The sequence below is a fragment of the Hyalella azteca genome, unplaced genomic scaffold (genome assembly GCF_000764305.2).
Source record: "Hyalella azteca isolate HAZT.00-mixed unplaced genomic scaffold, Hazt_2.0.2 contig9809, whole genome shotgun sequence".
NCBI classification, from domain to species: domain Eukaryota; kingdom Metazoa; phylum Arthropoda; class Malacostraca; order Amphipoda; family Hyalellidae; genus Hyalella; species Hyalella azteca.
Window position 1 is genome coordinate 36,475 of NW_025939869.1, and position 72,089 is coordinate 108,563.

At 34.8% G+C, this 72,089-nt stretch overlaps 3 protein-coding genes across 3 annotated transcripts; all 3 read right to left on the reverse strand.

Moving 5' to 3' along the window:
* Nucleotides 1-4,610: 4,610 nt before the first annotated feature.
* On the reverse strand, nucleotides 4,611-35,148 carry LOC108677199. Its single transcript, XM_047882162.1, has 9 exons — nucleotides 34,789-35,148; nucleotides 16,286-16,389; nucleotides 14,649-14,889; nucleotides 13,401-13,455; nucleotides 11,185-11,261; nucleotides 9,712-9,848; nucleotides 9,156-9,333; nucleotides 7,386-7,522; nucleotides 4,611-5,925 (listed from the first exon to the last, which is right to left on the reverse strand). Exons 2-9 carry the CDS (start codon nucleotides 16,368-16,370, stop codon nucleotides 5,735-5,737), a joined length of 1,101 nt encoding a protein of 366 aa, XP_047738118.1. The 5' UTR covers nucleotides 16,371-16,389; nucleotides 34,789-35,148; the 3' UTR covers nucleotides 4,611-5,734.
* A 16,459-nt stretch (nucleotides 35,149-51,607) lies between these two features.
* On the reverse strand, nucleotides 51,608-54,758 carry LOC108677235. The gene is made up of 6 exons (XM_018165435.2): nucleotides 54,682-54,758; nucleotides 54,189-54,259; nucleotides 53,780-53,916; nucleotides 52,812-52,978; nucleotides 52,062-52,190; nucleotides 51,608-51,745 (listed from the first exon to the last, which is right to left on the reverse strand). The coding sequence occupies exons 2-6, from the start codon at nucleotides 54,248-54,250 to the stop codon at nucleotides 51,695-51,697; spliced, it is 546 nt and encodes a 181-aa protein (XP_018020924.1). The 5' UTR covers nucleotides 54,251-54,259; nucleotides 54,682-54,758; the 3' UTR covers nucleotides 51,608-51,694.
* A 4,951-nt stretch (nucleotides 54,759-59,709) lies between these two features.
* Nucleotides 59,710-65,120, reverse strand: LOC108677226. Its single transcript, XM_018165423.2, has 6 exons — nucleotides 65,064-65,120; nucleotides 64,357-64,431; nucleotides 62,885-63,003; nucleotides 61,970-62,154; nucleotides 61,503-61,640; nucleotides 59,710-59,840 (listed from the first exon to the last, which is right to left on the reverse strand). The coding sequence occupies exons 2-6, from the start codon at nucleotides 64,416-64,418 to the stop codon at nucleotides 59,781-59,783; spliced, it is 564 nt and encodes a 187-aa protein (XP_018020912.1). The 5' UTR covers nucleotides 64,419-64,431; nucleotides 65,064-65,120; the 3' UTR covers nucleotides 59,710-59,780.
* Between the last annotated feature and the right edge of the window lie 6,969 nt (nucleotides 65,121-72,089).

A 72,089-nucleotide genomic window follows, 5' to 3' on the forward strand; every position in this document is an offset into this window, starting at 1 on the left:
ATGTCGTTTATATTTGTATATTAGTTAATGGCTCGGACCAATTTGTAAGCTCCGAGTCTTTGAACAATACATTAAATTGAAGGCCTGTAACGCATTCGATATAAGCATTCAGTATTACTGATCAGGAGAAGCCATTTAATCAGTAACATCCATAATTTAGGTGTTAAAAATTATTCTCCTCAATTATAAGGGCAGCATTTGCTGGCAAAAAATCCATATCCGTTACAATTTTCCAATATTTTTTGCCACGAATCTAATATTCATTTTAATGAAATACGATCTAAAACCATGACAATTAACACAAAAGTTCCCAGTGAAATAAATTTTAATCTCTCGGTTCATTGCTATTCCCAATCTTTACAGAGGTGGGAATCGATTACCACTTAACGCGCCCTTAAACGGTCCGATCAAATGGCGGAATTCGGCAGGAAGGCTTGGCAAGATCCTTGACAATTGGCGATCCGGCGAACTTTGCCCGATTGCTTGTTCATTGGATCGACATAATTGATTATAATTGAAGCTAATTGGAACAATGGCCGGGGTAAGCAATGGAATAGCCGGGGATTGACCTTTTCTTTCTTAGAAGTTCAAAGAGCAGCTCCCGAAAGTTAACTCAGGGAAGAAACTGTAATAGATAAAATATTTTCGCGCAAGTAATAGATTTTTAATGAGTTTATGTCTCCATTTCTGAAATTATCCATGTAATAGTTGTTACGATCCCTATTATCTACTTCAATCTGCCGAGGTTGCTCACTTGGTTGTAGGTGTTGTGGAAGTAAAACATGGAAGTGTATTTATTTATGAATAAATCTTGTGCGGTTAAAACTTATGCCACAAGCTCTGAGAAAGAACTTGCACACACACCTGTTCTTCAAGAATTCCTGCACGAGTAATTTTAAATCGAGGAAGCCATGATAGAAGATAGTGATGCTTGAAATTCATGTCGACTTTTTGTATTATATTACTGCATTGTGTTTACATTTTTCTATGGCAAATAATCTCAAGATGTTTCATATTCAAATTATTAAAAAAAAAGATTTAATGCCGTATGATCGAAAGACGATAGCATTCGCCAACCGAGCGTAAAATGAGACGGACTATTCATTAGGCTTCATGCTGCTCTTGAAATCTTGCTCACGGTATTAGGCAGCGCTGATTAAACGATATTTTGAGAGATGCAGTATGCTTTCCTGACATTATGCTAACATCACATGAAAATAGTTATATTAAAGGACATGTATACTATAATTCATTAGAATATTTGAGTAGTTGGTCAGGATGAAGCCTCGAAATGCAAGGTTTCGGTACAGTATTCTGGGGCACAGCTACTATTGTTTATCCGCATTTCAGGGAAAGGTTATATTGGAGCTTATTTTGATAATTTAATATGGTTTTGGTTATAAGTATGTTTTGAAAGATTAGGTCCAAGCGGATTTTCCTAATTTAACGCAATTGAAATGAAAAAAAACTTTGCTTAGTGACATTTCTAGTCAGCAGAGATTTTTTTTCAAATCTCAGCTTTTTAAAGACAGACTAAATTTGTAGAAAATATTATTGAGTACGATCAAATTTCAGCCTCCATGCATTGTATTTTCGATGATAAATATATCGAATGTAGTATCTCTACAATCCATAACATTTCAAACAAAAAAGTAATGATGAGATTAAGAATAGATATACTCGATTTTTTGCTCAATAAATTGTGTTAACTAGTCTAAGTAAAAGGATTCACGTTAAATCAACGAATCGAAATGAGCCGATTGGTGGTAAGATGGTTAAAAATGTTAGATAGTTATGATTGTTAAATGTCAGGGTAAAACACCGTAGAGTTACGACTAATTTTTGATGCCCAAGTAACACAATATGCATTATTATAAATATGAGCTCAGCTAAAATTCATATTTACAAGGGATATAAATACATAAGAATTTCAGAATATACATAGAAATATTATATTGTTTATTTTCATTAATAAAACCAAAACTGACCAATTGGGGGCACCATATATATTGTCAATTAGGCCATCTATCTTATGATATAGTAAAAAGTTATTTCTATTGCTCGTAATCATAATAATTTCATTTATGTAAGCTTTAAATTTATCGTCGTTTGTTCTCAAAAGTAAAGAGGTTTTAAAACAATCCTCTGCATCTTTTTCAATTTCTAAAATCTAAAATTTGGTGACATTAGCTAATAGAATTTCCTGGCTCTGAACTTTTACTTGATAAGAATTTGAAAAAAATCAGCGGATGTCGGTAATTCGGCTGATAAAGCATTTTAAATTCGAACTAATTTTATTCAGCAGTCATACAAAGTAATTATTTGAGAATGTTTGTCTTTGATTGGGGCATAAAAATAATACATGGATGAAGAACGCAATTACGTACGGGATTTGTACAAAATTGCCGGAAATGTAGTGGAAAACGTTAAATTATTTGAAAATGTCTTTTAATACCCAACAATACCGAAGCAACAGTCTTCAAGCACTTCCGCTCCGGGATTGTAAATCTTAGTTCCATTCCGAAGTTGTATCTATTCTCACTCAATAATTCACGTAGCATTTGCTTTAGTCTTTACTGAGACTCAAATTTATTTCCTAACTTCTACGTCGCTAACTGATCTCACTCATAAATAAGTCTGAACCAAAATGTGATTCTGTCGACAAGCTGGTATTGCTGACGAAAATATATCTTCCTTTTACCCCCAAAAAATCTACCTGGAAAATATTTCTTCCTTTTACCCCAAAAAAATCTACCTGGAACTACTTTATGAAAAGTTCGAACTTGAATACCAAAACGCCAGGTAGCGAGAGCGATGTTTCCATGCGTTTCATTCTGCATGAATACGTCCTAGCACGAGAGTGCTGTGACAAAGGGCTATTTGATACGGCAAACTAAAAAAGTAAAAAGTCTCAAACGTTGGCAACATGAACAAATTTTTACGACATTTTATACCGCTTCCAAAAGTGCAAACGTTTGACCTATTTTTCTGCCGAACAAATTACAAGGAATATATTTTGTATATTCTGGCAACTTTCGACATCATTTAGGGCTGGAAATAGGCAACAAACGTTACTATATCCTATAATTAATAAAATTATGTGTAAATAGCATTAGTATAAAAGGTACTCTTTTTTCATTTTCAGGGAAATATTATATTAATCTTTATAATTTAATGAATATTACTGAATATTATTTTTTCGTGACTTTCTTGCGAAAGCATTTTAATATCGAAAATTCGTGCAAGTAGCAAATGGGTTTGAGGTATGCAGAAACAGAGACTTTTCCACGATGAATTAAAAACACCAATAAAAGTTCCTTTATTGATCAAAACAAGTTTATTTAAACATTTATTTATTTATTCATTAACAATTAATTTTCATATGCTCTAATTGGAAACAAGGAACGCTGTTTGATTTAAAAATGGCCCATCAAGCAAGAATCTCTCGTTCAAAACCTGCATATTTGTCAACATTTACTAATTGCTGAAAAAAATAATAGTCTAAATCTCAATTAAATCAAATTAGACTGAATTCTTGCCATTTTTTGTTGTGTTTTTTTCTTGCTTTAATAATTCAAATTCATAACCTTGTTCTCGCATGCAGGAAAAATGTAAAACCAGATGTGCCATTCAATGTTAAAACTAGCTTAACTCCTGATTACGGGAAAATAATGATGATATTTTATACAAATCTCTCCAGAAATATTATACAACAACAAGGATCACGATGACTAATCAAATTTATAATGTTTCAACTTCTCCATGAAACCTTCAGGACAATGTTCACAGGTGCGCATAACCTAAACAATGTTATTTTTCGGTAAATTCAGATAGGCTTGCAGAGATCCTTGGCGGTCTGCATAATGCGCTGGGATTTCCCGTCAGGAATTTTACTGCCAATAAGTCATTGGAGTCGCTGGATTATGGAGATCAGAATTATTCATGTCGAATGCTGAACTCGAACAGCTCCTTTTAATCCACTGGAAATAGCGGCGCGTAGTCTGGTTTGAGTATCAATTGTTAAAATACATTGATTAAAATCCTTAAAAATAAAGAACATCTTCTCATAAATAATATTTCAATTGGGAATCTAATAATTGAATGTAATTATCATTATGAGTTTAGATAGCTATTTTAATGATGCCACAAAAATTATTCAAATATTTAATTACCTCTTCTAATAAGGCAATATAATTGCACGACTGAAACAAAATTTCGTCGATCATTGGTAATTATTCACTGTAGCGCCGAGCTAAACAAATTGATCATCCTATTTGCACGCATTTATTGTCAGAAATTTGCTAGTTGTATTCAACCTAATTAGATATATTCGTAATTTCTATTTCATCCAAAAATTTCACTATATAACAGTAGCAGATTTAATGCAATGGAGAAATAATTAATTTAGAAGAATAGAACAGTGAAACAAAATTTTGCGAATTCATTTTCATGACTTGTTTATTGGATTGGTAGTATATCTTGGATTGAAGGTGCTGGTGAACATTTAATATATACAAGTTTACTTTTGGATGTTGAAGAGAACAAAATGACGCCTCACCGTCGAAGGCCCGACGTGCTCATAGTAAACAGATATAAATAATAACACGAAGTAGAGGAATCTTATATATAAGTCTACGGTTTTCACAATCATGATTTTATTTACATAAACTTGCAACACCGTCTCAAATTTCGCAGTGAATTGCGCTCCAAAAATGTTTCCAACAATGCCCAGAAAATATTCTGCTCGTTTAAGTTTCGGCAATAAATATCGAATTCGATAGCTTAGCTCCGGTGTTCATGGAAACTTTTCGCATCAGGTTATAAATGGAATTAGGTGAAGTAGTAGCATAGGATCTGGATCGTTATTACTTTCACGGCTTATTTTCTTTCGAACAGCGTGGAAAAAGTAACTCAAAAAGCTTTATCAATAATTTGGAAACCTCGTCTAAAATAATGGATCCAGGTAATTTGATTGGTGAGATCTGACGTGGTTTAAAAGGGATTCAAAATATTCATGTTTGATTATATAACGGAGGCATTTGCGTTGAAAATGACGCCTGAATCTAATTTAACTCCATCATCGTAAAGATATTTCATATCTTCTGGCCAAAAAAATAGGACTTTTATAGATAAAACATGTTTTATTTTTAGAAAAAACGTCAAGAAATATTTTCTTTGTAATTCACGTTGACAGACAAAGAAAATTTCGAGCCATATAATCAAATTATTAATTCGAATGGCACCAACTTAATCTATTTCTTGACAATTTATTATTTATCGTTAAAGAAGTCTTCCTCACGCTTCTAATCAATTCCTTGAATCTAAAATTCATTCGTGGTTACTTCTAAACAATGACTGACGGATAATTCTTTTCAGACATATAAACCGCAAACGGCTTCAAGTACTTGTTAAATTAGCGTCATTTGAGCACTGTTTCATCTTTGTATTCAAGTATATCTAAATTCATATCAAATTTTTAAAATATGTAATAAATTTGCTTCAAATGCATTAACGTTCATTTTAGTCATGTATTAAAAGCAATTTTTATCACGAGTTTTACGTACCAAAACAGGAAGGTTTGGTTACGATTCATCCACTACAATCAAATATAGGTACATATAATTGAGTATATCCTTAATCTTAGAAAGACATTTTGAAAGGGAAAGTATCCAAACAAACTGTACATTATGGAATCACAATGAATTTTAACTTTGATTTTTTCCAGCCCTTAAAATCATCTCGCGATGGCGGATGAGTTCACGAGGGCATTTAGATGTGCCCCTGGCTGGGCCTTCTGAGCAGTAGAGTGCGAGGCATCGCTGGAGATAAGGGACGCTACTGATAAGATAAGCGACATCAGGAGCAGATACCACGTGTCGAGGAAGCGAGTCTTTGAGTTGCGCTGCATCGCTGCCGGGTGCTCGCCTAGAATTTATTTACACCAAAAAAATTAGTTTTTTATTTGCCAGATCTTTTTCATCAAAAAGTTCATAGGCCATGTAAGTAAAATTTAACTGTATGTTTTACTCATAGTTGGCTAAAATGTATTATTATTATTTATGTTTGCCTAAATTTGTTAGTGATTTTGGAGTGATTTCTTGACGTTGAAAAACTTTTCCAAGAAAACTACACTTGATTAACATAGTTGTAAACTGACATTGTTTCATTTTCAATTCAAATCTTTTTTGTAACAGTCAAGTTAAATAATCTCCAGGCATTCTATATTAAAATTTCCGGCAAAAACATAAATAAAAATTTTTATAACATGATATAAAATCAATAATATGACAATGTATAAACTGACTGACCACTGAGATAAAAATAATGATTGATATACTAAAATAAAATATCAGTAACAATTAGAATGATAATATTTTCATAAAATTGGCACGCGGCATGAAGAAGCTGAATAACAAATGAGATATCTATAATTTTTATAATGATTAAAAATATTACTATTACAATACATTCAATGAAATTAGTACGCAACAATAAGAACCTGACAGACCATTGAGGTATCAATAATAATTAAAATGATAAAATATCAATAACAATTATTTCGATAATAATTCCAATGAAATTAGTTCGCAACAGTAAAAAGCTGACTGACCATCAAGGTATCATTAATAATTGATATGGTAAAATATCAATAATAACTACTATGATAATATTTTCTATGAAATTATAACGCAACATTTAGGAGCTGACTCACCATTGAGGTATCAATAAAAATTAATATGATAAAATACCTATAATAATTACTATCATAGTATATACTATGAAAGTAGTACGTACCAATAAGAAGCTGACTGACCATTGAGATATCAATAAAAATTAATATGATAAAATATCAGTAACAATTACTTCGAAAATATTTTCAATTAAATTAGTACGCAACATTAAGAAGCTGACTGACCATTGAGAATGTGCACCAGGACGCCCCCAGTAGCCACGTCGCCGAGGGAGCACGTGTAGTTGCCCGAGTCTCTAGGAGTAGCGTTCGCGATGTACAGCGTCGACACTATCACCGAGCTACTCATGTCGGTCTTTACGCTGAAAAGAACAAATTAAACGATGTATTTGAGACCAGGAACAAGCTTAACGTGACACTGAAGTCTAAAATTCAAAGTTGAAAAATATTTTATTGCACTTGTAGCTGCTTATTTTTTTCGAGGCTAAATTACTGTTTTATAATTATCTTTGGTGGCACTTGGAAAATTTTAATAAGCAAAGCCGTTTTCTCGCTTCGATCTCAAAGAAAAACATTTCTCAGACCTGTTTATGAAAGTTTAATTAGCATCGGGTAATAATAGTTGGTTACTAACTTTACCGTAAGTTGTATGATCCCTAATATTAGTTAATATTTTCATAAGAAGCTGACTGACCATTGAGAATGTGCACCAGGACGCCCCCAGTAGCCACGTCGCCGAGGGAGCACGTGTAGTTGCCCGAGTCTCTAGGAGTAGCGTTCGCGATGTACAGCGTCGACACGATCACCGAGCTGCTCATGTCGGTCTTCACGCTGAAAATAACAAATTAAACGATGTATTTGAGACCAGGAACAAGCTTAACGTGACACTGAAGTCTAAAATTCAAAGTTGAAAAATATTTTATTGCACTTGTAGCTGCTTATTTTTTTCGAGGCTAAATTACTGTTTTATAATTATCTTTGGTGGCACTTGGAAAATTTTAATAAGCAAAGCCGTTTTCTCGCTTCGATCTCAAAGAAAAACATTTCTCAGACCTGTTTATGAAAGTTTAATTAGCATCGGGTAATAATAGTTGGTTACTAACTTTACCGTAAGTTGTATGATCCCTAATATTAGTTAATATTTTCCTAATACCTATGCGATTCTCTGAACAAACCGTTTATTTAAAGATTCAGGCATGATCCAAATTTCCAAGAAACTTGTGTCGAAGTCAGCTTTTAACGTGGTTAAGTTAGAACGATTCCAATTCGATTGACATCGAGCATGTTGACTCGATTAATACGTTCGTTAATTACGGGTTAAATAATTATTAACTTAAACTTTTACGAAAGCGAGAGCAAAAATCATTTTGGCTAAAAATTGATAAGTAAGACATGAAATTCCTTGACCTTGATAATGAAAAATAATGAATTATTCAGTTGAATTAAAACATCCTCAAAATTGATAACAATCGGTCTCTGTTACATACATTTTAAAAAAATACTGTGGGGCTAAATCCAGTTGAACTCATCGTGAAGCCTTAAACAAAATATCGGACGTCTGTTCTAATTCAAAACCTGATAAAGAAATTTCGCTCTTCAGTTAGAGACATACTCGTAAATCTGGAGGAGTGGACGCGTTTCAGTTGGCTGAATGCCGGAGTAGGACGCTGTCAGAATTCCTAATCAGATTTTAAAAATATGCTGGCGAGCAGCCCAAAAGTCGTTTTCCGTTATGACTGTCACGTTCAAGATCCCGAAACTTGTGAAGTGATTTGTAACGAGATAGTTTCTTCCAAGTAGGATGAGACGAGATTCGAGTTGAAAGTGGTCTCATTTATACACGAAAGTTCATTCTGGATTGAAAGTTTGTACATTTCTTTGTTTGCATGCGTAATATTGACTGTTTCATTTCGACCGGTGTATGCAAAGGAACTAAAAGTAGGAATTACTTGAATAATTTTAGTTATTTCTCACACACACATACACAAAGCTCTCAGGTGAATCTATTCAATCTTTAATTGTTTCCAATTTGATAAACAGATTCCACCTCTGGACTTGCAAGATTAAAATTATGCATGTGGCCCATATATATCATCATAAAAGATCATTTCCTACCGTTCCAACATGAAATCTACGAGACATCAAGCAGTTGGATATTACGTGAATAATTCTATGTTAATTAACATCATCTTTACATGATAAATGTTGGGCAATCATTGTTTTCACCATGAAGTGTTTCACGTGTCGTAGTTGAGCATCACAACACTAACACGACGTGTCGTAGTTAAGCATCTCAACACTAACTCTTGACGTGCTGTATGCTCACCTGATGCCACCACGAGACGTGTCGTAGTTAAGCATCTCAACACTAACTCTTGACGTGTTATATGCTCCCCTGATGCCACCACGAGACGTGTCGTAGTTAAGCATCTCAACACTAACTCTTGACGTGCTGTATGCTCACCTGATGCCACCACGAGACGTGTCGTAGTTAAGCATGTGGTCGCCATGACGCCACAAGATGAAGGTTTGTGCTTGTGGCATTTGGCTGATGGTGCAGCGCAGCTCGATGGTGCTTCCGGTCTTGTAGAATTTCTCCCCCACGTTTGCCCCTCGTTCATCTATGATCTCCACCACGGGGGCTAGTGAAAATAAAAATAAAAAAGTTTTTTACTTCCGAGTATCTTATGTTACGGTCGCAAAAAAATATATATGGTTACATTTTGCGGCATCAAATAGACTTTGATTCAAAATGGAAGGTAACATTTATTCATTTTACTGCGTTCAAAATTGAAAATTGAAAACATTATGATGGTGAAGCTGCTAGATTTTTCGTAATTTACGTTTTTTAGGAACATAGAGTAAGCGTATCAAGAATAATTTCAAAAACCATCTCACAATTTTCACTGAAAATATAATGATGGTGAAGATGTTAGATTTTTCGTGATTTACATTTTTTTATGAACATAGAGTATAATCAAGAATAATTTCAATAAACATCTCCCAATTTTCACACGCACCCACAATCCTGAGGTTGGCCACGAGTACTCGGGGCGGGTGAGTGGACACCTGGCACTCGTACGTGCCTTCATCTCGACGCTGCGTGTACTTTATTTGCAGCTTCCAGTTATCCGGGTTCTCAAAATTTAATGAGTATCTGAAAAAAAATAGTATTTCGGGTTTTTAAAATTTAGAAAGTAAGTAAAAAATGTGAAAATAGGTTTCCAGGTTCTCGAAATTTAGTGAGTATCTATAAAAATATTTGATATATCCATTGATGAATGCTGAGAATATTAGCCATGGTTCCTGCTGGTTCAAATTACACTATGAAAACAAATGACAACAAACGCGAACTAAGATTTGTTTCGTTCGATTGTTTTACATTAAATTAACCTGCTGAGTCCATGTGTTGGGTAGAGTATTTTGAAATGTTTTTTTTATGATCGTCAATAAGAGAACAACAAGTTTGATGAACAGAATTGCGCTTCCTTGTTATACATTTTCATTCGAATTTTTTTTGGATTTCTTCTCGTGCTTCCACAATAACAATGTATTGCTACAAAAAGTATTTAAAATCATTCTATCGGGAAAGCTGGTACATTCAGACGAATCTCCTTGCCATGGAGTTTTGAATAACTAAAAAATATTTGGAAGTTTGTTCATCTGTAGTTCTATTACATGTCTTCCGGGCTGCCGGAAGCAAAATTCTGAACCGTTGCTGTATAGAAAATACGAACGCTGTCAGTTGTACACGAGATAAATAACTTACATATGCTTGACACGTAATAAACTCACAACGAGACGCTCTAACTCCCCTTACGAATTTAAAGCCTATATTTACCAAAAAGCCCGGCAATTAAATGTGTGGCAGTGAATGAAAAAATTCATCACCTACTATTTTAACTGCAAAACAAATCAGAAACAAAAGGCAACTCAAACTAATTTCTGAATGAATTAATAGTCTGTGGCCATTCAAAGCATTATGACAGAATTTACAAATAAATTAGTCGACCAGCTGACGTTCATTAACTTGAACGGTTAGAGACTTCAAGATAATAGATCAAGTCCAAATAAATGGACAATCGAATAAAAGCATTAAATTTCATTACAGAAACGGATAAACTTCTTCAATAATTTGTAAGATGATTTGTCCAAGAAGTTTTAAATGCATTCTGAAAGTTATCTGAACATTCACAGATAAACTATGCCTGACACACAGAGCCCTAATTTAAAATTTAAGCAGGATTCAATGAACCCAGCTTAGCTAGACAAAAGCAATGCCTGTTTATTCTTATTCTGCCGCCATGAAACGCCTCACACTCACGGCTTCGAATAAATAATTTACAAGTATTGCGTGACATTAAAAATTCCCGCAGAATATCCAGACAGAATTCGCACAGAAGAATACCCACAAAAAGATATCCAGAAATAATATACATAGAAGGATATGCATACAGACAAAGACATGCCCAAAAATAGAACATAAATCAAACCTCTCATCGTTGCCGAAAGTCTGGAGACCCCAAGTGAGAAGGCGAATTTCATCGCCTTTGCGCTTAACCCAAGAGACCTGCAGGAAAATAGATAGTTCATTAGGTATCAATAGGTAGTTCGTTAATAATCATTATATAACAATCGATAGTTCGTTATATGATAATGAATAGTTAATTACATAACAATAACTAGTTCCTTATCAGGTCGTGTTTGATGAGCAAATAGAGGGAGAGAGCCAGTTCTAAGACGTCATAAGAAGTTCCATTGCGAAAGAGAGATAATTTAATAAAATGAATAGCCTTATTCAAAAAAAATTATCAGAATCTAAAATAATTGTTACTTGTTTTGAATCTCTTTCAATAAATATAATTTCTATCAGAAATGTCGAAAGTTACCAATGATTTTTTTTTTGTGAAAAAGTGCGAGACTTTTCTATGCTAAATGGAAGGTCATTCATTTTGACCTCACATTCAAGCTTGACGTGTCTCTCTCTGGGCAGATACTTTCAAAACATTGCTAAGTGCTCGTAGCGGCTTAAGTGCAGCGTAAGTCCGCTAAGTGCATTAGGTATCAATTGATAGTTCGTTAATAATCATTATATAACAATCGATAGCTCGTTATATGATAATAAATAGTAATTATAAACATTACATTACACATTACGTTACATTACATACAGTACATACATTACATACATTACATACATATTCCGTATCAAGTCGTGTTTGATAAGCAAATAGAAGGGAGAGAGCATGTTCTACGAAATCATTCCTTTTCGAAAGAGAGATAGTTTAATCAAATGAGTAGCGTCAAATCGAAAAAAATCTTATAAGAATGTAAAATAATTATTCCTTGTTGAGAATCTCTTTTACGTAATATAATTCCCATCAGAAATGTTGAAAGTTACCAATGATATTTTTTTGTGAACAAGTGCGAAACTTTTCTATGCTAAATAGAAGGTCATTCATTGTGACCTCACATTCAAACTCAACGTGTCTCTGAAGGTTTCAGGCTCTCATTGGAGCATTAAATTTTCATTCGTTTCATGAGTACGTAATTTCTGTGGAATGAAAGAGTTGAACAACTGCGATGTTGTACGTACAAACTCGAGAAAAATACAACGCCTAACTCATATTGAGGTCATAACGTCTCACTAAATGGGTCCCTAAGTATGACCTTAGCTTTTATTACGACACCTCAGAGCGTCGAGAGAGGCTTTGAACCACACACGACCTTTTACAAATGTTTAGAGACTTTGGCGAACTGAAATGGATGGCCGCAAGCCAGCTCTGGCTGCCAGCCCTCTTGCTTGGTCATGAATATCACGATTTTTATGAAGACTAGATGCTAAATGATGAGGATAAAAGATTCATGAGGGTTTTAGTTGCACGAAAATGTAGGAAGATAAAAGGCTTTTACTCTCTGTAAGTCTGTAGAAGAGTGGGGTAATTTACTACCACAGCCGTTTTTTATCGATAAATCTCGATCATTTCTAAAATTTTCTCTTGTTCTTGTAAAGTGAGAATCGTTAAGATTTAGATTAGAACTGATTATATTATTCGTCATAACAAATTTTCGTTACATTTCAAATTATTCTCTGTAATCTAAATTAAATTTTTTTGAAAAAAACGCACATATAATAAATATTATAGAAAACATCTATTTATGATTTGCAAAAATATCATATCTATACTGCATAACACATTTTATCATCTCTACCGATTTTGAGAAAAATTAATACAGTAAAACATGTGCCTTCATCACGTGGACACCAAGCTGACACGTCCAGAATATGACCGGCGTCCAAAAATGACGTCGATGTATCAAGATTACGTCGGTTTAATAATAAGCACCTCCTTGAGACTTATGGTGACACCCGTTCCCTACATGCACTTTGTCGAATTTGTTACAGACGTGGTATAGCTCCCTATTTAGACTAGCAATCTAATGATGTAAAAGCTTCCACAGTATGTATGATGCCGGAGTAATTTTGTCGCTTGTTGGGTGTGAAATAAAGATGGTAAAACGACGGCCTCTTTGTTTGGTCGTTCCTTGTAGAGTATCTTAGCATTTGCTTCTTTGCACGAATAAAATTTCGCAAGTGCACAGGTATCAAATCACGGAAAAGAACAATATTCAAATTTTCTAAGTTAAACTATTTTGTTGTGAAAAATCCAATGTATCATGCTTTTTCACTATTATTAAAATTCCGAACATAACATTCCCCAGCTAATTTAGAGGCGCTGCCAAAACTTTGCACGTTATTCCAACTGCAACACAAAAATTAAATAGAACATTTTCGTCGATACAGGTAAGCCTTTTGGCATCTGCATTCAAGGAATTCTTGCCCCGATATATTAGCTGTGGAATGCAGCTCTACTTCTTTATTGAAGCCGCACCAATAATGTCCTAAAATATCTTGTAAGGGACGAGCGATTACGCCGCTACTGCGTCTGCCGGGATTTTTTTACCACAGAGAAAATATTTACTCGAGATCCTGATATAATATAAAATTTTAGAATTTTGTTGAATTACTTTTAATTCTACGAATTCCATCTTTCTAAAGCTTAACAATATTAACGCTAGTTTTGTTTTGCATTTCATGGCAAAAGTTCATAAAGTCTAGTAAGTTCATATTAGACTCGAAATTTAGCATAATATGTTACTACTAATACATTACTGTGACTATAATTAACAAAACAAAAGAATCAATTTCTGTTGTTTGGCATTATTGAATGGTTTCTCGTATTACCGTTTTAAGTAAGTTTATATTAGACTCGGAATTTTGCATAATATATTACTACTAAATTATTATGACTATAATTAACAAAACAAAAGAATTACTACTAAATTATTATGATTATATTTTGCAAAACAAAGGAATCAATTTCTGTTGTTATGGCATTATTTAGTGGTTTCTCGTGTTACCGTTTTAGTGTACGGTGTGAAACATCGTTTGTTACAGAACAAGATATTGTGTACGGTGTGAAACATCGTTTGTTACACAACAAGATATTGTGTACGGTGTGAAACATCGTTTGTTGCAGAACAAGATATAGTGTACGGTGTGAAACATCGTTTGTTACAGAATAAGATATAGTGTACGGTGTGAAACATCGTTTGTTACAAAACAAGATATTGTGTACGGTGTGAAGGATATATGCGTTTGTTACAGAACAAGATGATTGTTTTCTTTCGTAACTGCATATTTATATATTGTTAGATAATATCGCATGATATTAAATCGAACTGATATCCACTATATAAGCTTCAGCTATTCAAGCTTTGGTTTCAAGTGATGATTACTGTATATAAGAATCCATTTGAATTTGACTCAGAAGGAATCAATATTGTATGTTTTTCATAATTGTAGCTCTTTAAGTATGTATAGGGAAAGTCTCATGGGATTACAGTACACTGGGATTTGCCTTTCAAGCTGAATGTTCGCTAGCAAAGCTCCCACCTTTGATCCGGGCTCCCGTTTCGAGACCACATTGACTGGAACCCGGAACCTCGCGAAGGAGATGAATCGGATGAGCCTTTGGCACTCAAGGAAGGGTCAGAGGAACCCTTGGGTTCCATGGAAGGGTCGAAGTCTGGAGGGTCTTGAGAAGTGCTAGGGTCTGCCATGAAGGGCGGGTACTCTGGGATGACGAACCCTGCCGTCTCCTCAGGCATGGCATCGTCCGCTACCACAACGAAGTCTGTAGGAAGAATTATAACAGTTTTATTATTTTAATTATTTTTAGAAATTATCAATTGTTTTAAAATTATGACCATTGCTTCAATAATTATCAAATAACATTAAGTTTTTTTCATTTTTTATTACAGGACATGTAAATAAGAGAATTAATAGTGATGAAAAATTTTATCATTCATATTTCGGGCTCAATATTTTATTTCGAATTTGTCTTCTTTAAAAACGAAGGATCTTTGTTTCAACAAATTATAAGATGAAATTTTCACAATCAAAACAAATTATTACAAATTATAAGTGTGTGCGATCAATCCAACAAAATTCACTATGTTTCATGATATATTCAATCTTTTCCCTTTAAATTTTTTATATAATATATCTCCAATAAATAAAATGACAGAATCACCTGAATCCTGAATTTCCTGGGCGCTGATTACAATTGCAGAGCAGAACAGAACTGCGAGCGAAAGATGATATTGCCGCGCACACATCGCTGGTCATGCCTTTGTTCTGGAATTAATAATAAAGACCTAATATTAATATCATTGATATTATATTAATAAACTTGATATTATATTCATAAACATGTGAAACCTATTTAATTAATTTTCTGTACCCACTGTTACCGGTTCTCAGGTTTGCGCTAGAAAAGAATTCTTTTCAGTAGCTTCGAAACCTTCACGACATCAATACATAGAATTTTTCACGCATTAAGAGGAAGTGAATATCATATACATTAACACCGCTACTAAAATTCTTCTTTATTCTTTATTCTACATTCACGCAGGAGAATACAAAAAAATTCATAACAAGAAAATATCAAAAATTTTGAGAAAAACATACAAAATGCTTCCATTTGAATGCCCATATAAGCTAAAAAGCTTCACGGACGACATTAGTGGTATTACAATCGAAGAACAATAACATATAATGACGATGGCATAAAGCAATGGGGAACAGAAAGTGACCAAATTGAAAACATCCTGATAAAAACTAACCTTTATTAAAACTGATATAAGAATAACTAAAAATGAACATAACAAAGGCAGTAACAACCCTACCTAGAAATTAAATACAACTAAGACGAAAAGTCGTAACAATGTTGACTTCCACCATATAATTTTTCAAAAATATTACTGAGAAAAGGCAATTACCAAAATCTTACATACTAATCGGAGTCAAATTAATAACGAGTAACAATAAAATCGCGGAATTTAGTCTTTAAACTAAATTTAGAACAATCTATTTTAAAATCATCAGGCAATTCATTAAAATATTTCACACAATTAAAAACGTTTCTTTCAATTTCTAACCGAACCGGGGGTAAGTTTATGGCAATCAAAGTTCATTTGATTGGCATAAAAACAGTTTCAACAGGTAATCCTACTTTACTGGCAAATCACCTGAATCCTGAATTTCCTGGGCGCTGATTACAATTGCAGAGCAGAGCAGCACTGCGAGTGAAAGATGATATTGCCGCCCACACATCGCTGGTCATGCCTTTGGTCTGGAATTAATAACAAAGACTTGATATTAATATCGTTGATAATATATTAATAAACTTGACATTATATTAATAAACATGTGAAACCTATTTAATTAATTTTCTGCACTCACTGTTACCGGTTCTCTGGTTTGCGCTAAAAGAGAATTCTTTTCAGTAACTTCGAAACCTTCACGATATCAATAAATAGAATTTTTCACGCATTAAAAGGAAGTGAATATCATATTCATTAACACCGCTACTAAAAGTTCGTTTGATTGGCATAAAAACAGTTTCAACAGGTAATCCTACTTTACTGGCTGATTTTGTAAGTAGCCGAATAAATTGCTTTTAATGTTTAATTTCTAGCATTCAGAGTCGATTTCTGTATCTGCGGTGAAAATATATATCGTTTTCTGGTATTATTTGATTTTGTAATTTGAGTTTATCAATAGTCTTCAAGCAGGAGCTGGTCAAAGACTTTTGTGATTCAGGAATCAGTTTATTCTTTTTAAAAATTAAATATTAAATTTTAGTTCATGTTCCTAGGCAGACAATCAAATTGGTTATTCGAATGATTTGTTTATGTAAATTAACATATATACATATATATGATATACACCGATTTTACTTTTTAATTAGTGTATTCTAGGTGGTCAAGAATTTTAATTTTTGCACATGATAAAGAATCAGTAAAGTCACTCAAATTAAATGAATTTGCAGATTGAGGGAAAATTTTAAAATTATAAGAAAATTTATGTTGAATCGTAGTCAAAATTTTCAGCTGCTTCCTGGGCTGAGTTTAACACTGTGAAGTTTTCCATATTTCACTTCATACCCCAACCATTCCCCCTGTTTTTGGGTTTTTCGAGATCTGACAGTGAAGTGGCAACTGGCAAGTTACGTGCAGTGAACGGCTACTGCCCGTCAAATCATCTCTACTGAAGCAGCCTCTCGGCTGTCGTTGCATTGCAAGTTTATTCCATCACCAACGCTAAGTTAGAGCCACCCAAGAGTCAGAGCAGCTCGTCGGCTTCGCCACCTCGTGGTCATCTCGCTACAATATTGCCTTAATACATCGAGGCAATTTGCTTCTTCTGCCGTTCCTTTTGAAGCAACACCGGGCTCTGGCATCAACGCCAGCTCTTGTCTTGCTGCTAGAAAATGTCTTCGCAGCAATGGGAAGATTTCCTTGGATGCAGTGTGTAGATTCCGACACGCTTCCAACGACCGTCCTATATTTAATCAAAGGGAGTTTATTCGGCTGCTACTGGATTCCTTTGAAGCAAAGTTTGTTCCCTTGAGGCAATATTGAGATCGCTGTAGAAAAGAGGGATCTGAAGTCTTGGTTATGAACGGTTGTGCTAAATCATATTCTGAAACTAACGCTTGAAATATTAGAAGGAAACGAATCCATGTTACGCTTTTATGGATATTAGTTTGTTTTTAGTAAGTGAACAAGACTAGAAATTATTGAAGGAAAAAACTTTCTTCTCTCTTCAAGTTGCAAGTATTAATTAAACCAAACAGGCATTGATTGAAGCTTTTATATAAAAACAAACCTTATAATTTGTGATTAGTTTGTGAAAAACTTATTTGTGAAAGTTTTAGTCAGAAATATCTTAGAAAAGGAAAATACAGGAGTACATGCGAACATAATGAATCTAAAATTTGGCGCCGTATTAAATACAAATCAGCATAACTTATCTTGCTACCGTCGGCTAGAGGAAGGTTGTGAAGTGTTATAAACTGTGTTTCATTTTGAGAATTTCTCAATGCATTCGTGGGCTGAAACAACGTGTCGCAAAATTAATATAATAAACAGAACCCTTGTGAATAACGAATAAATTTATTTGGGTGTTCGAATGAAACGAAGCCTGAGGAAGTTTAGCATGTAATTGTTAATTTGGCTGCGTGCTAATTAACATCCCAAAGTGGAGCCGGGCCTGAGAAGTCTGACGAATACATTTTTTATGTCTTCTGTGGAACGACAATTCTATTCATTAATGTCCTCTGTAGTTTAATTAGCTGGAGTCATAATTGAATAATTTAGTTCTCGGCTCAGTGATACATGACAAGTATTCAAAATGTCAAATATCAATGCTCTCTGACAACAGGCCATGGGCCTATTTCTTCAACGCCGACACTTCTATTCTATTCTAATTCTAGAATAAAAGTATAAAAAATGAGGTTGCATGTTGTTCAGTAAGTTATTTGATTTCTCAAACGTACAAATATTAATATGAGCAATTACCAAATTGTAAACAATGTTTACGTATCAACTGTCCACAATTCTGTCTCATATTGTAAGAAGGAAAGGAGAAAAAATATTACAAAGAAAAATTAAATATTGCGTCATGAATTTAAAAGCAAAGAAAAAGGCCTAAGTTTTCTCTGATAAAAAAAGAATAATTTTTAGCGGTTTTCTTTACTTAATTCTTGATAAACTTGCGATTTAATCAATCAAGCGATCTTGATAAATATTGCATGTTCTGTTACATATGCAGCAATATTTTACAATTTATACTCGTTAATAAAAGAAGATATAATTTTGAATGAAAGAGAGAAAATGATGTTTGGGAGTCGAAAACGTGTACGATGTAGTTCGAAGATTTTACTGTATATTTTTGGAATAATGACGAGCTGCTATTAACAATTTATTTTTATCTTGCACGGTCTAAATAAGTTTCGCTGATAACTCCTAATATATTTTTATTATTATAATGCAAGATGTTTAATGAATCGAAGTTATTTGCTTCCAGGTATCGAAAATTTTTGTCGCGAAACAGCTAGAGTATAAATGAAAATATTATTTAATTTACATTATCTGCCGTTAATCTGATTTTTAAATCGATTAACAAATTTTATGCCTTTTTATACAATCAAATACTTTTTCACGTGGGTTCCTCACTGAATCCGATATTAGTCATTATAATCCTACCTCAAGTGCATACTATACTCGCCACTCGTATGCAATCGAGCGCTAGCTCGATTGCATACGAGCGAACTCTACGAGCTATACGAGAGAACTTATACGAGCTATATGTTTATAGCGAACTCTACATTTGGTATGCAAGGCACGAAACTATTATGTCATGCGCGGCTGATTTGCTTATTCTGGCATGAAAATCTGCAGCATGAGCGTCGAAGCGAGACTCGGAGAACAGGACTTAGTGCGTTCCCAAGTGGCCTGGAGCCATACTTTCAAAATTCGCCTAGTGAACGTAAGTACTTACGCTCTATTTTCTTGTCTATGATTGGTGGATTTTGCTTAAAAGTCCGTCAATGATTGGCTGATGAACTTACGATCTCTTAACGTTTTTTGAAAGTATGGGCCCTGTACTGGACTCAGCACTGGCAAACCCTGCCCAACTTCCTCCAGTCGCTCGACCAAAACAAGGGCAGCTAAAGCCACTCAGTGAGCGCGGTGTCGTGTATGAACTCGACTCTCAGGGTTAGTGATCCAGGTCAATCTATTTTATCGATTAAAATGCTGACACAACAAGCGGAACAATTTATGAAATATTTTGTCTTTTTCTGCTTTCTTTTAATAAAATACATTAATTCCAGAATTAAACAGATGAACTGCAATTATTTTATAATGTCCAAACAGAAAATCAATAACGATAATATACTCGTAGGCATAAAAATAAATTAACCTGATAACGAAGATGGAAAATTACGTAAATACTAGTTGGAAGGCGCGGATGCATTGTTATAGTCACGGCTGTACTGGATCCCCTCTCCCGTCCGCATCCTTGTTGAAATCAATACGGGCGCAGGAGGGCTGTTCATGAGTCGCATTTGTGGTGTCGTCATGATTTGCTGTCTCAAAAAATTATTCAGCAGTCAATAGAAAATAAGTTCTATGAAGAACTCCTGCTGCTGTAACTCAAACAAGTAACAACTGAACATGTTTAGTACTTGTGAAGCACAGTATGTGGAATATTGGATGCTCACTACCACTTACTGATAAGGGTAACTGAAAACATTAATATGCTTTATAGGATAAAATGTTCTTGCATAAATTATGCTGAGGTAGCCGGTGAATGATAGAAATTGTCAATTTGTCCAAATTTTCACTAGATTTAGGATAGAGATGTAGGCAAAGATCCAATTTGCAATTATTTTGGATATTCCATGTTTGTATCGATTCGCTATAATTATTATGAAACATCAAAAGTACATTCTGCATTAATGATGGATTGGTGTAGCTTTCATTGTAAGACGAGGCTGGTAGCAAGTTCCATGCAGATTCTAGTTCATTGACCCGCTCTAAGGTCCGGATCTAAATATCGTCAGTCGCGTTTCCTGAGGCAAAAGAAGTGAAAAATAAGAAGAAAAGATGCTCACCGTGTCTATCCTGGTTGAGGTAACGTGTCTATTCTGGCTCAGACATAATAGTAGCTAACTTGGCTGGCTTTTGTATCCGTGCAAATTAACAAGGAACCCGGCGGCAATCTATAGTACTCCCATTGTTTGCATTTGTTTATAGCTGCCTTCGATCTTTTACGACGATGAAAACTACAGTAGGATATTTCAGATGTTTCCCAGTACCGGAATTTAGGCCAATTCTTTGCTTCTGTACTTGCAATACACGCGAATCGTCATGTATGTAGAGGAAAAATTCCAATCCCCACCCGAAATCTAAAGTTGAAATGGGCTTGAATAAACGATGTTTCCATGAAATAGACTCGAAATTAACGTTATTTTAACGTATTTTCTGAAGGTTGACATTTAATTTGTTGAGATATCACATTTTTTGGTACGTTATCAAAGCGTCATTATGTTGTTATGGAGTGAACTGATTCTGTATTTATTTAATTTTGCGTTAGAGCGAGTTTGACGTGACCTTAGTCAAATTATGAATGATGGCTTAATATTATACACACCCTGGATGTGTAACGAATGTCCTTTGTGTGAATATGTTAGGTCATAAATTAGCTACTAAATTTTTATGCAAGTATACTGTGTATGTAAATATTCAAGAAGCATTTTAAAAGCTTTATTTTAAATTTTCTGATTATCAATATGATATTCATGTTTAAGTCGCGTTTTTCTTAGATATTTTATTTATGTTAATTTATTTGTTTCGTAATAGTCTCAGTGATAATCTCAGATATTACCCCGATATGTTTCAATTTCAGTTATAGTCTGGAGCTTTGTTATTCAAGACTAGTGTAGTCTCAAGTTCGTCTCAGCCTGATATTCAATTTGTTTTAGAGATACTTCGTAAACTTTATACTCACTGTGGCTAAAGGAGGACTTTTAACGATCATCAGGCTGAACAGTGCAGGGATGAAGATAGCATTCTTTTTTATTTTATAGTTTGAATTGGTCCTTTTTAAATCCCGCAATGTAATCTATGTGAAAAGGAAGAAATTTAAAATTGAAAAGTTCAACATTTCTGACAATTGTAATGTTTTTGTGTATACTTTTTTTGTCAAAATCCATCAAATAATATAATAAATTATGTTCGCAACTTTTACAATTGCCAGAAAATTGCATATTAACTGAAATAATTGAAGAATTTTTATAAAAATAGTTTTCTCAAGCCTCTGCTTATCTGCGACAAAAATTTTTTCATATCAAATTACGGATAAAATATTTAAATCTTATTGACAGTAGAATTTCTGTATGTTTGTAGAGTTTCGTCTTTCAGTCACTCCCGCCATTTCTTCACCCAAGTGCTTGTTCCTTTCCTTATCTACACCCTTTAAAAATTCCAAAAATATTGTCTGACGAAGGAAAGTTCCCAACTTTGTGCCAAGTCATCCTTACATTATTTCATCGCGTATTTCCTCGTTTACTCATCTCTATTCAACTCACTGCCACTCGGGAAACATTCCTGAAAGGTTTTTCTCGACGTCACGCGTGTGGGCCTTGATAAAGTGACCGTAATCCAGCTCAGGAGGTAGAAATTCTTGAACATCTCGACAAGTTCTCGTTTCTTGCTGCTACAAGTCGACAAAATTCTGTCCAGATCTTCTTCATGGTCGAAAAATATAACATTCAGGACTCTCCATATTTTTTATTCTACGAGTTTTTTTCGAAATTTTAACGTTTTCGCGGTAGTTTTGCAGTCCGGATTAAAGCCGACTCGAGATTTGGGCTTTTGCCAAGTTCATAAGGCGAAACAAGACCATACTTTGAGGCTCGTTTTCCTGCTTGGATTTCAAATTACCTAACACTTCCTCAAGAATTCGAGAATGTCCTCCAGCTTAAACGTATTTCACATTTCAAGTAAAAACTATTATTCCGAATAGAAAGCTAAAAGGCTAGGACATGACGTCAGATTCAATATGATAGGTTAACTTTCATTATTCATTTAGAAAATAAAAAGCAATTTATTAATAGTCATTAACACAATGTGAACGGGAATATTTTTGAATATTTTTAAAGTAGAAAATCAAGATATGTCTGGTTTACAACCATATTCGTCTACAGCAATTCTCAGTCATTCAAGAATGATTTCTTTAAATGTTTGCAAACTGCGAAATTAAAATGTTTGAAGAACAATTTTTTGACTGGGTAGAGGTCTTCGTGCAATTTGAACAAGTTCCTTAAGAATTAGAATTTGAGCACGAGCAAATGGTTGCCTAAAATGTTTTCTTCTCTGAATCTAAGGCTTAGCGTCCCCAAAGAATGAATTTCTTGGGTGCTTTAGATCGACAAGAAATTTTTCCAATACAATTCATTACCATTACAGGCATTATCCCTTTTCCTATCGTTTTAGCTAATTAATGTAATCGAATCTTTTTCAGGGATATCATTCACAACTACATGGCATGGGTGTTACATATGGACTGCTTGCAAAGCGTCATCATTTTCACTCCGTCACGGAGATGCATGCGCTCGTTGAATGCCAATATTGAGTGTCCCTGCAACTGAATATAAGCGCCTGGACTACACTCGAGCCTCGAGGGGATACTTCAATAATAATTCCTCATGTTGCACCGTCCGCACACGACACGACAGTTACGTGTTCCATGAATATAGTGATGCATCACGTTACATCCCTGTTCGGGTTCTGTATCTCCCATCATCCCTGGTTGGATTATATATGAATCAAGGAGTCCTTTTTATACATATACATTCAGTTAAATGATTATGAACAGGAGTTTTTATGTTTATTATTTTTATTGAAATTTCAACTTTCACAGTCTAATAAGCATTCTAAAAAGATTTACTTCATTTTTCACAGCTGTGATACTTTCATTTTGACGTTTGTTTGAGAAAAATTGTACTTATGTCAAAATCAATAATGTATTGAAACGCGTTTTAAGAAAAATTGCCTTAATTCTGTATAATTTCTTGCACCCATTTTGAACGTGAGTGCGAGATAGAATGAACTCAATGTCGGTTTGAGACAAAATGTAATGGAAAATAATTCATGATCGTAATTGTCTTTTAACCACTATTTTGTGCGGACAACTTGCCACTTTTCTAGACCAGGTCGTTCTAGGTGCGTCCAATAGCGCGGACGATGTTCGTGAATCGTGTGGAGAGCTCGCCACAATATCGTTGATGAAGAAGCATGAAGAGCAGTTTAGAGACTCCATAACGGCTCTCTTAATTTGGATGAGAGCCCGGAACGAGGCATGAGTACAGGTCTTTGATATTGCGCCCGCGCGCCTTCTTTTATGGGAAAATCACGACAAGGCCTCTTACAGCAGACGGCTGGTCAGGAATAAATTCGCCGTGGATGCAAACACTCGATTATTCTTGGTTGTTCGCACAGCTTGGTGAAGGCTTTCCTGATTACGGAACGGTTGCTCTAAGCGCAAATATTTTTCATTATTAACCTATGAAAAATCTTTCGTAACGCCTACTTAATACGTTTAGCTCCTTTGACACGTCACACATTCAACGCCTATGACGGTTTACACGTTAAACACTTGTGACAGTTTATACGTATAACGTTGAATTAGTATTCAGAAGTTTATTATAAAAAACTTCTTATTCTCTGAGCTATAATATAAATATTTATATTTTTAGAGATAATGAACGCCCGCTCACATAATTCGGAGCACCGCTGAATGACATCACAACTCTAATCTATTCACATCCAGAACTCACTACTCAGCAGTTATGAGTTACAAGTACAAGGACACTATGAATATGCAAGGGTTATTAATGGCCACATAGAGTCTCAATCTTTGCCGAATACGAGCACATGAATACTTTCAATGCCGTCAAGTGTGTCAGTTATTAGCCTATAAAGTCAGTACCATACAGTCGAGACTGCCATAGAAGATGATCTCCGACGACGAACTTGCCATTAGTTGTAACTGAGACGTTTCTATCGAGGAGTTGGCGACAGAGCTAGACCATTTTATGCAAGTTTGAAAATTATCTGATGTTTGAATGCGTATACAGAATATTATTGATATTATTCAATAGTCTGAATAAAATGCAGCTTTGTGTGTTAAATATAGGTGTGGGGAATGTTGAAAGGTTCATGTATTCAAGTATTACGTGTTTCCCAAATGGAATCAAAATTTAACTTCCGAACGTTAAAGCACGTTGTGAGGATGAATGACATAATTTTTATTGTAAATTCTTAGCACTAAGAAATTCTTTTATTGTTGGGATTAATAGCCGAATTTCGGTGCATAGTTAAAAATATCATCTCAACAGCTCACTAATAAAATTTTATATAAGTGTTTTATATATTTTTTTTAATTTTATATGTAAAATCACTTTTTACATATAAGCTTAAAGTTTTCTCTGTGCTAAACTCAAAATATCAATATCAATTTCTACTTGATCGCTTTTTTTGCTGTTACTAAAGCAAGCAGAACAAGAATTTGCTTGGTACTTGCTGGCAAAATTAATGTGCTTTTGATGCCGGAAGGATTGGCTTGAAATGTTGATGCTCTCATGCAGCCATCGTCTTGAAACTAAATGGCCGAAAACCCCTCGGTGTCAGAGTCATCGTTGAGCACAAAAATCTACTACCCCTCAAGATAATATATCACACCAATTTTGATCATTATACACGTTAAGAATTGAATGCATTTCCAAGAATTTACATATTCTTAGCATGCATTTATTATTGCTTCCAAAATCTAGAATTAAAAAAGAATTCAACCTGGATTCTACTCAACCCCATACAAAAGCAAAACGGATATTTAGCAGTGGGTTTCGTTTCATTTACAATCTACGCTAAAATTTCACAATTTTATACAAGGATCTCTGACAAATTTGCCTGCTTTCGCATTCATTTAACATCCCGAGTTTAAAATCAGAGGTAGCCAGCAGGTGCCGGCGACACATCAGTTGTGGGGCTTTAAACCTCGGACCCGACCTACAAGTAGACGTAAAAAAAGGCCTTCCAAGTATACGTAAAAAGGCCTTCATTGGCCAAGATACGAGGCCGGTCCGAGCAATGGCATCGTATCGGAATTTTATTGGTTCGGGTAAGAGGATCGTTTCTGGCCTATAGCGCCATTTCGAGCCCGTGTGTGGACATCGCAGTAAAATGTATTTTAGTTCGTGGGACACTTCGATAAAATCTTATCCTGTGCTCAGGCGAGAATCATTTCGTTGATGCCATCTTCGAAATAATTGCCATTTTCAACACTAAATTTCTTCACAATCATTGTTAGATCATTTTCTAAGAAAGTGTAATGCGGTATTCCGAATGCAGCCCATTAAACACTTCATAAACACTTGACGCAGTCACTCTTTACGAATTCAGGACTAATACACCACTTAAAATCGGCCGCCGGCAGCGCAATCAACAAGCCATCAATTTCCGTGGCTACAACGTTCGTGTCATTTCGACAGCAATCCATCATGGCTGCTGCTGCACTGCGGGTCCACATCGACTGTGTCGGTTGCGGTGAAAATAGTCGAGTCAGCAAACAGCCTCCGTCCGTTGGACCGGAAACAAATGACAGCCTCCGGAAAATGGCAACTCTAAAATTCTCGGATATCCATTCTCTTATGCCAAAAAATGTTCTAAATTACAGTGTTTTCGAGGCAAATTGAATATGGAACGACGGAGTTGAGTTTTTTCGAGAGCATTTTACGCTGATTATTATTTATTTGTACTTCAAGAAGAGTAATGAAATAGTTTATCACCATGATTGAAAGCCTGATCCATGATTGAAAGTCTGATGTGTGATGGACTTAGCAGTTTTACAAAATTAACTGTATGGTTGAAATAAAGCTACCGTTGTAGCATTTAACTCTAAATTTGACCTCTTCCAGGATACTTTTTAACTTTTATAGTCTCCTCGGGTGTCCAGAAAGTAGTGCCTTGTCTTTGAATCACAGCGTCATTTGGGTCATTTCTTGGCTTGTGTCTCGCGGCTGGAGTGCAATTAAGGCAGCATTACATCACTGCGAGACTCTAATGCGGCTATCGGGTCGACTCTCACCTGACGATTTCACTCCACTCCAACTGACAGCAAATCGATCTTAGTCCTAAATAGAGCGCTGCTTGTACGACAGACGCGATCCCAGTAGTCAATAGAGCCCGATCCTAGTTCTTAATAGAGGGCTGCTTGTTCGGCAGACCGATCCTAGTACGCAATAGAGGGCTGCTTGCACGGCAGACCGATCACTGTTCTTAATAGAGTGCTGCTTGCACGGCACACCGATCACAGTTCTTAATAGAGTGCTGCTTGCACGGCAGACCGATCACAGTTCTTAATAGAGTGCTGCTTGCACGGCAGACCGATCACAGTTCTTAATAGAGTGCTGCTTGCACGGCAGACCGATCCCAGGCCTCATTAGAGTGCTGCTTGTACGGCAGACCGATCACAGTTCATAATAGAGTGCTGCTTGCACGGCAGACCGATCACAGTCCTCAATAGAGGGCTGCTTAATTGTAGGGCTGACCGATACTGGCACTTAATAGAATGCAACTTGTACGGCAGACCGATCCTAGAAAACCCTAGTGGGTTCCTAAATGAAAAAATTTAAAGGTTGACCGGTTTTTGCGAAACAGAAATTCTGTTGTGAGGGATTTTGTATAGTTTAATGCTCTAATATTGTCAACAAGTCATCATGCTCTAAAAATGTGGGTCCCCCTTGTTCCCATTTTTATGTAACAAGCAAATTTTGTATGATGATCAAAATTTTTAAAATAGTGTAAGAATCAACGGATAATTTGCATACAATAACATTAGGCATCTTTTAATTTGTGATAAATACGTTGAATGCACTTGAAGAAGAGACGGCTATTGGAAATAAATAAAATTGGCGCACATGGCGAAAACAAAACTCATTCCAGCAATGGAAAGAGATTCTGGAGTTGGCAGCTGTTATGCAAAGCGAAATCCAGGCAGACTATTCACCGCGCACCCAAATGTCCTTAGAACCTTCTTACTGCAGCAGCTCATGGCAAACGATATTGGATCCCTGAGTCTAGTTTCAAGAAAAAGGTCGTAGTTTTCCAAAATAGGTCGTGGTCTTGGTTCGTGATCGAAGCTGATGGCGTATCACGCAAATAAATGCATGCGTATGAATTCTTCCAGGCTTACGTTAGTTGTTATTTATTGAGTTAAAATACACTGGGGACCTAGCTGAGGTATAAATGTGTTGATAGCACTTCTCAAATTTTGATGTAATAACTAATTTCCGTATTGGAGAATTCACTGGGTTGACTTAATTTTGTTCAGATAATAAAAAAAATTGAACGGCGATTACTTTTTGTGAAGTATTCTTTTGTTAACATTTGGAATAAGATCGTTATTGCTGCATTTTTTCGAAAAATGAGAACAGAAAATGAGTACTTCTGTTGATTGGACTTATAGCGAACTATTGACCCACGTTCCTATTATACGATCGTTTCACATTAATATCTATTCAATATTTCTTTCCATGATCAAATCTTGCCAGAAACGAACACTTTTCCCAAACTTTAAGCCATAGTTTGAGACTAAACTTTGCCCCGCACGCCATCGACAAACGAAGCACTTGCCCTTGTGCGCAGTTCAGATGCTCACTGGAACCGCTCGACGCATTCAAGTTTTAGGCCTTTAATATTCATGAAAATATCTCTAACGCACCAAGTTAGCTCAAAGGGCCATACGTGAGCTGCTCCTCTATTGATGTTGGTATAACGAAAGTCAGAGGCGCTGAGATTCAATTTCCAAAAAGCATTTCTAGCAGGTTGAATCACGCTGAAATTAGGCTATCTACTTACATTAGTTAAGAAAAGTAATCAGATTAAACATTTGTGCTTCTCACTTTAATAAAACTTGATTGTTTGAGTTTTGGAAACTAGGCTGCATTTATGTAATGATTTATAAAAAGGAGATTTTTATCTTGATCTTATTTTTTAGGTCAGGAAGCAAGATATAGATTCTAAGGAGGAAATTTTTTATGTTTTCCAATTCGAAAGTCTCGGTAGAACGACATTCTGTGTACGACATTCTATAAGCCTAATGGATATTTGTTATCATTCATAATTATAAGAGCTTTTTGAATGCTGCGAGTGGTATGCGTACGAGACTATTATGTCGTACGTCTTATTATGTGATGATTACTGGGGTTTTAGCTAACCTTGCAAAAATTACCTTTTTACTATTAAATTGCTTGTAAATTGTCAGAATTTATCACCAACTCATGATTTGTGAGAAGTATAGTTTATTTTTCTCTGAAGTTGACAATCACTGTGAAGCACACTCTGATAACAATTATGTCCTCTTCTTATTCTTTTACCCTCTCCTCAATCAAATATTTTAAGGCTTAGAAAATTTTTAAGGAGCATGATAGGAATATAGATTAAGAAGGAAGTAAATAAACTCATGTTATAAATTAACTCACGTGTACGTGTATAATTATGTTGCCGACATTTTCTGAAAGCCAATGGCAAATATTTCAATAATTAATGCGCGTTTCCTTATCATTTTTAAACGAAACAAATTTGCTGGCAATTTTTTATGTGCAGGCAAAAGTCAAGCGACCGGTGCACCCAGTAGCGAGGCTGATGCCCTGAGGGTAAGGGGTTATCGCTCCCCCGAGGGGGGCGCGTGATGAAGTCATTTTGCCAAAGGTATGCGTAAAGAACTATTATGTCGTAAAAATTGTGATGAGCACTGGGGTTCTAGCTAACCTTGCGAAAACGCACTTCTTCTTATTTAGATTGCTTGTAAATTGTCAGAATTTGTCAGCGAAACATGATATGTGCGAAGTAAAGTTTCTTTTTCTCTGAAGTTCAAAATCACTGAGAGGCACACTCAGATAACAATTATATAATTTCTTATTCTTTTGCCCTCTCCTCAAATATTTTAAGGCTTAGATAATTTTTACAGAGCATGATAGGAGTATAGAATAATAAGGAAATAAAAATGCTCATGTTGTAAAGCAGCTCACGTGTGTGTAATTATGTCGCCGAAATTTTCTGAAAGCTAATAGCAAATATTTCCAGAATTATGCACGTTTCTTCATCTTTTTAATAGGAACAAATTTACATGTAATTTTTTTATGTCGAGGTAAAAGTCAAGCGACCGATGCGCCCTGTAGCGAGGCTGATGCCCTGAGGGTAAGGGGTTATCGCTCCCTCGAGGGGGGCGCGTGATGAAGTCATTTTGCCAAACCTCGCAGCTCATGAAGAATTGCGCTTCCCGCCTTCATTAATTGCTTACTTCAGCCCTTCCCTTAGCAGGGGTGAAGTCTTGACCAGAGCCTTCCCCATCTTTTATGAAATGGATTATTAGATTTTACAGTAACCATCCCCAGCTACTCTAAAATAGATTTTCAGCTTTTATAGTAGCCTTCCTCTGCTACTCTACAATAGATTATCATCTTTAACAGTAGCCTTCATCAGCTACTCTAAAATAGATTATCAGCTTCTATAGTAGCCTTCAAGCTGAGAGACGTATACGAGTAACTCTGATATACAAGGTTAAGGCAAAAAGACTTCAGGTTAGGCGTGAAGGTGCCGAACCTTTGTAAACGTGGTCTTTCTGGTAGCTTTTTTTGGGATGATGCAAAGTCTTGATCAAAGGGTACAGAATTTCAATTTTCTACCTGAAGAAATTCTAGGGCAAATTTGACTTACAGCTCTGAAAAACGGTTGAAGGCGTAGGCTTGTCCATAAGATTAACAATTACGACATAACTATAATTTATACCTAATAATGTAAATTTCAAAGCAAGTTTAACTTCCAGTTTTGTGGAATGGTTGAAGGTGGCTTGACCCTGAGATTCTAAATCATATTACTAGGCTGAATAAAAACTTTTGTTAACTGTGAATTACCCTCCAATCATTGTAGAAATGTAATAAAATAATTCCAAAACAGCTCTGAGATCGAGAAAAGTTTTCAACTAATCAAATTTCGTTGCGGATTTATCTTTATAGATTATTTTTCCAATAACCAAAAAACCTATTCTTTAAGCGTCTCATTCATGTCAATTTTATTGATTAAAGATAGACTGGCGTTTCTACTTTTGTGTAAGCATTACATACCCTTTGCATTTTGTTTCGCCTTAGGTTCTCGCTAGAACATTTAAATTTGTATCGCGTAGTTTATGTAATCGCTTTTGTCTGCATGATTAATTCCTGCGTCATTTGTGTTACATTCAAAAGTTTATCGTTTTCATCAATTTTCTTTTCGTAAAAACCCTGATTATTAAAATAAAAATGTAATTAAAATAAATTTCATCATAACGTTTTACATGTATCATCAAAAGAATTTTCAAATAGTTCATCGTTGATCTAAAAAAAATTACTCAAATACTGAATTCGTCTGGAATAAAATATCAGTTAAATAAGATTTCAGTTGAATGTTTATTTTCAAGAAAATATTTGAAAACTTCACTTCCTCCTTCCAGATCCGTTAGAGAAAAACAACTACAGAAATTTACGATGCATACTCTGACTATTGGATATTGATTTAATAACGTCGAAGCTAGACTTTCTACTGGTGGTTTTCTCTCCAAACTTTTTTATCGAAGGGATAGACTCATTCTGAAGAACTGTTCCACATCAATACCGTTCAGCTTGAGAATCAGTAACAACGTGAATCTTTTTAAAATTTTTTGTTTCCAATAATAACTCACTAAAACCTTCAATTTAACCACTCGTATTTTCTTAGATAAAAATAGATTGATTGAAATATAAATTAAAGTTGGAAACCCTAAATACTTTATTTCATGAGATATATTTCAGAAAATATATTAAAAATAGATTATTTAACTCAAAGTTTGCCCACAAATGCAGTTGATTGAATTTCATGTATTGAATTCTAACACACTAGTCTCACACATGCGATGAAAACTCGCTAAATAGATTATTTAAGAATTTCGAGGACAAGAATTAGAATAATTAATAATATAATTCTGCAATATTAGTGTAATTAGGCAGCAGTTGTTCTTTAATGCAAATGGAATGAATTAATTCAATAATTTAGATCATTTCTGTACACTTCTTTAAACGATTACTTATGCTGGGGCATTTCACGTTTGAAAAATTAATCCCTGCGATGTTTAAAAATGAAGGCTCAAAATAATTGAAAACCTTGACAAACGTAATTTTCCGTTGCCGAGCGACTAAGATATTTAAACCTCATTTTTGTACGAAAAATTTTGTATCTATGTCATGAGCGATACCATCTTCCGTGCGGCTATAACGCCGGTAATGTTTTCCGCATCTCGTCCGCATTAAAGCGTTCCGTGACGTATATATCGGAGAGCATCAATAACTCTTCAATGCGGGCTCGTATAGTCGATAACTTAAGAGCAGTGAACGATTATCGGATAAAGCGCCGTGCTTCTATCGACTATACGTCACTCAATTAGAGCCTTAGCATTTTTTGAAGCTGAACATTGGAATGAGTTGGTGGTAAAAATGAAAGAAATTTGGCCTTCAGATCTGAAACGCAGAGCGAGGCTCTTTAAACCATCGCATAAATCAATCATGCTGTACGTCATAGTCCGATAAATACACAATTATCTCAAAGGCTTCTCATTTAAACTATGGAGATTTATGGAGCTCTCGGCTTGAACGAATCAGAGTTGTTTTACTTCAAATGCACTGCTTCTTCTTTACTTTTTATATTGTAAGTTTTGAACTGTGAATACGTGTATCAAATCACAGAGTACTGGACGTTATTGCGTGGTCAACAAGAATATGGAATGCCTAGTAAGCTTTTGATGGAAATCGGGAACGGATTGGTGAAGCAGTTGATAATGATCTATCAATTTCCAGTGGAAGTATAAATTTCGCCAATGCTCACCAGTCGTCGGTATTTTTCTATTCCTTCAAGTTTCATGGTTCTGCTTAAGTTAGCAAATTAGAACCTGGGTAGCCAGTGCAATTGTACAAACTTCCATGTACTGTTCTGAACCTCCAAACAGTATGCACCTTCAACTCAACCTCGAAGATTTTTTAACCGTGAATGCATGGGTTAGATCCTTCAATTGAACCTCAAAAACACCTGACGACCTCCCTTCTACATCGCAACAATTAAGTTCATCCATTCCACCGACCGCTTCATCAAGTATTCCATTCAATTTGGCTTGCATGCGTTGGTTGATACAGCTATAGGGGCTGAGCGTTCACAATACAGGTGCGGGACACGACTGAGCAATATCATGACCTGGTGGGCCTATACTTTCAAAAAAAGTTCAGAGATCGTAAGTTCATCAGCCAATCATTGACGGCCTTTCAAGCAAAATCCACCAATCATAGACAAGAAAATAGAGCGTAAGTACTTACGTTCACTTAGCGAGTTTTGAAAGTATGGCCCCTGGTACAGGGCATGGCTATAACTCTCTGTATTGAACTTCACAATCGCTGCCATGACTTCTTCCGTGAAGCAACGTTAGTCAGTGATTGCTATAGCAATCACGCTCACCAATCTAGTCTAATCAATTAATACTCTTTCAACCGATTTGGAATATTTGCTAAATTTATGTTTTATTACAATGTTTTAATGGTCTAGGGTTCAGAAAAAAAGCATTGAGTTATTTAAATGGTGCCGTTGACTTTAGTTTTATGAAGTGTTAATTAAATATCACTATTCGGATTCGGTAACATGTCTAATAATGTAATATAGGCAGCGCAATCTTATCGAAATGTTTGAACCCCAATTATGAATATGACCCCATTGAAATCATATTCCTAAAATTTATCATGCAATTTTTTATTGAACTCAAAGCGATTTCGTAACGAAAAATTTACAAAACAACCGTGGGGACGAAAGAGCTGCTTGCAATTCAATAGATTAAGTGGCTAACTTATTATTAATAAATTTTGACGAATTATTAATATTAATAATTTGACATACAACAAGAAAAATAAATTCTTTGAAAGTGAAGAAAGCCTAGCAAGCAACGAAACGACTACGATAACAAATTAAATCAGGAGATAAAAACTATTAGTTTGATTTATTAGAAAATCTGTTCTCGATAAACGAACAATCTAAAAGTTGACTGGCTTCAGATACCACGCAACATTTTGCTGCCTTCACCACGCAACATTTTGTTGCCTTCGCCACGCAACATTTTGCTGCCTTCACCACGCAGCATTTTGTTATTTTCACCACGCAACATTTCGTTGCCTTCACCACGCAACATTTTGTTGCTTTTACCGCGCAACATTTTGTTACCTTCACCACGCAACATTTTGCTGCCTTCACCACGCAACATTTTGCTGCCTTCACCACGCAACATTTTGCTGCCCTAATTAACCACGCAACATTTCGTTGTTTTCACCACGCAACATTTCGTTGCATTCACCACGGAACATTTCGTTGCCTTCACCACGCAACATTTTGTTGCCTTCACCACGCAACATTTCGTTGCNAAGTGAGGGTTATGAAGTGAGGGTTGTAAAGTGAGGGTTATGAAGTGAGGGTTATGAAGTGAGGGTCATGAAGCAAGGGTTATGAAGTGGGGGTTGTGAAGTGAGGGTTATGAAGCGAGGGTTATGAATTGAGGGTTATGAAGTGAGGGTTATGAAGTGAGGGTTGTGAAGTGAGGGTTATGAAGTGAGCGTTATGAAGTGAGGGTTATGAAGTTAGGGTTATGAAGTGAGGGTTATGAAGTTAGGGTTATGAAGTTAGGGTTATGAAGTGAGGGTTATGAAGTTAGGGTAATGAAGTGAGGGTTATGAAGTGAGGGTTGTGAAGTGAGGGTTTTGAAGTGAGGGTTATGAAGTGAGGGTTACAAACGTGTCTGTGATGATATTCAATTAGGGTTTCAAAACTAATGCTAAGAAAATGGTGAATGCATATTTTCGCGTTGTGAAAGCGTTCAATTCTTGAGCGTCCTAAACTAAACAATAAATTAATATTACACTCATTTGTAAAAGTACTAAAAAATGTGATGAATAATACTCCTCAATTTTTTGTGATAAATCTATGAAAACGGGCACCTGAAGTGATCAAAAACATCAATTTTGCATGAGGAATTCTATTATCCCCTCACAATAATATCGTCGCAATATAAATATAAAACTCACCAGTATTTGTGATTAAGTTTCCTCACGATGAGCAGTTCATCTGTTATTCCTTTAACGTCCAGACCTGCTCGCTGCAAACAGAGAATAATAAATCGACCGCAAATGGTCCCGTATAAATGAAACTGGAGCGCTTGCCAATGGGTGAATTTTTCCTTACTGTTCAACTGCACCAATAATTTCTGAAAATGTGGAACTAAACCGAATGTTGTTCCGAGCTGATCATCAGCCTCAACGTACTCCTCAATACGCTGAATTTAATTTTCAAAAGATTTTACGTGTCCACGGAAGCTAAAAATGTCACTTGATGAGTGACGTTCCATGGATTTCTCTTGAGTGCGGCCGAGCGACAGCCTTACCACTGCAGAGTCCAGCAAGCAACTGAGGGAAGAAGGTTGCCAGTGCCATGGACTCGTGTTCAGAGAGAAGATCTTGAGAAATGTTTTTAATTTCAGGACATTCTTCAGATATAGCATTGAATAAAGTAATTTATTCATAAGATATCATGTATTATTTCAATAAAACCAACGAAAGAAGTGTTTTGCATAGCACTCTATCTATTTATTCAGTACACTTCCCCAATGTCAAAATTATTTCGAGCAAGATAAATAATCTGTATTGGCTACAGAAACTTCTGTGCTGGTGGCAACACTGAGCTAGATGTTGCCAGATATAGTTTTTACCCTCGCAGTCCCCCCAGATATTATTTTGCCCATGTCTCACTGGCCATTTTAATTATTTATACTGACTGATTAAAGAAATTCAGACGTGACAAATACATTTGAATTGGAATCTTTTTGTGGCTGATAAAATTGTCATAGAATACATTTAAATATGCAGCAAAGTTTATTCGCTGAAATTAAGAAATAAATGTAAAGTTTTAATTAGTATTATTTAGTGATAAATTTTTCACGTAAGTTAATATTCGTAAATTCCATCCTCAATATTGTAGAACTTACCTTATATTGTTTAGTAACAAAGTTATTGTAATTGTGCACTGTATTCACACAGAAAACTTTCAGTGATTCTAAGCCGGTTAGAAATTTCTAGGATAAAGTTTATAACGATCTCCGGAAAACAGCCTCGAAGTTAGCCTTCAAATTGCACGGCATCGAATTTCAGATGAGCCTCTAATATTAAAGCCTGCCGAATGTTCTCCAAATTGAATTTACGCATTCGAAGGTCGAGCTCTCGATAGCTTATTAATCGCGAATACGCAACACCGTTAGCCATTCAAAATTTAATTCATATTTTAATTCATAATATTGTTCAAGTTTTATACAGAATTTTATTCTGAATTTTATTCAGAATTGTATTCGGAATTGTATTAAGAATTTTATTCAGAATTGTATTCAGAATTGGGGCAGTGATCTTATATGCCAGAATAGTCAGTTATTCAAAAGAAGTGTCAACAATTTTCATTGCTAAGTAGGACATTCCACAGGAAAACTTTTCCGACAAGTAGCATCTTTTGCAAACTTAATTACGTTAAATTTTTCGCGGTTAATAGAGATGCTGCTACAGAAATCAACGTCATTACTTGTAAAAAACTTCTGCATCAATTGAATTGTGAATATATTCGACGATATTATTTTAATTCTTCAGCAAATCAAAGGTAATTTCGATTTGATCGGAAGTCTAATGCTCGACTGCTTCAGCGAACGTTTTTTTGAAGAACAAAAGTTTCAAATTTCGTTCAAATAATAAATATATCTGATTCTTCTACCTGCATGCTTAAATTCCAGATCAATATATGGTTGAGCCGCTGCTATTTTCGTATTCCAATTCACTTAACTAATATTTTATTAAAATTTAAACGAATTGCCAGAGCATGAATAAGACTCGATACCGCGAGCACTCGGGCAGATGAGAATTGCTGGTCCCGTCCCATATTTTCCTTAGTGACTTAAATGTCGCTTAGCATAAACAATTTTTTCATTCAAGGAGTTACGAAATAACATACAATGGTGATTGTTTCTTTAAAAATGCAACAAAACATGAGAGATAAATATTTTCCTTACAAGTTTTCTAAAAGAAGGCGAAATAATGATATTTTCTTCTCTGATCTTGAAAATATCTGACTAACTGATAATATTTAATCAAAGAACATTTCTTAAGATCTTCCCGAGTCACACTGAAGTGAATAATTCAGGTAATTATACCTAGTCAGCGTAAATTTAGCGTCGCGACTGAGATGATAAATCTTTCCAATCAAAGACCGATCAACAGATCAGATCTTATATGCCAGAATAGTCAGTTATTCAAAAGAAGTGTCAACAATTTTCATTGCTAAGTAGGACATTCCACAGGAAAACTTTTCCGACAAGTAGCATCTTTTGCAAACTTAATTACGTTAAATTTTTCGCGGTTAATAGAGATGCTGCTACAGAAATCAACGTCATTACTTGTAAAAAACTTCTGCATCAATTGAATTGTGAATATATTCGACGATATTATTTTAATTCTTCAGCAAATCAAAGGTAATTTCGATTTGATCGGAAGTCTAATGCTCGACTGCTTCAGCGAACGTTTTTTTGAAGAACAAAAGTTTCAAATTTCGTTCAAATAATAAATATATCTGATTCTTCTACCTGCATGCTTAAATTCCAGATCAATATATGGTTGAGCCGCTGCTATTTTCGTATTCCAATTCACTTAACTAATATTTTATTAAAATTTAAACGAATTGCCAGAGCATGAATAAGACTCGATACCGCGAGCACTCGGGCAGATGAGAATTGCTGGTCCCGTCCCATATTTTCCTTAGTGACTTAAATGTCGCTTAGCATAAACAATTTTTTCATTCAAGGAGTTACGAAATAACATAAAATGGTGATATTTTCTTTAGTGGAACTTCGTAACAACACAAAATGGTGATATTTTCTTTAGTGGAACTTCGTAACAACATAAAATGGTGATATTTCTTTAGTGGAACTTCGTAACAACATAAAATGATGATATTTTCTTTAGTGGAACTTCGTAACAACATAAAATGGTGATATTTTCTTTGAAAATACAACAAAACGCATAGAAGCAATATTTTCCATAAAAATTTTCTAAAAGAAGTGAAATAAAGATATTTTCTTCTCCGATCCTTGAAAATGTCTGAATAACTGATAATTTTTAAACAAATGACATTTTCTTAAGATCTTCACGAGTCGCACTAAAGTGAATAATTCAGGTAATTATACCTAGTCAGCGTAAATTTAGCGTCGCGACTGAGATGATAAATCTTTCCAATCAAAGACCGATCAACAGATCAATCTCAATTCCCTTCCACTGATAGGAAGACGTTGGGATTGGAAATTCACAAACAAATGATTAATCAATTCTACTCGACTTTCTTTTCGTTAAGAACACTGATGGGTGAAGTGATTTAATCACCATCGCAGCAGTAGATTGTGAGGTATTCACACAATCGACAGGGAGTAATTAAAGAAATAATCTGGGAAGCTTTTATTTTAATTTATCAAACAAAATCTTGAGTTTGAGTTCGAATGATTCGTCTTCATGATAATGGCGAAAATATTCAGTCAATGAGCACCGAATCCAAAAGTGCAATTTTCAGTATATGGTGAACGTGAAGGTGAAGATGGCGGGTTGGTCACGCGATGAAAGAAAGTGGTGACGAATGCGGGACGTACAAATAAATTACGGCCGGTCAGTCTCATGATCGGATTAAGGTATACTGTAAAGAAATGAATTTAAATCATAAATCTTGCGAAAGTTTAACAAATTTCACTTTTGCACTGAAAACATTACGAACCTGAGGTTTAAATGCCCAGTGAGGTAAACACTTTATGAAGGAAGAATAATTGATGGAAAGTGGTGGAAATCAGTTTAAGGGGTGGGAAGTTGGACGGGAAAAAGAGCAAGAAAAGTAGAAGGTTTTGATGCTTTAGAAATTTAAGATAAAGACTTAAGACTAAGGTTTAAATAATGATCTTTGCAGGTAACGTAAAGAAAATAACTCACTTCTCGAGCGAAGAACATTAAATAAGAAATCAATTTGATTTGATTTGGAAGAATTGGTGGAAGAATTGGCTTAAAGCATGAAATTTGAATTTGAATAAATTTGATTATATCCTTAAACTAGGTCCAACTTCCCAACAGATTTGATAAATGAATTTAATAGAGCAAAAATAAACAAAACGAAATTCACACGACATTCATACAAACCAAGGGATAGAGAAACAGGTATTATAGCAAGATGGCAGAAATACTTGAACTTCGATTGAAGTAACTTGTTCACCGGTTCAAAAACGGCGGTTAAGGTTTTGAGCTATGAATAATGAATTTGAACAGACTTTGAACACTGCTTGAAGGCGGTATAACTTTGGACTGGCACTGTCGGCAAATATCATTTGCTGCAATTGATAAATTACCCTAACACTAAACTTACCCTAGACTAATCTTAATATTACCCAAACATAAATTATTACTAAATACAGTTCAAAGAATAGAAATCTGATTAACGGTGGGAAATTTCCCACAGTTAGAGAAGCGGAATTCTAAGCAATTCCAAGCCAACAATAGATCCCGTAAATAAACCCTAGCATTCACACAAATTGACGGTGGGAAAGGAGGAATTTCTCACAAGATTTAGTTTCAAAATCTCAATTAAATTTTTCAGTTAAATTATTCAAAAAACGCCCATAACTGAGTATCAATCTAACTCTACATGTGATACTTTTTTTCCTTTATATCACCAATATTATGATAACATCAGAATTAAGATCGACTCTAACATTCAGAAGGTCTTAACACTGTAATTCCTCTCCCTGTGTTGATCTTTGGTATGGTCTTGAACCTCTTACTCCTAATCCTTTGAGGGCTCTAAATAAGACTAGCCAGCCTCTTGAGGCATCATTGAATGAGACTGGAATTAAGGAGATTCCTAAATCTAGTTAATGCTACACCTAATACATGGCACCCTTGGCACCAATGTTCTCTGTGCATTAATAACACAGAAACGTGCAATAAGGACTCGAATATAATTTCCGTATGTTAATTATACTGATTTTCGACGATAGTGGTTATCTTGTCAAGTGATAGTGGTTTCTGAAAATAAATATGATTATGAAGTTTTGAGAATAGTTTTAAAACTTGTTTTGTAAGGAAGCTTGAATTTTCTCAGTCCTTCGATAGATGCATGATCATCTTCGGCAATAAGTGCGTTCGAGTTTCCGAAATTCTTTGCGAGAATGCGGTGATCTTAAAAAAGATTGTTTCTATCCCATTCTGCCAAATAAAGATTTCTTTAAATTTTTATATTTTCTCTCGCAAATATTGTAATATTTTCTCGCGCAAATATTATATTTCTCGCAAATATTGCTTGTGCCATCCGTCATTGCTGAATGATGCTCCGATAAAATTCTATTAATGATGTCAATTTAGCTGCGATTTTCGACTTGATTCATTAATTTACAAAAATCAAATTTAATTTCTCAAATGACAAGTAAATTTTCGCTTACCTGATGCAGACTATATCTGTGCTACCAAGCAACACTCTCTCTACTGATGCAGCACTCGATGCAAGTGCTTGCTCAGCCCAGCGCTGTTGCGGTCTGGAGTGCCTACTGGATGCTATACTCGCTAATTGACATTGACAACATCAATGTTACTCATGTAGTTACTCGTTCATAGAGCAATATATTTAACAAATTTTCAGATTTGGTGTTTATTTATTTCAATAATGATCTTTCTAACGCTATAATTGTTTAGTAAGTTGTAAACATGAAAAGTTTCATAAATTGATAAGCAAATTGCAGAACCTAGTTACAGAGAGCCAGGCTAGTAGCAATGGCAGTCCTGAGTGCACAGTGACAGGCAGTCGACTTCGATGCTTCGAATGCTGGTCGAGCTCTGATATGTCGGTGACCAGATCAGGCCTCAATAACATCGCGTTTCATGGTTGTCGTAATAATACTACCATACCACCGTCACTTATACTCTCATTTACCTTTTAGGACAATTATTTATACGTGAAATTGATCATAGTATTATAGGTTTTGTAGGTATGGAAGATGAAATATACTATTGATGAAGTCAACGTAATTGCTTTTTTTAAATAATCATACTTTAATGGTGGACAGATCACAGCGATGAAGAAAAATAAATCATTTCTAATTCTAGGTTTCATTATATTGAACTTTCATCAGCTCACAACCCTGGGCAAAAAAAAAATTTTTAAATAAACATTGGAACATTGCTTCAATTTATTTTGAGCTAGACTATTTTCTATTTCAAGTTCAAATGAACTAAATATTTTCGAAAAATGATTACTGCTCATTAAATTTTGTATTTCGCAGGCACCTGGAATTTCACAGAAGAGATTACGAATTGCCTAATAACGTGCAAGAACTTGCATAGCATTATAAATTTCACAGCTGTTGTTTGTCTGTTGATTGGCTAAGAACGATTAATTGTACACGACGTATTTCCACCACGACTGGTGCGCAATATAATTAATCAATTAATCTTAAATTCTTGCCAACTTATGAAGGATTTTAGTGTAATTTATAGCGTTCTAGCGAGGATGTTGTCAAGTATGAGCCTCAGCTTGAAGCCTTCTGTTTAGGCTCAGAGCAAATGCATGCTATTTTCGAAAAGCCATTAATTAGTTCGTTGCCAGCCCTCCAAGATTGATAACGGTCGTCATAACCAATTATTGAGCCCTCTTCAGAATTTTGACACAAGGAGGTTACAAAGGACCGATCTGCCAAAAGGACCGAAATTAGGACTCGAGTTTGTTATTTTTTAAAATAAATGTAATGATTAAGGGTATCAAGAGTTGGCTTTCAAATGAAAATACGGTACAATAAAGAAGCGTATTTCATTCATTTCTACATCTGCAACTTTTAAATGAAAAAAAACAGTGCGAGCATTCAAAATATTGGATAATTGCAATGAATATTGACGGTGCAAGTGACTTTTTATCCGAAAAAAATCCGTTGTTGTGATAGGATACGAAACAGTCTTGAAATCGTTTCAGTAAGAATTAGGTCTTTTATTTATTTAAATCTTATGGATGCTGCAATTTTATAGCGAGTAAGTTCAATTCGCAGGAACATTAATTCCTCGCTCAGACATTTTAATTTTGTTTATTACTTGGATTCATGATCGAACACACTTAAATTATCATCAATTCAACCGATTCCAATAGTGAATTTAAATTATTCAATGCGAGTCCTCTTGAGACAGAAGAATAAGAGACAATAGAACACACACACATAATAAACTCATTTATTTTACAGCTTGAGAAAGCATCTCAGGAAACGAGAACCCTTGAATAGATTCCGCTTCTTGAAAGGATCATGCGGATACCTCGCCGGGCTGAGGTTTTCGCATTCGAAAGACATTTAAATGCATGCGATGTGCGGTTTACCAGCGCCATCAGAGGAGCGCTTTGCCAATAGTTCACAGAATTCAATTTTGGATCCTAAGACTAGGAGCCAGCCTATTCCTGCGTCAATGAGACCTACGCATTGATTGAAACCATTGTACCATGAATAATGAATAAAATTATTTCATTGAACGTTTTTCAATAGATTTTTAGAAACCAACTTTAAAATAAGATAAGAGATGGTCTATGAAGCTTTTATTAAATTGGTGATTTCTTATTTTATGCACGTAAATGGTCACTGTAGAATTGCCTTGGTGATTAATCGGTGATAAATGAAACGACGTTGATTGGCCAGGCTAAACTTTTTTGAGTGGCTTTAGGTCGTTTTGTTAGAAGGCATAAAGTCATCTTTGTTAAATTTGCCACAATTTGCAACATATCTTGTTCAACATATAAATTTGCAACGTATAATAATATATAAATTTGCCGCAATTTGCAACATATCTTGTTCAACACGTTGAAAAATAGAAAAATTGTTATGCTATAATTTATTTATAACCGGTTGATTTTGACATATCACGTTCTACTTATACGATATTTTATTTCGCTTAATTTGTGTACATTGGAGTATGACAGTCATCGCTAATAAAGCCAGACATAGTTCAACGTTTTCACAATCTGCGATAATATGATATTCAAATTCAAACATTGAAATTTGTATTTGTTTTTTAAATTTTATAATTAAATTATCCTCAATATATCTCCATATATTTCATCTTTTTTCTCATACTTAGGAGTACAATTTTTTTAAATTCGAAAAATTCATGCAAATTATTCACAAGCTATAAAACTTGAATGTAACACATTTCCCGGAGCTTCGTACGTATTTTGATCGAAGGCAAAACGAGCTCCCATCGAAACTTCGGCAATCTTTCCTTGAATTTACTCGTGCGTAGAATGTTTCAACGAGCTCACCCCCTGTTCCAGGGCCACCGTATGGATCGTTCAGTATGCTAAGAGACGACGCTGAGCTTTGCTCTATCGCACCCATGATCTACGGAGGTCTCACCACGCGATGCTCACAAGACTTCTCTTGAGGAAGTTCAGCATTCAGGAAACTTCCTGTGTTTGCATTATGTGAGAGCAAGAAAACTGTACGGGCACCAAGGTTGGTATAGCTCTTATGCACGTTTGTGGATCGTTTAGTGGATCGGACCTAGAGAGGGGAGCAAGAAAGCATCAATTCAAATGGATACTTCCGTTCGAAATCCAGCCTTTAAATAGATTAGATAGCGTTTGAAAATTCATACTTGTAATAAATTTATGATATAAATTCGTAATAGTAAACGCATATGTGAAAGTATATTGCAATTAATTGCCACGAGGGATTACTAGATAACTTTACATTTGGCACTGAAAATTTGAGAATAAATCTTTACCGCGTTTGATCAGATACAAATTCAGGCATTTGAACTTTTTCAACTAAAACGGTTAAACACCTTGAATACTATGAAGCTATGAAGCCATAGTCAATTCCTACGCATTATAAATAAAAAAATTATTTCGTCTCGCTGGCAATATTTAGTAAAAATTTTCACTTTTTACTGCAGTTTGACGTTTTCTATTTGAAAATATTTCAATTTCAATTTATAATATTAAATTTTCAATATAAAATATTTTTCTAAGTCTCATTCAAGTAGAGTTTTCCACCTAAGTTGAGAGAATGTTTGGGAGGGCGGTAGGGGATAGATATAAGTCACTTATGGTCCGAATAATTAGAAAGAACTTTGAAAGAGTTTAGTTTGGAGGACTTGGGAAGGGCGCTCAACTTTCAAAAGAAGAAGAGGGTTGACCGGCAAGAAAAGGGGATTGGATCTTGTGCTAAAGTTCGGCCGATCCCTCCTCACTTTTTGAGCGTTATTGGATCAAGAATTTGCTTGTGAAAGAAAAGATAGAAGTTGACAGGATTTTTCATGAGGTTCCTGAAGCGGATGAAAAAACTTTTTACATCGATTTAAACCCATTAGGAAAATTACCATTTCAAACAAAATTTTGGCTTTTCATGATGTAACTTCAATAAATATAACTCGGCGAGTTTGACCAATGAGTTGTAGTTAAGTGTTGTGAAAATTTTTGACCCTAATTTCTACGCAGTTTCACACATTTATTTATTACGATGTGCCTACCACATAAATGTTACAAAATGTACATCTAATTATTCTCCTCAATCGCATTAAGCATTCATCTGTAATTATGTATTGTTCATAAATTTGACACTAATTTAAATTATTTCTTTACATATCATTATTCATTATGCTGTGCATACCACGCAAACTTTGCTAAATTTACATCCAATTATTCTTCTTAATTGAGCTGATTAGTCTTTTCAAATCTAGTGTACCTTGTAAATTTAATCAGGAAGCCGGCAGCCATGATTATCTTTTAATCCCACTGGATGATTACATTAATTCTGCATAAAATACACACGTGACATACCATTTGCCATTTATTCCCCTGTGTCGTCTTGTTAAGTGTTGGATCTAAAGATCGAATCAAATAGCTTAGTTTTTAGCAATCAACATTGTTGATGTTGAGAATGAGTAACTGTTGTTGGAAGATCCTCTACGTAATCAATGTTTGCATCATTAAAGAGCTCTATAGCTCAATATGGGTCTGATTATCTCATTTAGAACAATCCGCGTTGACATTCACTTAATCTCTCAATGAGTTAATTTCCACGGGCAGTAGAATTACAGTGTGATTAATTTGTTGTTATACAGTGCAATTAATTTGTTGTTATTCCAATTATTCAAAGGAAAATCGAATAATTATAAACGTGCAGGCAAAGGGCGCTATATTGCGTGCCATGTTTGAGAATTTGGTTCAAAGTCTACATGATATTAATTAGTTTTGTTTGTTTTTTAGACAGGAAGTATTGTTCTGTGATTACTTTTATTGACGGTAATCTACTTGAATTTCTTAAAGTCAAAATTAGATTGAAATTTTTTTATTTGATAGACGTTAAATTTGCAAGCAGAAAACGTTCATCAATCTAAAACGCAATGCAATCATGCAGTTGCATTCCTACACATTGAACTCTAAAATGTATCATTTTCAACAGCTATAAAATTTTCAAGGCTCAACAGCGAGATCACATTTGATTAGACTATTATTTTTAATGCGATCACGATTTTTCAGGAATTGTTTTTAAAATTTTTGTCAAGGCTTCAGAATAATTTGTGAGATATTTAGGATTTCAGAACCACTGCGATCTCGATATTTTGGATTTATTTTTAAAATTTTCGTCAAGGCTTCGGAATAATTTGTGAGATATTTAGGATTGCAGAACCACGTTTGCCGCCATGTTGACTCGGTCAACAAGTTCTGTATTGGCATCCGTAGCATTGGGCCATGCCAGTGTTACCAATCGTGCATTCGTTCAGCAAATTTGGAAATAAAGTTTATCAATAATTTTCTTCAATGATCTAATAAAAGTATCTGCTGAAATCGATGACGCAATCTCGAAATTACAAACACTTGGCCAATTTTTATTTATTTCTGGACATTAAAGATTTTGTGCATTTGTGTCAATATTGCATTTACGTATTACATGTTAACGAATTAAGAATCCAATGACGTCCTTAAACATACAAGTGACTTCAAATGTATTTATAATAGTCTAATTGCAATCTATTCAATACTCAGTCCCGCTATCAATTAGTGATGCAAGCCTTCGCCCCTTTTCTATTCCAACGATAAAAATCTCGGAGATTTCAGATCAGCAGCAATTTGCTCCGTAGCCATTAAGCTAATTATAATCGCGACGATTTATTTTGTTGAACTCGGCATTTCTTTCTCTAAAATTCAAAGAAGACCGCGGAAGCAGTAAAGGATCCAATGGAGGTCCGATAGTTCGTATAGTCCCGCTATCTCTTTGAATGACCTGCGGAAATAAGAGCTCCTAAAACAACTTCAGATGTCTGCTAGACCCCCAAAGCAGTCTTTAGATCTGTCTTGAGCTGCGTTCACTTCAACCATGGACAGCCGAGCTTTTAATGAGAAAAATATTAGAAAATCCTCAGTAAAAGTATTCTTTCTTTTCCTGGGTGAAAGCAATACGGACAGGTCACTATGTACTTTGAGTTCTGTTTATAAACTAATTTTATTTACTAGTTAATCGGCAGTTATATAGATGTAGTTACAATATTTAGTCCAATGTGAATCCGGTTTGGGACTTCAAGCGTACGAAAAGCAGCTGAGAGCCACAAGAGAGATTCTACTTTGCTTTCATGTTATGCGCGGAGATCACAGGACGGAGAGACGTTTGTTGTTCTGAAAAAGTATTCTTTGCTCGTTCTTGTTTTCCGAGAAAAATCTAATCAGTTCTAGAGCTTAATTAAGACTCCAAGCCTCATTAGTCGCCTCCGGCCTGGGAGTCATAAATAAACTAAAATTATTCTGTTAAACATAATTAAATCAGAGTACCGTCCACGTATCCTGAGTAAATCTGTTGCTCAATGCTGAAAAAGTTACTTCTGCAATAAACTTACATTCGGTTTCGGTTACATTGCAATAGAATAATTCTCTAATGTCTCCTGATAGAATTTGTCATGATCTGTATTCCTGAAGATCATAGTACATTAATTTCAAAATTTAAATCATTATTTTAATTAAATTCAAAATTTATTGCCGAAAATATTATTTTCATAGGGTTCGTCCTTAGTAATTTCAAAAGATTTCCTCATTCACCTTATAAATGTACATCCCATATGATCTTGTTATTTGCCGGTTCAATGTTGATTGTAACCTAAAAAGTTATTATAAATCATTACGAAATTTTTAAAGCAAGTTACTCTAGCATCAGTCTAATATTATATCTATGACAGACTAATATTTTCTCACAAGAAATTCCATAGTGTGCATTTTGGTAATTTCTACTTTAAAACAGTCGATCACTGATAAAGGATTGAATTCTCTACATTCTATTTTTCGCTGAGTACATCACTTGTCAATGATGTTAGGACACTTTGTATTGATGCTCACTGTGCACCTTTAGATTGCATCACTTCTGTTTGCTGCATCACACCGCCTTCTCGACGCTCGTTTAGCAGCTTTGGTGTTCAAGGAAAATTTGCAGGGCAGTAATGACGGCGATTGCGTTCATTACATTCGATGAACTCCAGTATTATGCTCTCATAAACGAAGGTCAAATAGCGAACAGTTGTGAGAATAATTAGAAAAACTAGAACGTTATTTGATTTTATCGATGAAATTGTTGCAAGTTTTTAGTAATTTGCGATAATTTATGCGAGGGAAACTCATTTAAAAGAATTATATATAATTTTTAGCTTGTTTTTTTTTCATTCAGCTTGTACTCGGTCTTTGGGTTTCATTATCTTACATTAATAAGGTTGTAACATCAATGATGCAAGGCTGTCTGTTTAAAATCACATTTCTCATAATTTTACGAAAATTTCTCGAAAAAATCGCGCCTATGAGAGCGGCTGTCAGAACATGCCGCAGCTTCCAAGAAATTTCTTTCTCATATCGAGCTTAAGATGATCTATGAGCTTTTATAACAGCCAAGAAAAACTTTCCTTAAAGTTTTATGGTTCTCGAGGCTAGACAAAAGCGCTGAGAATTTTTCGGATAAAAAATTCGCCTCGCGCTACTTAAAATGGCCAACGTATTGGCCTGGAAGGAACCATAGAGGCGATTGCAATACAAAACGTGCGCGATAAAAGACGTAAATAATGGAATTCAAAGACACACGGCCGAATTAGCATTAAATTTGCGATTTGTATACGGTTTTCGGTTGCGATTATCATACATTTATTTATCAAGTCGGACATTTTTTCCTGACGGAGAAATAACTATTTTTACCGCGACCTGCTTCAATTCATAACAAAAAATGTAGCAGCAAAGATTCACGAAGTTGCTGACTAATTGTAGACTCCTCCATTATTGTTGTAAAACTGCAATTAACTAATTGTAGACTCATAATTGTTAGTAAAAACTGCAATTTGGATTAGAGTACTTCATGTGAATCTAATATAAATCTAATTTGAAATGAACGCTGTTACAATCCATAAATATACACTAATTTAAATATAAATTAACTGATAATGAGAAAAATTTTGAACATACATGAAACTTCTTCAGGCTTTTAAGATTCTAAGTGGCACCCCCTGATTTCAGTTCCAAAATAAATATCAAGGTTCTCACTTTTAATGATTATTAATTATATTTTTTCAATCAAATCATCTCATTCCAGCTCAATATTAGCCATCGAAGATGGCATGGGCTCATGGGAAATCGGAAAAAATCGAGCGAAATTTACGTATGGTAATAGGACTTTGATGAAAGCCTTTAAAAATTGGTTGAAAATGAAATTAGTGGCCCCTCTATAGAGAAAGCAAAATTTAATTTGCATCGGTAATTTTTGTAGAGGCACGTAGGTCGAAGAGAGAAATCAGACAGTTGAGGTTAAGGCTGAAAATTATATAGTGCCATGGGGAGTGTAAAGTATTGAGGGAGATGGTCATAGTTTCACCGTGCTTGTATAACCCTTAAGATTTTCCAATAGCGATGCAGTCAAATTTTCGCTGATTTTTTCATATTACATGTACACAATTGAAAATAAAATTTCCCTTTATTGTTGCCGCTAATGTTTCATTTGAATTGTGATTTGCGCAAAATCTACTTTTAATTCAAGCCTTGAGAATATATTTTTGGCTCTATTATTTCAGTTATTGTATGAAATTCAAATGAATGTTACTTCCAATAGTAAAATTGTCCAAAGTTATCTTTCAGTTTTTAATAAGATGATCAATAATTGACAGCGTATTCCTAAGTTCCGTCTTCTTGGGTCTTCATTTAGTTTTTTTGCATCTTATAAATTCCGTCTTCATCTTCGAAACCAAGTAAGCAGCTACTTTAAGGCGGAAGCCTTGCGAGCGTTGTAACTGTGAAGCATCCAGTAGAAATGAGCCGCAAGATCCAGTCATCGCTTTAATTAAGACCAACTGATAGAGCAATCACAAAAGTGTCGGTTAGACGTTCTGCTAATGGACTTTCTTTGACAGCGGTTTTTCGTTGTTATTGTCAGCAACTCAGTTTTCGTTACAAGAAATTACTCGTTGAAAAATGACGTCTAATTTTCACAACTCTTAAATTTACTTATGAACATCAAAACTAATTGCACTCTAACGGTAGTTTAATAAGTTGTTTCTCGAGGCTGGAAAATTTTTACTTAGAGTCCATTTACGTTGCTTCAACTTCCGTCAAAAAGGAAGCTGTCACTCCTAACCCATTTATAAACATTTAATCAAAGTTCATTGCTTTGCAACGATAGTATTGAGGAAAAAATTGTTGGATATAGCAACTTTGTCCACATTAACATGCATAAGTGTATGTCTCGATTGATTATATTTTATTCAGCATATGATACCTACCTTCTACCAACTTTACTTACGAGAAACTTGCTAATGTATGATCCGAAAAATTACACCCAGGCGTTTGCCGCGTTAGAAAATGCTGCCTTGAATGCAAATGTTCTTGTCATGAGAGACGCTTGAGGTAAAAACGTGGACTTGGTTAGCCTGTATTGCATCAACTGCTCACCGTTCAGACAGAGGCTTCATTTCATCAGCTAAACGACCCAGCGCAATCGTACGAAAGAAAACTTCTGGTAACTTACACTTCAAACGACGTTTCAATTCTGAGACCTATGAATAAATTAACATGAGATTCATCATCATTCGTAATAGAGAGGAAGATAAATCTCATGTTGTTTTGGCAATATTTTCACTCATTGCAGCCGAAATTCCAGATTTTGTTTCATAGACTAAGAGGATAAGCTTAAAAATGAAATGCAAAGACTTGATGTTAAACGAAACTTTGAGTCACGATTTCAAGCCTCGTCTTGCGCAAAGACGACCAATTCCCCTAGCTGTAGCTTTGCTCTTATATCTCGAGCACCTTGAACTTCCCTGCATTTTTAACGTATTTTCTAGCAGTTTATACCTCTGAATAATAGGGTCTGTATAAACCGCGTCAGAATCAAAATCACCGTCACTTCCCCACCGCTTCCCTGCTCCCTCTTCTTCACCTTTTATCGCCCTCTCTTCCTGAAGCAGAATTGTTATTACCGTCATTGAATTTAATGGATTGTTTGGAATTTGAGACTCGCCATCTGCCGCGAATAAATCGTCGCAGTTTGCAAACTACGACCAACGAGTGCCTTTCATCTGAGTATACGTTTTCCATTTATTCCTGATATGCTACTTCACGACTTTACAAAGCCAATGACGTAGAGTTCAGGTAAAAAAACAAGCGGCATAGCAATTATATTATTGATGTTGTTCTAATTATTGTACATTCCCTGCATTATTGATGACGAAAATGTTAAATTGACATTCGCTTATTCTCGCTGAATGCTAAGCATGCTCGCAAAAATGCAAAGGAGCCTGAGACGTAATAACTTTCGAAAATTTTTGGCAATTGTATGATGGTGACGTCCGCAACTTGCGGTCACGTCCATAGATGAGATGAAGGTTTGACCTTCGGTCGACAGCCATGAATTCCAGAAAGTATAGAAAGCAGCTCTCTTTTGCGCCTATTCAGGAGAGGTCTAAAGTGAATTGAAAACTTGAGCGAAAAATACGAAGACTGCCAGCTGTCCCGTGAAATTATTTGGTGTGTAAAATTTCTTGAAATAATAGATTTTCGATTCATGAAATTTTCTCCTTCAATCATATTTCAAACATAGGGATATAACTTTTAAATACTCCAGGTGAATTTTTTTACTGGCAATAAAATCGTGAGCAATGTTGCATCTCTTTAAAGCAACACATGGCAGTTGCAAAAACTTTTTGGCAAATCAATTTCGTATTTATGCCTCTCAAAATTATAGGGCCACAAAATTCAATAATAAAATCGAGCTCATAACAACTTTCAAATAGAAGAACTTACCTCGAGGTGGCCTGCTGTCGTAAGTTGCTCCTTCAAACTCAGCTAAGCGAAGGAACTAAAGGCATCTTTTGGCTCCTGGCCGCATAATTCGCTCATAAATTGCATCAGAGTTCAAGTCGGCTGGCTTTGCCACACCGTTTGTTATGATCACAACATCGCACTGATCCTTGTTTGCCCTTTGAGCGGCTTCGGCGTTTCACAATTATCTGTTCTTGTTCCGGCCACAAATATGTTCAAAAGTTGGATCCAATGTAAAATAATGTTGAAAAACAGCATATATGAGCATATATAACAATTTATTTACCGCGAATTTTCAGAGTTGGTGTTTTAAAAAGTACTCGTGCATTTGAACACAAATAAATAACGATCCTTAATAGAATCATACTAAAATTTCCTGTCTACTTATTGACACGTTCATATTAATTTACGTAGAATTTCGAAACGTAGTTTGCATATTCGTACGGTTAATACTATTTATTCGTAGAAGGAATACAAAATCATGCATGCTCTTTCGTTTCTTTACTCGGCGTGTTCATTTTATCAATCTTCACATGCGTCCAAAGGCCGAGTGTTGCTCAAGGGAGACTGAACTTATTTGCGTCCAGCGCAGTAGTCCTGGATGCAGTTCAGGTACAGGTACACCTGCGCGTGTAGAAATATTGATGTTACAGCATTGCAATATTTAAAAACTCATGCCGGCCTAACTGCATTCAAAAACACTGAAGCTTTTACCAGAACGCCTCTTGGGAAATTAACTGTAAAGCGCTTAAAAAACAAACTTTTACCTTGAATTCAACTCAGGGATAAACATTATTTTTCTATTTACAGCAACATACAGAATTTTTCTATTATTATTATTTATTAAATTTTTCTGTTTATAACCAGAAATGCCGATTACACCACGCACTAGGTTCGAACTCCAGGAAAATATTTACTTATCTCTGTGTTAGAAACGCACCTTGAAGTCCGTAACTTGGCCGCAGCCAGCGATACCTTTCTGCACGTTGGCTTCTAAATCCGTGCCGGCCACTTGGGAGAGGAGACTTGCACTCAGGATCGAGGTGTCGAAACTTCCGTCAGCCTTCGACTGAAACAAATGGAAAAAATCGCCCGCAATTAGGAGACGCAAATTTTATAGTTACATAAAACCTAGTTTTTCTAAGCAAGTAATAATTAAAATTCAGAGCCTTATCTCATTTGGAATTCCTTGGACTAAAAATTTCCGATTTGCAATTTTTTTTAGCTTCTTATCAAAATGAAAATTGGCATTGTTGCAACTGTTCACAGCATTAAATGCACCTTTTAATTTCTTAAATTATAGTGTTAGATCTTGTTGAAGTTGTAATGAGTTAAGAACAATTCATTTTATTTGAACTACGATGAATAAATTTGAACACTGTCATTTTTGCGCAAGAAAAGTCCGTCAGAGGCACACATACGAGTCTGATACCTTTCCATTTCATGAATACTTGACTTATCTGGGCCTATACCTTCAAATCTCGCTAAGTAAACGTAAGTACTTACGCTCTAATTTCTTGTCTATGATTGGTGGATTTTGCTTGGAAGGCCGTCAACGATTGGCTGATAAACATACGATGTCTTAACTTTTTTTGAAAGTATAGGCCCACTGGAAAACATTATGATCCTTCGTGAATACTTGACTGTAACACCTTATAGTGTATATTTGGTTCCGATTTGAAATACTTACGAAATTTCCGACTCCGGCCATGCACTTCCTCAGCGCGTAGATTTCATCGGTTACTCCAAGATACTCGTTGACTGTGGACACAGCATCGCTCTTGGCTCTGTTGACGATGATCTGGTAGACCAGCCTGATCAGGTTATCCGTAGTGGGCATGTAGTTCTGGGGCTGCTCTGCACATCTCAACAAAATGTTTCAAATGGTTAACTGACATAATTTCCAATCTCAATCGAAATAAAGTTCTGGATAAAAGGAAATCATTGTCTGGCTAATGGGAAATAATTTTCGTGCAGAAAAGAAATAATTTTTAGCATAAATAGAAATAACTAACATAAAACAGCAGAAAACATTTCTTCTCGCTTCGAGTCACCGACATATGTTGAACAGCCTCCCTGATAGCATCGTTGCCGCTCCGAGTATGAACGCCTTCAAGAACAGACTAGACGAAGCAATGCAGATGCATATGTTCAGTCTTAAAATGCCTAGCACCTTACGGACCAGCCACTAAGTTCAGCAGCTATCTCAATCAATCGTCAGTTATGGAGAGGTCGGGTTTAAAAGGCCGGATCCCTTGTGAATCAAGTCACGAAAAGTACAAGACTCGGCAACAGGCCATGGGCCGATTTCTTCAGTGCCACTTCTGTTCTATTCCGTTCTATTCTATTCTATTATAGTATTATCGAAATGAATATTTATCTCATTGAGTGAACATTAAAGGTCTTTTTCAGCGAATATTACGTGAAATCTTCCGTATTCTTTAATGTTCATGAATGATTAACATCGGCTCTTAAATTAATCATTGATCATTTCCTTGATATTTCATAGTCATTAATTAATAATTAACATCTGTACTTCGGCTAATCAATAATCATATCCCTGTTATTTTAAAATCAATTATTAATATTGGTCCTTTAATTATAATTAAAGGATTAATAAAAAAATTAATTAATTAATTAAAAAAGATTAATATTTACGGATGAATGCCCAGAGGAAAGACAGCGGAATTTCAGGCTTCTGGATGCACTCAATGAGAGCCGAGCCGTACACTGACAGAGCCTCGGACGTCGGTGCGAGAGCTTGACGACATTTGAAGTCGAGCTGCAAACTTTCACTGCAGAGAAAAAGTGTTAATAACGCATATAATATATTTCAGTTAAATTACAGAAAAAGTATTTGAACAGAAATATTATTTATAACATCAAGATTGACATATCATGGTTCAGGAAATTAGATGATTTGTGATGAGATTGATAGAGAAATGCAATAAGTGTTGAATAACTAGAGTGAGTACCAAATAATACACGATGTTCAATAATAAAGGCAAAATTATGTCATCTCCACACCGTGTAATTTAGTTCAATATCATACCAATATTTAACTTACAACAATCCTGCGGAGGCTCCAGTGAGCACGATTGCCAAAACGACGAGAGAAAGTCGGGACATGATCGCTGTCTGGAGGAAGTAAAGTCAATTAATTAAAATATATCAATACTAATTGAACGATTAGTAGGGCGCAGAACTAGGTCAATGAATATGACACCATAAATGTGCCAACAAATTATGCATTAATTTTGAAAAAGCTGATCGCTGTCGTGCAAGGAGTTCCGAGACACTACATTGAGCAGGATCCGTTGTTTAAAAAGTAAGATTTACTCAAAATATTGTATTTATAATTAACAATTCTCCAGCGTTACCATTGAAAATTTTTGAACATATGAATCTATATGTGCTTAATTAAGAAAAAAAATCTAATGCGCGATAGCCCGGAAATTAAATTTCTTTTTCACAGTAAATTGAGTCCATGCTGTACCAATTCTAGCATTTTAAATGTTCTCTGAATCTCGGTATCAGTTATTAATTTTTATTCAACTTACTTTACAATGAACGAGCAAGAAGCAGTTGTTGTTTCAGTGGCCAGTGTTGGTAAGTGCCACTGCAGCAACAAGCATCTCTTTTATAAGGCAAATCAGTCACCTTGTAACAGGTGCGCGGACAAGTTGTCGCTAACTTCGGTGATGACCTATTGAAAAATTCTGTGCAGAAGAGGAAAACTGCTCGCGCCATGTGTAGCTCAAATGGTATCACAATTGGCAGAAAATAGAATAGGAGACTTCAGAAAACATCGAGCGAATACTGGGATATGAAGTCATTCATTCGGAAGACCTTGAGGCCATCAATCAGTTCACTTGTAGAAGAGTTGTAAAGAGTATCTGTTTATGGACAAGAGGATGAAGACTATGTGAAATGATCTCCCCAAACTAGTGGTCTAGGGAACGAATGTACTTCATACATTTTGTGTTATTTCCTCACCAGTTATGAAAATTTTGAGGATATTGTTACTGCGGGTGGAAAAATAATTAATCAATAAAAATTACCACGAACTTGAAATTCGCAACAACATATGGAATTGATGAATTTTGTGTCAAAATTTGCACAGTACCATACTTACCATAAATGAGGTACCACAATATTAAAGCTTGGATGAGTCATGGAAAAAATCGCTTATAGTAATTAAGACGAAATATAAGTAAACATATATAGGGTAACATGGGGCAGCGAGCCCACTGCGGGTCATGGGCCCATAACGGGTTTCTCGCTAAGTATGGCAGATATTGGTCCGTGTTCTCTACCGCCGGTCGACAGTTTCACTGGGATGAAGTGTACGGATTTACGTTTTGCTAAGTGTTTGCGTTATTAAGTTATTTGTGAATAACTGTTTTAGCCCAGATGAAAGTTTTTTTCGCTAAATAAAACTGTTTTCGATTACTGTAGATGAAGCTTTTGAAATTACTGCGAATTATATTTTGAAAGTAATATTTGTAGGGATAATTTTGAGATCAAGTTTAGTCTATTAGCTTTTAAAATAAAATCAATAAAAATTACGCGATGACGCGATATAAATTGAAATGATACCTAGTGGGGCAACGGGCCTACGCGTGTCACGGGGCAAAGAGCCCATGGTGAAGTCTTGAGTTATACATCATTAGATTTGTCTCAATGACCTTTTCAAAACTATGACTAGCTTTTTGAATTACAAATTACACTTCATATTGCATGATTTTTTGATTTGCCGCCTCAAGGCTGCAGGTTTCGTTTCTAATTATGCGTATTTATGACCCCTTATCGAGTTATTGACTCTTGTCTTGCCAAAAGTTGATTTCAGTCAACACCAATGAACCAAAAGTTGATGAGTTTTTATGGTGTTGGCTGAAATCACGATTAGGTACGAATTCTCTGCGCATAATATCTAAATTATAGACAAAACTGGAACGAAGTTTTTTTCTGATCAACTAAATATATTTTTTCTAGTCAAGGATAAATTTTTTCATGTCAAGGACGAATTTTTTTTATCGCAAGGATATATTTTTCAAGTCAAGGATATATATTTTTATGACAATGAAATATTTTTCTTCACGTCAGTGATAGATTTTTTTAAGCCAAGAGTATATTTTTTCAAGTTAATGTAATGATTTTTTGAGTTGTTAATAAATGAATAATTGTCATATTTTTTATTATGTTTTTCTTATTTTTAACTGTAAAGTGTTGTTTTATCATTTTTGAAACGAAAAATATGCAATTGTGGCAAAGGGATCAAGGGTGGGCGCCTTGCCCCAAGCCCATGGGCCCATTGCCCCAGGGGTGGGGCAATGGGCCCATTTTGACACTTATTACAAAATAGTGTTTCATTAAAAATTGAATAACTCTATAGGCGTATAATTCACATCATATGTACATCGCTCATTAGTAGTACCTTTAAACAAAACAAAGAACCACCTCGTATCAATTAAAACTTCATCAAAATTTTAGTTTAAAAAAGGGGGGGCAATGCCCCATATTGCCCTAATGACATAAAACTCGACTAACTGTTATGTTACTGGGAAGTACTCATCTGGAAAAATCCGTGTGAAACTTCATGTCCTTACAGAAGAAAACACAAATATTAAACTGTGTAACCGTAAATCAAAAGGCTTAAAGATTAAAAATTTAGAAATTCCTTACAAAAAAAAAAGAAATACTGAAGCTGCACTATTTGAAACACAAGCATTGAAGACACATGCATTAAAACTCGTCAACTTCAATGCAGAAGACACAAACATTAAAACTGCCCAAACTTACAACATAAGACAGGAATATTAAAGCTGCACAGCCTTACAACAAAAATAAAATAAAATTTCACAATCTCAAAGCAGATGACAGAACATGACAGCTTTACGCAACCTGTTAAAAACAACATGAAAGCTCTTAACCTCAAAACAAACAACAGGAACATAAACTATGCCCAACCTCACAAATTGAGTAATTTTCAATGAGGCGCCATTTTTCCTTATTGTGCATCATTAATGTGAGAACAGGAGAAAACATTGATTTCATAATAAATAATTATTTTTAACCAATTTTTCCCCGTATCAGCACACGTTATCAAACTTTTTAAGAATAACCCTTTAACAAATATGCTAGCTTTCTCGTCCGTCTTCCACATAAATTATCTTCGTCAATTACAACACCAGGATGCGATTATTAAGTTCGAGATATTCATTGATTATAGCCTAGTTCCCTCTACCTCCAAACTGCAGCAAACATAATCTAAATTTTTAGCTAAAGCCTCCCAAAACACTTTTTAGCGCATTTAGCGCATTTATGAAAATTGTGCTCCCCATGTCCGTCTGTCCGTCCGTCCGTCCGTCTGTCCGTCTGTCTGTCCGTCCGTGACTTCATGTTTTCGTGGACGAGAAAATGCGCTCTCTGTCACTCACTGCATGAGTACTGAGTTATATTTTTTAATTCGCATTTTCCACCGAAATTTCGAACAAATTCCAACCAATGAAAACGTTAACATGGCACGACCGCTGAAATGGAACGAATTCAAACATATTTCGGAAAGTGCATTGCACCGCTTCTTCCCCTCGTATTTTACATTGCGTTTACCCTGTTATTGTAACCTTGATGTAAGTAACTGCAGTTGCTTCAACAAGCAAAAGCTTGCCGGTTATTTTCATTAGATCAGCCATGGACCTTCGGAAGGTAGAAAGGCATCTGTGGTGCATTTCCAATTAGCGTGCCAACGGAGAGTGAGTTGTGTCAGATGGAACTTATATATCGAGGCTAAAAATAAATATTGTTGTGACTTGGTTTGATGGAAACTTATGATACCTTTTTTTTACAACTCATTTTTGTGGTATTTTCTTTGCTTTTAAATTCCTGGTTAACTTGCGATTCAAGCAAACAAGTGATTTTAATACCTTCAAATCTGAAATATATCATTTAAAAATTTTTAACAGAAATAACCGAAATTCTAAATTGTTGTTCCCAAACCTATGTATATGTACGATACTATTTTCGATAAAGAAAATTGCAGAACCTTCTAGACAATGCAGCAAGGCCAATTAGCCGCTGTAAGATAGTAAACGTCTTAAGAGCAACGTTGTGATTTTAAAGCCTTTTTTTTATTCAGTGTAATGACGGTTCTGTAAGTGCAACTTTAAGCCATGACGTCTCCAAATAGCTTTAATTGTGCCTATTGCACCCAAGCATTGAAGGCCATCTTCACATCTGTATAACTGAGCAAACGGGGAAAAATCACGTCCTTCAGTTGAATCTTTTCTGGCAGTCATGGGCAGGAAAAAACTGTGATATATAGTATTTTCAAATAAGTTTATTATTAGTTCTTATTCATACTTTGAAGTTATTGCCGTTACAGTTAAAAAAAATTACGGTTAATTTGCAAACTGTGCGAAAATAACCCTTTTCATATTGAAGCTCAAAACTAGACCTACTCTTATAGTCTATACGGTTACAACTGATTAGAATCAAAAATGTGAGTTCCAGGAGTCATTGCTTCATCGTATACGAAATTTCGAAGATTGAAAATCGCGTAAATTATATTAATGACATTGAGAGATATCAATGATCATTTAAATTAGTTTCAATGCAATTTCGATCATTCATAACATTAATAATTAACATTATTCTACTTATTACCAGGCGTAATTATGAAATTCCCTATCCCTTCCAAAAACAGTAAAGGCCATGATTTATTGTTTCTCAAATCGCTACATATATATTAATTAGTACTTATCCTATAGTAATTAAATACTTTTATTTTGTGTCAAAATTAGTTTCAGTCTCAGAATTTAATTCCTTTGAAACGCAGTGCAGCATTCGAGGCGCATGCATGTTTGTTCCATGTCAACGATATTTTTTAATTGAGATTTAAATACGAACATGAACGAAAGAGCGGTATAATATTCGCAGCGAGCAGAACCAAGCATTGGGACGAAAAATTGGCTGTAGGTGAGCATTTTAAATGCAATTTGTATTGATATGCGAAGATATTTTTCTTGTTTCATTGAATTCTATCTTTTATGACAGGATTACTGACCATGGTTTATACAATATAGTCTTACCCTTATTAAATATTGTATGCGCTCATTCAATAAACATTGAAATAAATCGTAATAAAGAGCACTGGACATTTTATATAACGCATGGAAATTTTTTCATATTATAACGCATGGAAATTTTTGTCGTTATGTGTGTTATTTTAAAGGTGAACCGCAGTCTACTTTGGAACGTATATATTCAATGACAGCATCGGAAGACCTTGATCGCAGAAAGGACTATATTGATTTACGAGAAATTGGACCTCTAGTAGGAATTCAAAAATTGGTATGTTTATCATTCACATAAAAGGCTTAAATTTCTTAACTTTGAGAGAACAAATGAATTTTGGACACAGTTTTACTTACAGAAATTGCGTATTTGCAAATTCTTCTTGTTTACCAATACAAATTCGACATGTTTTTTAGGATCTACTTCAAATGCATTCCAATTCTCTGGTACACGCGGAAAGACGTACACGACGTAAAAAGGAAAACCAGTCTTGAAGGAATGAAAGACAATGGTTTATTTTTGCATTTCTATTTGGATTTCAACAATGAGTCATCACAATCATTTTGACTCAATTAATTATTTTTTAGTGAGGAGCCTCCCCAGTCTCGCAGTAGCTTGTGATGCAGTCCATGTACTCGGACACCTGAAAAAAAATGAAAAAATTTATTGTTACATTTTGAATTTTGAACATTTAAAGATGTGTGAATTAGTAAATTCTTCTCTGCACACGCTCGTCAGCCCTCATGATGTGCCACACAGACACAAAAGGAGATGGAGTGTTTGTTATAATTTATTTATTATGTAAAATTTTGAGTTCAGTTCAGAGAAAATTTGTCACTATAATACCTTTTAAAGGTTAAAGCATGGAAATAGGTGCCAAATTAATTACCTATAATTGTGATGTATGAATAATTGTTGTTATTATTAAATCATGTCAATTGCTTTGATAGAATTTTTCGTCCCAATTCAGTTATTTCAAGAAGATTTCATTGACTTTTTACATTGAGTAAAATTTCCTACTGTATTCATATTCCGAGGTTTTCGGCTAAAGCATTTCTTACGAGATCATTAGAAGCTCACATGTGAGTAACAGACTTTTAAATTTAATGGCAATATTTATCAATTAAATTTACCTATAATTTAAATATACATATAATTTTAATTTCTATAAATTTACAAAATATTAACAGTCGTAGGTTTGAGCTGTTGCCATATTCACAAAATTTTCAAATAGAAAACGAAATCATGCTTAACGCTCGTTCTATAACCACCGGAAATGAATAATTTTTATGTATTGGAATACTGAATTTCTTGTATAATAGGATGGATTTGTGAAGGAATTACGTAAAGTACCAGGGATACTTTGATTTCTAGTTAACAATATTTCCGTCACGCATAACTAATTTTGATTGTACATACAAGAGAGAGACCAGTTTTAATAAGAATTTATCCCGTGAGAATCCTATACATTTTCCTGGACTTTGTTTAAATAATAACAATGGTATTAATATTGAATAGTGCATAGAAACAAACGATTTTCGAAATTATAGCAAAACGCGTGTAATTTTATAAGAATAATCAACAAGCATATATTGCAGTGGTTAATTTATACATAAAAAATAGAGACAAAATTGCCGGGCTCGACTAGAGAAATTATATGAATCAATTACATAATAATTCTGCTGTTGGATCCAATCAGTGTTCGTGGAATGGAAACCCTAAATCATGTTCCGCATTCCAAACTGCAGCCCCAAAGCGCTATATAGTTGTGCAAGACTTGCTTTTTAGGCATAGTCTGCCGCAGCCATGCCAGTAGTATAGGTAGATAAATGCCAGCAATAGTTACACTGAATAAGTAAATCTATTTAAACATTTCAACGCAATTATAGCGATAAAAGAAGAGATGAAAGAGTAATTTGTTCAGTTATGGATCCGAATGATTTTTCTAACTTTTAGATCTTAAAGCTGTCAGCTCGCTACTACTCCAGACAAACTTTACATACATTTTTGTAAATTCAAACAATTTTGCCGTACAGTAGAGACTCTACCGAATAAAAATCCTAATAACGTAATATGGTAGGTGCTCAATGCAAAAAACTTTCTTCCACGACATTATCTGCAGGTCGCCTCTAAAACAGAACGTCCATTGAACGCGAGAATCGTTGTTAGTGGAGAGACGAACGTTAAATTAGATTAATCACACTACCAGAGGGACTATTGTCTACAAATTAATTTCATTCGTTTCGGACTTACTTCATAATTAACTTAATCTAAAACTGTGTTAATTCTAAAACTTGAAACTCGCCTTGAAGTCCGAAACTTTGCCGCAGTTGCTGATTCCTTTCTTGACGTTGGCCTCGAGATCGGTGCCTTTAACCTTTGCCAAAATTTGATCCCGGAGTTTTTGGTCGTCAAAGGTTGAGAATCCCAAGAAAGAAAAGCCCTGAAAAACAAGTTAGTAATTGTTGAGCTAATTAAATTTTTTCTTCGACAAACTTGAATCGATTCAATTTGGAATAGTTAAGGTGAGAATTCTGTGACACGTTGTCATGACAAACAGAATTTCCACGTTGTGGGAATTCCTACGAATTCCCACAGAACATTGTCACATATTTCAGAGATGAGTGTAGCAGAAAATGATAAAACTACAAACAATGAGTCCAACTCATATTAAAAATACATCATGATTAAAATATACAAAATAAGTAATCAAATTAAATTTAAATAAATTTCTGTAGAATATTCAATTCCTCAGGAATCTAATCCTCTCACAATCAATCCAAGTTTATCAGCAACACATTTGCGAAGATCCTTGGCATCGGGAATAACGTTCATGTTCTCAAAGAACTGCGAGGGATCCTTCAGCGTCTCCCAGAGGGAAGTGCCCTCGAAGCCCGAGGGCATGTCTCCGAAGAAGCCACCGTCTGGGTTGAGTTGCAGAGGCTTGGGAAGGAACACTGGCCGAAACGAACAAAGATATTATTATATTACATTATACATAATATGTTTAATATTATATATTATATTGTACATATTATATTCTATATTATATACATAATATGTATAATTTACTTGAAGTTTTCTTTGCTTTAAAATTCTTGATAAACTTATGAGCAGATCGCTTTAATTCTTTGGTTACTGTAACTAATGGACCTGAAACTGTCAGCATAGCTGAATTGAATAAATTGAATAATATTAGTTAAGTTATAATTTTGGGGGCAATTGTTATCAATTTATGGTCCTTAAATTAGGGCTTCTCGATGGCTAGCATATTTTGAGTGATAGTTAAATTCATCTGCTTGCGCTGTACGGATCAATTGCAGTAATGTAACCCATACATGTTGATTTCCTGTTTCTTTGATTCTAATAAATCATTAAAGTAATTATTAACGTTAAAATCATTATTCACTATAATTTAAAATCAAAGTCACAAACACCGTTCACATCATTAAAATTATTATCACAGTTCCTATCATTGAAATATTATCACTGTTTTCAGAGACAGGAAATTCACGACTCAATAATGATGCAACCGATTATATACGGTTAACAAATTATAGGTGGAATATTCTTAGCATAGTCTATGAATTTAGTTAAGCTTAAAAAATTCTTACAAAGTGGCAGCTTGTTGCTGAATATTTCGAACATTAGTGTGACTGTCTTCTGAACAAATTTATATTAACTCACTGTTGACAAAAGTAGTGGTGGCTTGGTCTTGAATCTCCTTCATGTAACAGGACAACTGCGCCTTCTGGAACTCCAAGCCTTCACTCATGGTCGGGCCCAGGGCACGGGAGCACGCGGAGCTGCAATAAATCAATACATATAATAAGTCCTACAAGCAAATAACGGTTAAAAAACGATTAATTAACGTTATCGAACGAAAACATTAGGTCTAATGTTAATTTAAAGTTAGATGTCTGGTGAAATGATAACATATGTTGGAAGTGACACAGGCAGTGATTACATCGGAGGGTAGTGACATAGGCAGTGATTACATCGGAGGGAAGTGACACAGGCAGTGATTACATCGGAGGGAAGTGACATAATCCTACAAGCAAATAACGGTTAAAAAACGATTAACTAACGTTAATTGAACTAAAACATTAGGTTTCATGTTTATCTAAAGTCAGATGTCTAAGGAGTGATAACATATGTAGGTAGTGACACAGGCGGTGATTACAGCGGAGGAAAGTGAAACATGCAGTGATTATAACGGAGGGAAGTGACATGGGCAGTGATTACAGCGGAGGGAAGTGAAGCAGGCAGTGATTATAACGGAGGGAAGTGACATGGGCAGTGATTACATCGGAGGAACGGCAAGTGGAAAAAATTAGGTCACTAGAATATTAAAATCAAATAATTTCAATTTAGTATTAGCTCGAGGAAGAAAAATCTCTTTTGAATAAACTTAATAGATTCGCCATATTTGTCTCATTATTATTCGGTGTAATGAAAGTTAGACTCAATTCAGGTAATAGAAATTATATGCAACTTATTTCCGTTTACTTATTTAGGATAAAAATTGATTGAGCAGTTTACATAGGCATTGATGATGATTCACATCAGGCATTTTTCATGAAGTAATGAATTATAAATGCCATGGAAACAAATCAATAATTCAGGAATGAATTCACGATTTTTTCATTGGTACTATTTTATTTCAATGGTAGAGTACGATATTAATGTCAATTTACTTATATTCTGTAGCACCCTTATTGAATGCAATCAACATCGTCAAAGCTAATAACAGAATGTCAACAAATTTTTCAATTAAAATATCGTAAAATAAAACCATGCAATTGATACAACAATAGAATTGAAAATTGAATTTTAATCTCTTCGAAACATATGAAAACGAATGTATGGCAAAAAAAATCAACATTTACTGTTATAGGAAATAAATTGTCTTCTGAAGAGACATTAGGAAAGTTTTCATGACCTCATGATGTAAAATGTAGAAAACAATAGAATTGAAAATTGAATTTTAATCTCTTCGAAACATATGAAAACGAATGTATGGCAAAAAAATCAACATTTACTGTTATAGGAAATAAATTGTTTTCTGAAGAGACGTTAGAAAAGTTTTCATGGCCTCATGATGTAAAATGTAGAAAACTTTTGCGGTTTAAAAGATTGGTTGTTGATTTGGTACTCACAAAATAGCGGCATTAGCGCCGGCCAGAGCCAGCATGAGAACGAGAAATGAAGATCGAGCCATAACTTCTTGATGTCTGGAATTGATATTTCTATAATTAATTATAAAAGATTAACGGTGATTCGAATTTCAAGTAATTTTCTTTCGTTCAAAGAATTAAATAGTTGGTGACGTCATGATAATCTTTTTAATTTGTTGCTATTTTTTAATCCTTCATTAAATTTCGGTAGAGTCTACAGTCTGATTACAAATTAAATAAATTTCATACATCCTAATAAAAAAATCTTGTTTTTAATAAGGAAAAAACTCACTAATTTTCATCATTAACTATTTGGACAAAAGTCGTCCAAATTTCTAGAGAATTATTCATCATTAATTTATTCAAGTCCAAGTCTCATCACATTATTGATGGAAAGAAATTAATTCTAATCTCCTGTTCAGAAAAATTATCAGCAGAACCCAAAGAATACATATAAATCAATACTAATATAAAATTACAAAGATTAAAATGAGTGCATCAATAAAAAACTAAAATTTAATTTGACTCCTCCCGGCCAAAGGAGAATAGAATATCGAAGGATTATAGCATCAATAACCTGCTAAATTATTGTATATCATTCTCTTAAATATTCAGAACATAATAGCAACTCGGTTATTCTTATAAAAGTTTTGATATCAACTATATCCTTCCACACACAAAATACATACCAGCGTACAAACCTCAGGATTATGAATGCAGTGACCTGCAATCTCCCCACGTCTTTTTATAGTCGATTGATGAATCATGGGCAACCAAAACCATGGCGCACAAAAAAACACTTCATTGACGCGTAAAACTCAATGCAAACAATTTGCATGTATTCAGGAATATCAAGATAGCTTCAAATTTCGGGTAGGAAAAGAAATCAAACGGTTTTCTCAATGGAAAATTGGCTAAAAGTGTTGCCTAGTAAAGAGTTTGACGTCACACACTCATGCTGCCTGTGTTTGCAAGTCAGCCTACTTCATCAACCATTCATTCCTGAGATAAATGCTTCATTATTCATTTTTGGCTATTCGTTTGCTTGGATGCAGGAAACATGATGACATGAAGCGAAGACAAAACCTTTTTTATTCGTGGATAGGATGCAACTTTACTAGCGTTGACATTGCCATCGAGTTTCAATAGCCCGCAATCTAAACCTCAGGCTCGGCTTTGAAACAACCGACGCTGGTGTGGTATTAAAAGCCAAGATAAATTCTAATACCCTTGTTTATCCGCGGAATGCCAGAAAGGGGTTATGATATGATTCTGTTTTTAATCGATTTAAGCCGTAATGTGACCGAAGGTAAAACACATACTTAATGAGGATGTAAGCCTAATCATACTGCCATTAAGTGATAATGAATTTGTCATCCATTATGTCAATCAATGAAGATATTAGGTAAAAATCAGTAATTTATAGCGTGACTATTACCTGAAAAATTCTTTGGAATATATAAGTAGAATTGTATTGAACAAAATTAGTCGTATGAAAAATTTAATTTTTGCATGCGCCGCGGATGATAAAATTTAAGGAATTATATATGCAATCCTTGTCGTGGTTTGTTCACAATACAAATTTTTGGAGGAACATATTTTATTTATCTTAGTCATTCTTTGTTTTTATGCTAAATGAAGCATAACAAAGCATAACAACTGATGCTTTCTCAAACGTGGACATTTAGATTGTGGACATTCCATCTAGAACATGGAAGCAAAGAAAATACATAGTAGATTCGCCATATTTCTGTCAAAATTAATCAAATATTCTTTGAAAACTAATAGTGAAGTTTCAATGAAATTTTTTTCAATGATGATACGGGGATTTACTTGCCGTTTTGTTTGCTTTTAAATTATCAACCAATGTGTGATTTAAGCTGACTAACGGTATCAGTAATTAGCATGTAAAATAATTTACGATGTGTGTGGATGTTCTTAAATATTTCGGAATAATTATAATTTTATGTCATTTCTTCTACATACAAAAGTTTAAAAAATTATCAGAGTGGTTCGCAGTGACCATTTTATTTATTTATGTACGTATGTCAGGACCAAGCTTCAGATTTGCATAAACTAGCTCAAAAATTTGACGCTGTTTTCAGAATATTTCTGTTCAAATTCCTACTTCGTGAAAATATTAGGGAAGAACATACAAAATAATTTGCGATATTTGGTTGGTAGGAAAGTAATTTTACTTACAATTTAGTAATAATTGTATGAATGTTTATTCCACTATCTCACTGAGCGGTATTTGATCTACACGATATAAAAATTCTCTGATAAATGTGGAAGGATCAATATCTAAGAACAGAATCAGCAAAACAACAGCATATATCGAAACAATTTGGCAATAAAAACATATACTCTGTAAAAGTTCGTTTCTTTATGGATGAACAATGAAGTTTTTTTTGATTTTTTAAAACAAATAATTGCTTCCAATAAATGTTAGCTCTAGAAAATTTTTGTTCGTTGCATTAAGAATTCTGCCATTCTATCCTCATGAACACAAGTAAACATCTCGCACATAGATAAACGGAAATTGACTCCCTATAACATTCCCAATATAATAGACCTGACTCTATATTGCAGTGGAATTTAAGCAATCTTTAAATTATTTCAATGAAGTTTAAATATGTGTCGGTACTTTAATGGCAGCGAACTTGCGAAAACTTTGCGTTATGCATGAATAAAGCGTGGATAATGCTGACTTCATATCTTTGCTTGGATAATGCTGACACATCTTTTAATATTATAATATTAAACATAGATTGCACGAAGTAGGTAATAGGGATTAAAAGTCGTTGAGTATTTAAAGGCACGATATTGCTTGACGATAAGACTGGAATAACATAGTGTGGTAGCAAGTTTGTTTATTTCAGCCGAGGTTAGTGCGAGGGCTAAACATGCAAATGAAACTTATCACCATCGCCTAGAGCGACTGTCTCCTTGTTAGACATGATTGAGCACGACACCTGCCTAAATAAACACCTTACAATCACAACAAAATGCTGTTCTTTTGTTAAATGCTGTTCTTTTATTAACGTGTGATGTGCACTTGCCTCCCATTTTAATATTAAATTACCAGTGTTTTATTGTAACCATCTCTGTACTGCTTTTTGCCGGAACCTCTTAACACGAGGCATCCAAGGAGAGCCTGACACGCTACGGACGCTACGATACCTACCAAAAATCAGAGTAAAGGTCTCTGATGAATTGATATAAATAAATACATAGGACAGAAGAAGAAAATACAAAACTTGACTTTTTTAATCAGGACGGATAATGTATAAAATAACTTTTAAATTTAGTTTACCAATCAATGTTGCTGACCGGCGTAAAACATTAACTTGTAGACCTGCAATTGCCTTTCAACGTATGATTTCACCTACATCTCGTACTTTTGTAGAATATTATTGGTATTTTGTAGCAATCAAAAGACTTTGTATTTTGGTAGAATCAAATTGGGAATAAAATTAAATAAATCAAGGGAGCAATCCCATGGATACCCCCGAACGAATTTATTTTGCGACTAGATTCCTGCCGCTTTCAGAAAAAAAGTTCCTAGCAAAGAACTGAATTTTGAGTACACATTGCAAGTTAACGAACAAAATTCTAGGCAACTGGTAATGCAAAAATGAAGTAATGAGTGCTCACTTAATGCAGCTTGAGTGGCAGCTTTCGGTATACATATTTCTCCGAGTTAAGACATTTTTTAAAAGAGATTGATCGATGTACGGTAGCTGACTTTGAAAACTGATTGAGTTAGATAATAATGTGAGAATATATGTTCAGGCTAAAGAAAGCAAAATAAGGACACATCAAAGAGGGTGTCATGACACCTCAATCAGGCGAGTAGTATATAAGTATACTAAGTATTATACTATATTATAGTATATACTATATAGTAGTATATAAGTATACTACCCAATATAAGTATATTAATTTATTGTTTTGGCGGTAGGTGCATCACGACCTCGCTGATTAATAGACATAAATCGACATATAAATATATTTATCTCTTATGAAATATTTTTAAGAAATAAACAGGCATTACACTGAGAAACATTCGACTGGTTATTAACAGTAAATTAGTATCATCCCATTGCATAAATAGACATATGAATAAAAAGCTCATGTGAGATGTAGTATGTTGCGCTCTCTGATTACTTTGTTTTGTTTATAATTGAGAAAATAATACTTTAGTTATGTAATGTTGCGATTTGGAAAGGAGAGGTTTACGCGCAAACCTGAAATCATCTTATTTTGGAAAGAAACTTCTTATCCCTCTTCAGGAAAAACTTTTCCGCTAGATTGGAATTCCGGCGCAACGTCAAACGTTTGATACCGCGTATATACCTGAGTTTCTAGATAACAACTTTATGAAATAGCCACAGCACGAGGTTCGCAAGTCTTTGATCCATGCTATCTCATTTTCTGTGCATTCAGAGTGAAGTTCAATTGAAAAATTAATACAAAGAAATTTAATCTTACCTTGATCATCTGAGAAGAATGGCTATATCAAAAGACTACTTGCAAATCCCGAGCTCGTCATATTCGAGATGCGTTCGAATTCGGTGTAAGTTTTGCCTATGAACATATATTGCAGCTTCTTGGATTATGTTTGAAATTTCTAACCTTCTAACCCCTTTCATTATGCACTGAATCTTAACAACTCATTCCAAATGTTGCCTAAATATTTAAGTGAATTTCAATGTAGACCTCAATTAATTGCAGTATTATATTTTTGACTTTCTTCGTGTGGCGCATTGAAGCCCAAATTGCAAAATCACAATAATTACGGCATTGCAAGGAATACTATAAAGGCTGTTAAAACTAAACAATGGAATTGTTCAGATGAACAAAGTGTTTTGAAGTGGGCTCATACCAGTCTTACGATTTCTATGTACAAAAAGAACAGAATGTCTCATATATGTGCGTTAACTTTATTCTGTAAATTTAGGAGGAATATCAGCGTACAAAACAACCATCTGATTTTACAAACAAATTTTAATGTTGTTTGGTAAATTTTAATGTGGACTAGAAAATGCGCTCTCTGTCACTCATTATAGTAAGTACTGATCTAATTTTTTTCTGAACTAGGTTTCGAGGCCACAACTTGTGAAATTTTTAAACACTTCGCCAAATATTTACCTCGATTCGCTGGTTGATATCAAAGTAAAAAAAAAAAAAACCATGGGAAAACCTTTCTATTCACATGCTTATCCTAAGAACATAACTTCATCACACTACAACATTCGTAAAATCCAAATATATCTTTTGACTCTGTAGTACTTGAGACTTCAACAAGATACGGCTGGGATAGCGCTCAACTGCCCAAATATTGCTGCGGCTGACAGCCTTGTAACAAATTTTAAGCGTACGAAGAAGAGTATTATTTTCACTGTAGTCAAAGTCCTTCTTTTTGTTGGAAAGATGGCTGAATTGCTGGTTAAATCCTTGTCTCGATGGAAATAGATTATACCAGTACAAAAAATGTTATTTAATTCCTCGCTTGTGTTTTGTAGTGTTATATTGAACGTTATGTTGCGATCAACATCAGTGGAAACGATTAGAACCCCATTGATAACAACGTGGGTAAAATGAAAAATAACACTTGTGGCTTCAATCCTGCACGCATAACTTGTAAAAATTTGCAATGTAAACAATAAATTGTATATTTCTCTTCACAAAAATGCATCTGTATAACTTGTCATGCTTTTTGGCAAGAAGATATTAGCCTCGCTTCTGCAATGAGCCTTTGTCGCAGATATGAAAAATCCCACCCCACCATCGATTTCTATTTAAAAATACTCAAAGAAGCCTTGAAATCGTTTGAAATCATTTTTCGTAGAATGCCTTGAAGATTTCTTCACCTGGAAGTTCATAATTAGCCGGAGGTTCAAAACTGCACTAATGAGCAGAAGTTTTATGGAGAATCGAAAAAGTCTTCAAACTTCTTCAATTGTGCGAAAGATTTCTCAAAGTTCATTTAAATAATTGCAAATAAAGTGTTAATTTCAGAAAAGTTTCTTGCTAACTTCGAGAAGCCTGCAACGTAACAACATAAGATTTTCCTCGAAAGTCTAATTTTTTTATCTATTGTTTGGAGATACTGCTAAGTTTCATATCGCCGATTCAAAAGGACAACGTGGAATTAAAATTGAAAATAATAAAACTCTGAAATTCAATTGCGAGCTACTGCTCAAATATCAATTGCAAGTAAAAATTATACGTTGAATTCATACTTTCTAATAAAATTATGCTCGCCAAAAGCGGTGAATAATAGCGGTGCAACTTAGTACAAAATAATGGGGAATTATTCAACGCCATTTGATCTACAAGAAACCCATTAAAAAAACTTTTTTCTCCCAATGCACTGAAATTTTTTTGAACGACCGTCAAAGTGAAAGCAAAATAAATCTAATCAATTGATCGAAGCGTGCGTGGTATCAATTATTAATTGAGTAATATGAAAACAGTATAATTTTAACATTCCATATTTGTAATCTCAAAGTTCGAAACCCTTTGATAACAAAAAGAGAACCCTCTTAATTCAACCTTCTGATTATCCAGGTATATCAGGTCAAAAATTTAATGAACGAAAACACTCTGTCATGCTTTGATAAATGGAATTATTAATACAGTTAGGTAAATTTTTTTCATAGATTTGTTGTATGCTGCATTGAAGCTCCTCCCTAAACATTAATATTCTCGAGTCTCTCGGCGAGTCTCATTAATATTCACGAGTCTCAATATTCACGCGTCTTCGGTTCTAGCGTTCAGTATTAGGCCAAGTTCAAAGAATTTATCCTATCTGTTCGATGTAAAGTGTTGGCACTGTGTCTACTTCTGAGATCTAAGCCTGCCGCCCCACCGCACTTAGATAAATTAATAGGAAATATTGCCCAAATAGTGATACACTTTCTGCATGTAGCACTAATAAGTCCTTTTGCAGGGCAAAACTGAGTCAGGTTGGCCCACTCGTAGGCAAGAAAGTGCATTGCCATTTTGGCAAAGTTTCTCAAATTTGCGAGCCTAAACCCTGTCTGGGATCACGTGGGCTGATTATTTATTAGTCCCAAAAAATAGCATTCCTTCAAAAAATTTATTCCAAAACAATCCGAGTCAATTTGTTCAGCTCTTCTTAATATTCCATCCTCGAGCGCTGCGTTGGGAACTGAAAGTAATGAAAGGATGTTAATCAACAGAAATTCATTTAGAAACTTGATTGATATATAACAGTGAAAATACTTGACAGCTGAAACATGAAAAAGTGATCCTTGGAATTAATCACGAAGCGTGATCACGAGCACCAATCAGAAGATTGAGAGTGATTGTCACAATTGCTACGCCTTTTTAGCGCATTTTCTCATTTATGGAAAAAATGCACTATTGTGCTCGCCATGTCCGTCTGTCTGTCTGTCTGTCCGTCCGTCCGTCTGTCCGTCTGTCCGTGACCTCAAGTTTTCGTCGGCGAAAAAATGCGCTCTCTGTCACTCACTGCAGTGAGTACTGAGTTATATTTTTTATTAGGTGTGAATCATCTCGACCCAATTTGGCCCAACAAAAGGTGCATCAGTAATACATACAGAAAGTTTGTCGGTCATTGGACAATATTACCAATAATTTGCCTGAGTATACGGTACTAGCTCTGCATGATGCTAGCACAGCATTTAATAATGTTCAGACATTGCAGTCTAAAATAAGAAAAG

What these genes read in the sequence shown, in the direction of transcription:
- LOC108677226 (XM_018165423.2), bottom strand. Translation starts at nt 64,418, where the DNA reads ATGGCTCGATCTTCATTTCTCGTTCTCATGCTGGCTCTGGCCGGCGCT. An exon ending in CACCACTACTTTTGTCAACA is followed by an intron (nt 62,155 to 62,884) that starts GTGAGTTAATAT and finishes CGTTTCGGCCAG; the next exon opens with TGTTCCTTCCCAAGCCTCTG. An exon ending in CTGATAAACTTGGATTGATT is followed by an intron (nt 61,641 to 61,969) that starts GTGAGAGGATTA and finishes CTTGTTTTTCAG; the next exon opens with GGCTTTTCTTTCTTGGGATT.
- LOC108677199 (XM_047882162.1), bottom strand. Translation starts at nt 16,370, where the DNA reads ATGTGTGGGCGGCAATATCATCTTTCACTCGCAGTGCTGCTCTGCTCT. An exon ending in GGCCAACCTCAGGATTGTGG is followed by an intron (nt 9,334 to 9,711) that starts GTGCGTGTGAAA and finishes TATTTTCACTAG; the next exon opens with CCCCCGTGGTGGAGATCATA. An exon ending in ACGTCTCGTGGTGGCATCAG is followed by an intron (nt 7,523 to 9,155) that starts GTGAGCATACAG and finishes TGTTATTTTCAG; the next exon opens with CGTGAAGACCGACATGAGCA.
- LOC108677235 (XM_018165435.2), bottom strand. Translation starts at nt 54,250, where the DNA reads ATGTCCCGACTTTCTCTCGTCGTTTTGGCAATCGTGCTCACTGGAGCC. An exon ending in TTTCCTCTGGGCATTCATCC is followed by an intron (nt 52,979 to 53,779) that starts GTAAATATTAAT and finishes TGAGATGTGCAG; the next exon opens with AGCAGCCCCAGAACTACATG. An exon ending in GCCAAGTTACGGACTTCAAG is followed by an intron (nt 51,746 to 52,061) that starts GTGCGTTTCTAA and finishes CTACACGCGCAG; the next exon opens with GTGTACCTGTACCTGAACTG.